This window comes from Pongo pygmaeus, chromosome 1, assembly GCF_028885625.2.
Source record: "Pongo pygmaeus isolate AG05252 chromosome 1, NHGRI_mPonPyg2-v2.0_pri, whole genome shotgun sequence".
In the NCBI taxonomy this organism is placed as follows: domain Eukaryota; kingdom Metazoa; phylum Chordata; class Mammalia; order Primates; family Hominidae; genus Pongo; species Pongo pygmaeus.
This window is the reverse complement of record NC_072373.2, coordinates 119,101,570-119,172,966: the sequence shown is the minus strand read 5'-3', so window position 1 is coordinate 119,172,966 and position 71,397 is coordinate 119,101,570. Positions and strand designations below refer to the sequence as shown.

Sequence of the window (71,397 nt, the reverse complement as noted above, 5' to 3'; positions counted from 1 at the left end):
TCTTCCTGTCGTTCTGACCTCAGCCTGAGGGGTTCTTGTGGCTCCACCCTGGCCAGTGAAGTTGGCCCCCACTTATGGAAGAACAGAGGCACTGAAGGTGGGGACTGAGGAGCACTCCATAGAATTTTTATCTTCTTCTGAGATGATGCTTGAATTTCCGTCTACTATCTCCTAGAAATCCCTGCTTCTGAGGAAGAAAGTTGGGGAAACTGAGGCAATTATGAGCCATCCATTATACATCAGAAACACTCTGTGATGCCTTATTCCTTTGGCTAACAGGCAAGAGGGAGTGGCCAGAAGCCTCCTATTTTGGCCTCTTGTCAGCACTGAGTGGACACCTCTCTGTCCTTCCAAACCAGAGTGTCAGAAGGTCCCTAAGTCGCCCTCAAGCGGGAACAGGGCCCCATGATGTCCTGATGTCACATTTGCCTTGCCTTTAGTGCCTCTGAGGACAGATGGAGAACTGGGTCAGGGGAGGGCAGAAGGGAGGAAAGCATTGGGAAAATCTACCAGACGGGAGCTCTGTGAGGGCAGGGACGGTGCCCTAGTTATCGATAGACCCTCGGCTCTGAGCAGCACCTGGCAGAAAGAGCATGCATAAGGACGGTTGACAATCCAGTGACTGCCCAAGAACTTGGTTTGCCTATCTGAAAAATTTGAGACCTTGGTCTGCTTATCTGAAAAACCTTTGTGTCTCATTTGTTACTTTCTCTGACTTCATAGAACAGAGTTGTTCTGAAGAGGAGTTATTTGCCTAAAGCTCTGGGGTGGAGTTTGAAAATTAGCACCATCCTTGCCTTGTTTGGAAAAGTGAGAGTTTGTTTATTCAACAAGCATGTATTCTGTATTTGCTTTATGCTATTAGGTAGAGTGAGAAGTGCTAGGGTTAAATGACCAGGAAGAAAAACAGGGTCCTTGGAGCTGTGAAGTTTATAGTCTAGACGGGGCACAGAATTTGGCCAAATAATCTTGCAGATGGATAATTTCAGACTGGGATGAGTGTTTTGAAGGCAAAGTTCAGGAGGCCGACAGAAAGTTTAGCAGGGAGAACAGGGGGCCCTGGTCTATTGTGGATTCCTTTCCTAAGGGAGTGATGTTTGAGAGGCGTGGTGAAGCAGACTGGAGTGGAGAAGAGAATTCCAGGTGGAGGGTATATGACATCAGGGGCTCCTCAGTGAAGGTGGCTTGGGAAGTGCTAACGAGGCTAGTGTGGCTGGAAGGCAGAGAATGAGGGGGAAACAATACACAGTGGTGTGGCTGAAGAGGTGGGGAAGAGGCAGAAGGCACAGGCCCTTGCAGGCTGCAGACAGTATGGATTATGTCCTAGAAGAACAGGAAGCCATTCAAGGGTTAGAAGCAGGAGAGTGACGTGGTCAACACTTTGACTTGGAATGGACTATGGCTGGGAAGAGGGAAGGGTGCACATTGGTGACCAGTTGTAAGGCCAATGCAATGGCTCCCATAGTGATGGTGTCAGTGGAGATGTAGGAAGATGAATTAATTTGAGAATTGTTTAGGAGATAAATGGATAGGCTTTGAGAATGAGATGGATTGGATGAAGGATGAATGATTCCTAGTATAGAAAACCTGTCCACCAATCACTGTGCAAAGGGTTTTAGAGAAGGTGAGTATATCAGTGAGGATGCTTTCTGTTGTAATAGAAAACGCAGCCCCGGAGGAAAAATGGCTCCAATGTTGGCTAAGTTAGCAGCTGTACAATGTAATGAAAGAAACAGGCTCTTTCCAGTTTTCCATTCTGCTTAGGGGTTTTGTCCTCAAACTATCCCCTCACTCTGGAAAGATAACTGCTGAAGTTCTGGACATCATGCCCAGTCATGAGTTATCTGAGTAAATAAGAGGGAGTGTATTTCTTTTTCTTTAAAACAATTTTTATTTTTTGAGACAGAGTCTCACTCTGCTGCCCAGGCTGGAGTGCAGTGGTGCGATCATGGCTCACTGCAGCCCTCACTTTCTTGGGCTCAGGTGATCCTCCCACCTCAGCCTCCTGAGTAGCTGGAACCACAGGCATGCACCACAATGCCTGGCTAATTATATATATATATATATATATATATATATATTTTGTAGAGACAAGTTTTTGCCATGCTGCCCAGGCTGTTCTCAAACTCATAGGCCTCGGACTCCCAAAGTGCTGGGATTACAGGCCTGATCTACGGTGCCTGGCCTGTATCTGTTTTAAAGTAACCTTTTTCCTAATCCCCACCCCTTTCTACAAACTTCCCTTCATGTTTCCTTGGCCCAAACTGGTTCACATCATGATTGCTGAATAAATAGCTGGCAAGGAAATGGAATTACCACAACTGGCTGAGATAAATCAGAATTAATATCACATTCTCTGATTAAGAGATAGTTTAACAAAACTGGAATTCTCTCACCAAGAAAGGCAAGGGAAACGAATTTTGGGAGGGCAACTGAGTGTCTATTAATTAGGGGTCATTTTCCAAAATCCTCCCAAGGAGAAGCAGACAGGGAGAAACGTCTTTGAGCTGTCCTTCGGAGAGGAGGGTGGCCTGCTCTAGGTTGGAGACTGGAGCTCAGGCATTAATCCAGGCCTTTTCTTTAAGTCTAAGGTTATTGAATTTTGCAGCAGGAGAAGACCTTATGAGCGTCTAAATCAGTGGTTCTTAAATCTGGCTGGATGTCCGAGTAAATTGGGGAGGGTGTTAAAATACAAATTCCCAGCCTCTACAACCATCACCTGAATCAGAATCCCAGGAGGTGGAGGTCTAGGAATCTGGATTACTGAAGAGTTTACAGGCATTTTGGATACTGATGGTCTAGTACCTAGGAACCACAAATCCATCCCCCACATTTAAGAGATGGGGAGAGAGAAACCCAGAGAGGGAACTTAATTTACCCAAGTTCATCTAGAGAATTGGTCGACCCAGTGCGGAGAGAACCTTCCTGGGAGGACCTGCCTGAGGACCCCGTCTTCTGGGTACCCTTATGTAGGGGGAGGGAACTGTGCAGGAGCAGCAGGGCTGGAAGCCCCCATGTGCCTGGATCAGCAGCCCCCGCATGGTGGGCTAGGTCTTTGCCTGTGTTGGGATGGGGACCTGTAACCATGACCACCACACATTAGTCTGAACCTTAACAAACCTCGCCACATTCAACCCTGAAATAACCCTGGGCTTAGAAATCAGCATTCCCATTGTAGAGATCGGTGGACCGATGCTCTCAGAGGCTTCCACAAGCGTTTGTATTGTTTGGGGCAGTCGGAACTCAGGCCTGTCAGCTGCGGAAGCCGGTGTATCTGAGTCTCTCCACGTGGCTCTACTTTTCTGCAGCCCTGTAGAAATAAACCTGGGCCCTCGCTCCCTGGCCTGGGGAAGGAGGTCGGCAGGGGGCTGTGGGGGCCCTGGAGGCGCTTTCCCAGCTGCACAGGCCCAGTCGGACCAGCAGAGGTCACTGCGTGGGAAAGAGTGGGGCGCCGATCCGCGCAGAGTCCAGCCGGCGACCGCCCCCGCGTCCCCGCGGAGCTCCCTGCCTTCTGCCGCAGTCTTCCGAGGGCTGGGCTTCTGGAGCAGGTCATGGCTATTGCAACCAAAGGCAGGCCTGGGTGCCAGTGGGCGGCCTCCGCGGTCTGGAGGGTGCCAGGGCGGTACGGCGCAGCGGGCCGCACTCTTGGGACGCCCCGCCCGCTCTGCGGAGCCCGCCTGGGATGCCCTTTCCTGGTCACGGACTCCGCCGGCAGCCGGGGCGGGCCGGACCAGAGGCTACCAACTGGGGGCTTCTGCTGCCTGGGACACGGGGATCCACATTGCCGTCCGAATCCCATCGCCAAAGCCTGTATGTGCAGCCGAGGGGGAAAGTGGCTTAGGTACTGAGTTTTAGGGCAAGTGTACCCCAGACCACGAGAGGAGACCAGCCTGCCTGGGCTTGAACCCTGCCCTTCCTCGCTGTAGCTAGGCACTGCTGGGCAAGTTATCCCACCTCCCTGCCTCTTGGGTTCCTCGCCTACACCGGAGGGTATGTACCTGCCCCATGGGGTTGCCCGGAAGCTTCGTGAGTTTTATGAGTTTCTCTGTGTAAAGGCTTGGGCAGAGCGTGGCACAGGGTCAGTGCTGCGTGTGTTAACTATATTATTATTAACCTTAGTGTCTTTCCAGTCCCGTCTAAAGTCCTTAAAGGCAAAGTGAGGCTCCTTAAGTCAAGCTCAGGACAAGGCTACAGAGCCTTCAGTGTTCCTCACTGCAGCAGAGATGGGAGCCCTGAGCTCTCAGAGGCTGCTCTGATGGCTCCTCCACAAGCCAGGGCCAAATGCCCGCCCACTCCTGGGCCTCATGCCAGAGAATGGTCCTTACCCAGCACTCTCCTGCCCTTCTTTGTAGCTCAGTAAGATTCTGGAGTCTCACTTCCAGGGATGCTGTAAGCCCTTGGTGCCCCTCAGTGTCCTCCCAAGGGTCTGAACAAGGCCAAGAAGGGTCAGAGATTTTGCTAAGTAGTGCAGTGATGTCCCATGTACTCGGTCACATCCCTGTTTTCTGCAGATGGGCCTGGCCTCTGGTGCTGTCCTTAGGGGACTCTGCAGGTTCCTCCTGCAGCTGTAGCTCCCCAGGCCTCCCTGGTGACTATGTCTACTGAAAGGGCTCTTTGTACATGGCCATCTGGGAAAACAGTGGCAGTTGGGGTGCCCCCTGCCAGAGGTTCTACTGAGGCTGTGCATACCAGCCTTTGATAGGAATAAAAGGCTAACGTAGGTTGCTGTAGTTGCTGTGATTGAGCTGTCATCAGGCGCTGCACTGGTCACTTCTGTAAGCAGCCAAGTGGTTGCCAAGCAGAAGGGTTTGGGGAGACACAGATGAAGGGAGACCTTGATCTTGGGGGATCTCCACCCCTCCTCATTTTATTGGAGAATCACAGTACACATTCCTGAGGGCATAGAAATATAAAAATATAGGCTTCAAGAAATCCACAAGCATGGTTTAAATATCCATCTATAAACACATAAATGTTTCAAAACAACAGCTGGAAGTTCAAGTCCTCCAGGATTCTGAATTCCTCAAATTTAGGAGAAGGTAGTCTAGGAAGGTTTCCTGAAGGAAGAATCAGCTTTTTTTTTTTTTTTTTTTTTTAAGGAAAGAGGTTTAAGATGATGGTGATGATGATGGAGCTTCAGACCATGACAGCCAAATTTACTACTAGTGGAAAATAGGAGAGATTTGGTGGTAGCTCTTGGTATATAGAGATCCTGAAAGAATAAGTGATGTGTAAGAAATAGTGAGCAGGTCTCCTTCCCGGGGCTGTCAAGTCAGATCTGAAGTTTAGATGGGAGGGTAAACAAACAGGTAGGCTTGTCAAGACTGCATCAGCATAGGGCCCAGCTCAGTATGGACCCTCGTCATAGGTCAGTTTTCCAGGGAAACAGGCTCTGAGACAGAGATTTGCATGCAGGAGGTTTGTAGGGGAGGGCGCTTGGTGTCATAATCTGTGGGATGGGGCAGAGGGGGAGGTTGTACAGTGATGCAGTTGCAGCAGAGGTCTCAGTTGATCTCACAAGGAGCTTTGGAGCTGGGATGGCCCTTAAGGCTGGGAAGCCAAGGACTTTATGTCCTCTCATTGATCAGTTACTGGATGTGGGCTGCCCTTGGGGTATAACCTTAGGGGATTATGCTCCCTTCAGTGGAGGGCAGTGCCTAGAGAGGGACTCAGCTGTGAGTTGTCGGCAGCGAACACTCCCAGCAGCTGTGGGAGTGTGTGCCTTCATTTTGAAGGGGAGGTCTGGGTGATGCGCCCATGATGGAGGCAGGGAAGGGCCCCCAGCAGTGTCTGATGCACCTTACCAGACTCTGAGACCAATCCTGGCCCCTCAGATTCTTCTAGGGCAGGATGATTTGATCCCTCTCTCTAATATACCCTTTTATAGAAAGTTAGAGGTAGAAGTGAGTTTTGAGACCATTTAATACAATCATTCTCAGCCTGGGAGAAGGATACATCTCAGAATCATCCAGGGCTTTTTCAAACCACTCACACGAGCTTCTGATGTACACTGACCTCTGCCATTCCACTAAGACTAAACTGTAAGTTCCTTGAGGTTGGGGTTCTCTCTGTCCTGCACAGTGGTGAAGGAATGTTTGGAGAAAGAATGAATGTGACCTTCGCCCTTGTCCTCAGCCTCATCTCTTGCCACTCCCTCAGTTGTTTTCTACACTGCTGTTACTGTGAAGTCCTTGCCTTTGCACAGGCTGTTCCCTCTGTCTGGAACTCCCCCGTCCCCTTCCTTCCCCTTGCTTGCTTCTGCTTGTCCTTCTGGATCCAGTTCAGTTATCACTTCTCCCCACCTCCTGGAATAGGTGCCCCTCTTCTGATTAAATGAGTTAATGCATGTACAGTGCTCACAACAGTGCCAGGCACGTGGGGAGCTCTAGATATAGGTGTTAGCTCTCCCTGTGACTCCATTCTTTGGCACACTGTGCTGTGCATGATCCTTAAATGGATCATGCTTTGTTTCAATGGCTTGTTTACTTGTTTATGTTCTCAGCAATCTGTAAGTTCTTGGCAAGCAGGTACCATGTTCCTTTATTTTTGTACCCATAGCATCTAGTACAGTGCCTGGCACATGGCAGGAGCTTAATAAATATGTGTGGAATGAGTGGGAGAAATAGGTGTCTAGGGATACATTTTGACAAAATGTATTTTAAAGTTTTTTAATAAGGGACTAGTTGAGTGAGATTCACTGACAATGGCCAGGTGTGGCATCATTATTGCACAAAAAATACTGAATATTGGATGAATGAATTGATACATGGAGAGATGGATGGATTGTTGATGGGACGGGCAGATAGGTAGACAGATAGATGAGTGGAGAAAGGGATTGATGGATGAACACTGCCATGTGTGGAAGAAGGCCAGGACTTGCCAGGGTCTGGGCAAGAGGGAAGGTAGATAGAAGAGGGCTTTTACATTTCACAAAGGCCAAGCCAACTGGGCTTGAATTGGGGAGGCGCACCTGAAGAAAGCCCCTCCCATCTTGCCCAGTGAGGCCCCAGGAAATGCTACTCCTGCACGTTCGTACCCACAGGGGAGGTGCTGGGGACCATTACTCATTCTGACACATCCCTGAGGTCAGTATAGAGGCAGCAGAATGGAGGTGCTGCAGGGTGCTGAGTCAGGGGAGGAGATGGGCTGTTGGCGAGTGGGGCTTTACTGGAGAAAGCCTGGGGACTTTGAGTCAGAGGCAATGATCTCTGTTCCTGAAGGGGGTTGGCAGAGAACTCCCAAGGGGAATCAGGGCGAGTGAGATCACCTTGTGAGAGGGTGGAGGATGTGTCACCCCAGAGTGCATGGCTGAGTGCAGATCTGCATCAGGTTTAGGGAACTCTTGTTCTGGAAAAATCTGGACTTTTTCTGCCAGTCAGGTAAGCACGTACTTGGTCAGTTAAAGTCTGGCTGATAGGTGGGGCATGGTGGCTTACACCTGTAATCCCAGCACTTTGGGAGGCCAAGGTGGGAGGATCACCTGAAGTCAGGAGTTTGAGACCAGCCTGGCCAACATGGTGAAACCCCATCTCTACTAAAAATACAAAAATCAGCCAGGCGTGGTGGCACATGCCTGTAGTCCTAGCTACTCAAGAGGCTGAGGTAGGAGAATTGCTTGAACCTGGGAGATGGAGGTTGCAGTGAGCCAAGATCATGCCACTGCACTCCAGCCTGGGTGACAGAGCAAGACTCCATTTCAAAAAAATTCTTAAAAAAAAAAAGCCTGGCTGATAGGCAGAGGTTTGTCAACAGTCACTGGGGTCAGACAGTTGGGCCAGTCAGCTGGGTGGTGGGTAGGGGTGTGTTCTGAGTGCACTTGGTTGATGAGATGAGTACTAAAGAGCAAGGCAGGGTCCCGGCTTGGGGAGGCTCCACTGGTTGGTTCTTCAGGGGTCAGTACTGCACCCTTGGAGACAACTGGAAATTTGGGTAGGGGGTGGTGGTTGTAACAGTACAGCAGGGAGGGAATGGGGGAGAGTCAGTGCTGCATAAAAGGCCTGGGATCAGGGAAGCCAAGTGTCCTGCAGGAAGGCCAGTCCTGCACAGCCAAGAGTCATCTCACTCCAGAGGCAAGCAGCGCTGCTTTGAGAAATGCGGAGCTTACTCAAAGGGAACATTATTTGCTAATGATTTGCAAGGTCTCCAGCCTTGCTCTCCTCCACACACTCAGACCTCTAAGTCTGTCCTCTCTCCCTTCCCTCTCCTCTCCTCTGGAAGACACTAGAGTGGCCAACTTTGAAAGTTCGTAGAGGGCCATGATCTCTCTCATGGGGAGGAAGGTGGCAAGCAAGTGAGAAGTAGCAACACCGTCTGCCTGTGGGTCTGGCTCCCTTCTGCAGTGAGAGGTTGGACCCCAGGGCTGGAGGAGGTGGGCTTCTGGAGGGCACATGGGGGAGAAGCTTCCCATGTGCCCATCACTCAGGGCCTTGGGAACATCCCAGCAGAACATCAGGAGCCTGCCGGTGCTGGGTGAGGCTCCCAGATCAGCGATGAGAGGGGCGGCTACCCAGATGCTGCCTGGGTCCAGCGAGGGCTTCCAGATCCTCCCATTCCCACCCCCATCTTGGTTCCTTCCCTCACCTCAGGACAGAGCTGTCATGTGCAGGCGGGCAGTTGGGGAGGGAGCCCTGCAGAGGCTGCTGCTCCCAACACATGTCCTGGAAGGACAAATGTAAAAATATAAAAAGCCTCTGGTCTTGGGGCCGGATCACATGGATCACATGGCTGGGTGGCCTGTCACCTTGGCTGTCGAGTTGTCGGTTTCTAAGAAGGTTGAGGTACTGGCTGCAGCCAGGGCTGGGGGAGAACTGGGTTTGGCGAAAATGACACTTCTGTCTGGAGAGCTCATTTTTGTGCGATCTCCTGGGGTGCCCTCCAGCCCCGTGGGGTAGGCTGGGGAGGTGCCACCCTCATGATTCATTTTCAAACAAGAAAACGAAGCCTCTGGTCCGTGCCTGGCTAGTGGTGCCGTGGCTCAGACCCAAGTCTTCTGACTCCTTGTCCAGTGCTCTCTCCTCTGCAGCACCATCCAGCTCTTTCCTTGCAGACAGGAGCTGGTGCTGCTCATCTGTGAGGAGGTAGAAGCTGACCCAGAGGACATTTCCTTGGGAATGTTTGTGGAGGTTTGTGTGGAAGAGGCCTGCCCATCAGGGCCGATTCTGGACTGGCACCCTGCAGGACTAGAGACAATATCCCAGAATCTTCTCAGAAGAAGCAGAGACCTATGCCAATGGCAGGTAGCTGAGTAGCTTGCAGGAACTTAGTGAAGCCCTGGCAGGCCTAGTCCCGGGGAGTCTGGGAGGCAGCCAATGAGGGAGAAGAGGGCTCAGCTGGGCTTGCTGAAGAGGGTCTGGGGCCACTGGGCTTCTCTCCAATCACTCTGCTCACATCCCCCTCACCAGCACTGGGCACCCCAAAGAGTCAGAATGGGGTGCGGTGCTCAGGTCACCTGTGGTCCTCCTGATAGTGAGGATCCTGTACCCCTGGCTTCCTCAAGAACTCTGCTTAATGCCCATGGATTGCCTTGGGGGCTCCCCTGGGTCTCTGCTCGGCCCAGCAGCCTGGGCCAGGATGAAAGTGAAGCCATCAATAATTCCTGCTCCAGCTCCCCCTCACTTCCCTCGCTTGGCTGGTTGTAAATATTTCACGGGCTTCAGGGGGCAGAGATGGCCCAGCAGAGACTCCCAGGATAGGGCTCGAGGAGGCCTCGCCCTTTCCCTGAGGCGCCCAACCATTCCCCTGGCAGGAAAGGAGCCCAGCTCCAGGCTTGGGGAGTGGTGGGTTGTCCAGAGCTACTACTGACTGGGATGGCCTTGCAGCCTCTTGTGAGGATTTGGGTGCTGGGCCACAGGCTCTGCAGACTGGCTGGTTTAAGTGGCTGGTGTAGTGGATCCCGAGAAATGGAAGGAGTGCAGCTGCCTGCAGCCAGCCCTGAAGATTGTTGTCAACTCCACTCTCTTCCTCACCTCCCACACTATATCTTGGGTTTATCTTCTCCTCAACCTGCCCTCTCCATGTCACTTGCCTTGGTTCAGGCCTTGATCATCTTCCTGGACAACTGGCCCAGCCACTCTGTGACTCCACACAGCCTAAGGAATCTTTCTAAAACAAATCTGGCACGGCTACTCCTTCGTTTCAGAGCCTCCACAAGCTCCAGGTTACCTTCAGGGGAAGATCCACTTGCCTCATGCCAGTGCACAGGGCTTTGTATAACCTGGTCCCCGGGCCTTTCAGCCTCATTTTCCAGCCCCTGCGGCCTGCTCCCCAGTGCTGCAGTCAGCTCATTGTTCTCTGCACCCCTAAGCTCTCTCCCACCTTCCAGCCCCTGTTTTAGTTGCACCTCTGCGAGGAGGTGGTGGGGACACCAGTCTCAGTTCTGTGTGCATCTCTAAGCTGTTCTAGGGGTCACTCAGCTGCTTTGGGACCAGGCCTATAGAATGTCAAGGTGAGACACTTGACAGATTTGGGTCCAATTTCCAGCTCTACTAATTGCTTATCTGTCATTGTGACTGGTGTCATATTCTTCTGTACCTCGGTATGCATATCTGTAAAGTGGGAATAGTAATTCTTACCTCAGAAGGGAGTTGTGAGGCTTGGAAGTAAGGCCTATAAAGTACAGAGCCCAGTCCACGATGCAGAATAAGTGCCCCAGCCATGCTGCTACTATTGTTATTATGCCCTCTGTGGATTTTGGGCTGCAGAATGTCCTTCAAGGAGGTAGAAACTGAGATTATTATGTAGAACAGGAAGAAATAAAACAGCAGAGGGGTACCAGGAACCTTCAGAGAGGTCTTCTGGTAAGTAGTGTAAGTAGTAGACCTGAGAGACCCCAGGGAAGGTGAGAGAAAGAGGAACATCCATTACAAGGGCGCATTATGGAGGACACTGCTGTGGGGAATGGGAGCTAGATCCCACCAAGACGGTCTGGGGAGAAAATAGAATGCATCTCACAATGGTCCATCTGAGCATCAGCCCAAAGGAGGATTTCTGCGTCGGCATCTCCCCCCACTGGTTGAGGGTTACCACCAAGATATTTGTTTCCTGAACTTATGGATTACACAGGAACGTATGCTGAGCAAGTTCCCACTTGTATCCACAGTTGCACAGAAAGACTTTTTTGAGGAATTACTTAGGCAAGTTCAAAGCCACTTGGAGCTGTGGCCGGGAGACAGAAGAGAAGAGCAAAAGAGCAGGGAACGTACCATGAGACTAAGGCTGAGGCTCATGGAGGAGGAGACTGTGTGGTGAGAGTGGGAGCTGTGACTTTCTCCCTGACTGACTTACCTACCTACCCTACCTACATAACTTCCCTCCCTCCCTTCCTTCCTTCCTTCCTTCCTTCTTCTTTTTTTTTTTTTTTTTTTTTTTGAGATGGAGTCTTGCACTGTCGCCTGGGCTGGATTGCAGTGGCGTGATCTTGGCTCACTGCAACCTCTGCCTCCTGAGTTCAAGCAATTCTCCTGCCTCAGCCTCCCAAGTAGCTGGGATTACAGGCGCTCACCACCATGCCCAGCTAATTTTTTGTATTTTCAGTAGAGACAGGGTTTCGCTATGTTGGCCAGCCTGGTCTCAAACTCCCGACCTCGTGACCGGCCCTCCTTGGCCTCCCAAGTGCTGGGATTACAGGCGTGAGCCACTGCAGCCAGCCCGCTTCCTTTATAAAAATCATTTATCAAGCATCCACTAGGTGCCAAGGAAGAAACAGGTGAATCTGAAGATGACTAGCTCTTCTGCTCCTACCCTGGGCCCAGAGGTGACTTGGAACCAACTCAGGCATGAGGCAGATCTGACAGGGGGGTGACAGGTGGGCGGGTGGCCCTCTCTTTAGGGTGTGGGGAGCAGGGCTGGAGAGGTGGCCTTTCTTCCTCCTTCCAGGACAGTCTGCCTTCCTGCTGGTCCTAAAGGGTGTGAACCCCAAATGTCTGAGACAGGTCCCAGTCAATTTAGAAAGTTGATTTTGCCAAGGTTAAGGACGCACCTATGACACAGCCTCAGGAGGTCCTGATGACATGTGCCCAAGGTGGTAGGGGCACAGCTTGGTTTTATACATTTTAGGGCGACATGAGACATCAACCAATATATGTAAGATGTACATTGGTTCGGTCTGGAAAGGTGGGACAACTTGAAGCAGAGAGGGGGCTTCCAGGTCATAGGTAGATAAGAGACAAACAGTTGCATTCTTTTGAGTTTCTGATCAGCCTTTTCAAAGGAAGCAATCAGATATGCATTTATCTCAGTGAGCAGGGGGATGACTTTGAATAGAATGGGGCACAAGTTTGCCCTAAGCAGTTCCCAGCTTGATTTTTTCCTTTTAGCTTAGTAATTTTGGGGTCCCAAGATTTATTTTCCTTTCACATGGGGCAAGCAGTATACCTGGGAGAGCCCTGTCTTTGGGATAATGGGTAGACAGCCTTAGCAGTGATGATGGAGACAAGAATAGGAGGCCAGACGCCTCCTCTCCACAGGTCAGCATAGAGAGTGTATATGTATGTATGAGAGCTTCTTCCCCATGGTCTGCATATAAATTTAGAACCAAAGAAAGGATTTTTTTTTAATAGGATCTCATGATGCAACAGTAGAGAGAGGTTGTTATCTCACCTCACCTCTCAACCATCTCCAAAATAACTGGTCAGAGTAGCAGTACTTGAGCATCCATCCATCCACGCATCTAGACAGTTTCCCAGATCTGGACCCCAGTGAGAAAAGGGCACTAATCGGACTCCTTTTTCTGAAATTCCAGCTTGGAATTGCCATCGGAAGACACCCTCAATCCTGCCCCAGCCTTATGATTGTTTTGTGGCATTAGATAAAGCCACTTCACTTCTGAAGCTCAGTTGCCTCTTCTAAAAACCAGAGGCTGATAAGGATCGCAGGGACCTCACGGAGTTGTTCCGAGGTTAAAATGAGAGTCTGCCTGTGGAAGGGCATTGCAAATGATAGAAGATACAGATGTAAGGCATCTACCTTATCTTTACCAGTTTCATCTTCATCTTCATCTCATTACCATGGTCATCCTCATTAGCAGGGAAGAGCAGTTCTCACGGCAGGATAGGCTTCGCAGCTGTGCTGGGAAACGCCTGTCTGAAGTAGGCCACACATGGACTGTGTGGAGGTAATTGATTTAATTCACAATCAGCTTCATTAGGTCCACTTCGGAGGTGGGTTAATGGGAGCCTCAACCCGAACATCCGCTAGACTTTCCTCTGGCTGGGGCCTCCCCAGCTATATACGTAGCTTGGAGATTTGAAAGGGCTGGAGGCAGGAACTGCAGAGGAAGCAGCAGCTAATGAAAAATTTAAGCTAATTGTTTGTTTAAAAGCCTTGTCTGCTTCGAATGGGATTTTCTGGGCTGGGGAGGGGGATGTGGGGTGGCCTGTGGCTATTGTCTTTTTTTCAGGCTATTGCTTCCTGGAGGACCCAAGTGGGCAGGGTATGGAGAGGATGGGGAGCTTCCTAGGCAGGCGGCCAAGTGGCTGCATCTCTAGCATCTGCGTTTGTTGGAGAAAGAGCCTCCGTGGCCAGCTCTGGCTTCCACTGTTTCAAAGTACAATGCCCCTCTCTGTTTAGAGCTGTGTCTGTGTGGCAGGCATGTCCTTTGTGTGTGTGCTGAGGGGTATGCAAAGGAAGAGGGACAGCAGGGAGTATCCTGTAAGTACCCAGAGTAGTCTAGACCCACTCCTGATTAGCCTGTGATTAGAGGAAAACTTCCTCCCTTTCTGGTATTCAAAGTGCCCACTATGTGGCTGGTGCACTTAGCCTGACCCGGGAAGAGAGGTAAGCCTGCTCTGAGGCAGGGGGAAACCAGAAATTTGTTTTGTAGTGAAAGTAACTAGTGATGAGTTAACTCATGGATACTGGAGGCATGGCGGCCCCTGCTGAGGCACCTTGGCTAGGCTAATGTGTCCACTCACTGAGTGAGAATTATATGACAGGCCCAACCAACATCAGAGGGGGAGGCCAGGATGTGGGGAGGGCTGCTAGTTGTGTGGACTCTGGGAGAAGTCCCAGAGGCAGGGATGAAGAGTGGAGAAATTAGATCAGACTACTTGATAAACGAATTGAGGTTGCAAGAAGTAGCCATTAGGACCGGCTCAAAAGTTGCAAGCAGAGACAGAGGAGTGACGAAAGATGCCTGTAAGTGGTCAGGAAAGGGGAGATGGCACCATGGAACTTGGGGGGTTCTGGAAGCCATGGAGATAACAGTGTTAGCCCCCAGAATGCAAGGGTGCACTTGAGGCACAGTGAAGAAGGGCTGAGCTTCCCAAGCTCAAAGCTAAAGGAGAAAGCTGGTCTTCTTGTGGTACCCCATTACGGGGCCTAATTTTGAGTTAGACTGTGTCCAGTTGGTCTTCAGTATGATATGTTGGTCTGACTGACCTCTCTTGTTGAGTATATCTGCACCCCGAGATTTCTTCACCATGCACTGTGGCATAATGGAAAGGGCATGAGGCTTGCAGTCACACAGGCCTGGGTCCAAATCCCAGCTTGCCATTTTGGGGAAGCCTGTGCCGAACCCTGAGGCTAGGTTACCTGTATTTCCATGGTACCAAATGCTTATCTCCATCGCTGAACTGTGCACAGTACAATATGATGAAATTACATACTTCTGAGGCAAACTGTCAAGCCGGTTTTCATTAGGAAGTTGTTGTGCCTAACACTGGCCTCTCTGTAGGGTATTATCTTTGCCCTAATATTTCTTCATTGTTGTTGAAAGTCTCAAGGGTAGGGAGCACAATTGTTTTTTCTATAAATACCAAACACCTTGGGCTGTGCCTGGAGCACCTGATTAATGTATGTTTGTGGAACTGAACTGACCGTTGGTGATGTCACCTTTTGGATCCTAGTTTTCTCATTGATAAAATGTGCACAAGCAATAGTGCCCACCCTGGGATTATGGTATGGCCGGAAAGAAATAAGTACCAGAAAGGAAAGACCCTGTATAATATCTGGCACGTAAGTAGGTGCTCACATACTCTGGTGAATCCATGACTTTCTGAGCCTGACATCTTTTAACATCTTGTGGTGGAGAAATTCTCATCCCTTGGGTGAGGGTAGCGGAAATTGACCAGGGGTTCTGGGAGAACTTCTGTTTGGGGTTGCATGAGTTCACTTTGTACTGGACTTTGCTGCAAAGGACCTGAAGCTGTCCTTCTGACTGGAGGGTTCCAGGGGCAGGGAGACTGGTTAGAGGCAGAGATTTGCTCTGGCTTGGGGCTGTGGTGGAGCCGTAAAAGTGGGAACAGGTAGAGGTGGGGACATTTCTCTATCAGAGCCTGAAGGTTTCTCTTGCCATCAGTGGACTTGATTTCTAAGTGCACCCTGAGGATAGAACAAGTGGAAACAAGACTACGCACCAAGAAAGCTGAGGATAGACTTAGAAGAAACTTCCTGATGCGTCTATAAAGTTGGCTGTCTCATTTCTATCTCAGGAAATTATTTCTAAAATTTAGACAACTCCTGCTAGTTTGGTTCATAGAAATCACAGCCATGATTACCTCTCTATTATTTTATTTTATTGTTTTCTAAAATACAGGAATACAGGAATATTGTTTTACAAAAGATTCAAACAATGCACACATTAGCAAATAAAGTAAATGGTGAAAGTCCCCTTGGTTCCAAAGCTATCTCTTTCATTCTCTCTCTTTTTTTTTTTTTTTTTTTGAGATGGAGTCTCGCTCTGTTGCCCAGGCTGGAGTGCAGTGGCACGATCCCCCTGGCTCGCTGCAAGCTCCGCCTCCCGGGTTCATGCCATTCTCCTGCTTGAGCCTCCTGAGTAGCTGGGATTACAGGTGCCCACCACGCCTGGCTAATTTTTTGTATTTTTAGTAGAGATGGGGTTTCACCATGTTAGGCCAGGATGGTCTCAGTCTCCTGACCTCGTGATCCACCCGCCTTGGCCTCCCAAAGTGCTGGGATTACAGGCGTGAGCCACCGCGCCCAGCTCTCTTTCATTCTCACTTCCTTCCGGAGGGACATCACTCTTAACAGTTTGATGTGTACTCTTTCAGGATTTTGCCCATGCATTTACAGGTATATGTACATAAATGAAAACAGATACAAAGCTTTATTTATTTATTTGAGACAGAGTTTGGCTCTGTTGCCTAGTCTGGAGTGCGGTAGTGTGATCATGGCTTACTGCAGCTTTGACCTCCTGGGCTCAAGCAATCCTTCCACCTCAGCCTCCTGAGTAGCTGGGATCACAGGCATGCTCCACCATGCTCGGCTAATTTTTGTGTTTTTACTAGAGGCGGGCTTTCGTCATGTTGCTCAGGCTAGTCACAAACTCCTGAGGTCAAGCAATCTGCCCTCCTTGGCTTCCTAAAGTGTTGGGATTACAGGTGTGAGCCACCACGCTTGGCTGATATTAAAGCTTTTAGACATGAATGGGATCATACTATTTCCATTATTTTGTAGCATGTTTTTCCAAGAAATGCATTTGGAGATCTTTCCATGTATGAACATACAAATAGACCTTAATTTAAAAAATAATGCCTCCATAGTATTATATAATATAAATAGATTATAATTTTAAACAACTTTTTAAAAAATTTATTTATTATACTTTAAGTTTTAGGGTACATGTGCACAACGTGCAGGTTAGTTACATATGTATACATGTGCCATGTTGGTGTGCTTCACCCATTAACTCATCATTAAACATTAGGTATATCTCCTAATGCTATCCCTCCCCCCTCTCCCTACCCCACAACAGGCCCCGGTGTGTGATGTTCCCCTTCCTGTGTCCATGTGTTCTCGTTAAACAACTTTTTATGGGTATTCCGATTACAAGTGAAGTGGAGCATCTTAAAAATGGTTTGTTAGCCATTTAAATTTTATTTTTTCATTTTTAAAACTGAATTGCCTCTTTATAACTTCTGTCCATTTTAATGTACATTGGATGTTTGGTCTTTTATAATTGATTTGAAGTTATTACATAAAGTCCAATATTAATCCTTTTGTGTTAAATACATTACAAATATTTTCTTCCATATTCTTTATTTGCCTTTTAACTTTATTTGTAAATATTTTGTTGTGTAAAAGTTTTCATTTGTAAGTAGTCAAATCTGTCAACTATTTTCCTTATAGCTTTCAGGTATCATGTTTTATTTAGCGAGGCCTCTCTCAGTCCAAGGCTAAAAACAACATTCTCCTATGTTTTTATGTAATATTTTCAAGTTGTTTTCACTTTTGGCTTTTTTACATATCTGATCAATGGTATGAATCTATTCTTTAATTGTTGTTGGGGCATGTCAGTGCTGTAGGTAGACAAAGGCAAATACTGGTAAAGGTAATTCCAAACATCAAAAAATGTTTACCGTTGAAATCATGTGATTATAGAGTTTTATATTTTAGAGGGCTAGTTGTTAAAAATGTCAAAATGTAAACAATGAGGAAATATAGGATGTAAAAAATGAAGGTCCCTCAAGCTTCCTTTTCTAATCCTACTTTGATTGAATTGAATTTCTTATGACAAACATGTTTTATAAATGTAGAATGTATATTTGTTGGCTATTTGTATTGCTTTTTCTTTTTCTTTCTCACTCTATTACCCAGGCTGGAGTGCACTGGCGTGATCTCGGCTCACTGCAACCTCCACCTCCCGAGTTCAAGCGATTCTTCTGCCTCAGTTTCCTCAGTAACTGGGGCTACAGGTGCACGCCACCATGCCTGGATAATTTTTGTATTTTTTTTTTAGTAGAGATGGGGTTTCACCATATTAGCCAAGCTGGTCTCAAACTCCTGACCTTGTGATCCACCCACCTCGGCCTCCCAAAGTGCTGGGATTACAGGCCTGAGCCACCACACCCGGCCTTGTATTTCTTTTTCTATAAGTTACCTCTGTACCCTTTATCCATTTTAAAAATTGGGCTGTCACTTAAAAAACTTATTTGATGGCATTGTTTGTATATTAGGACATTAACTCTTTGACTGTTATATAAGTTCCAAATAATTTGGAAATTCCAGTCTGTAATGATCGGCTATTAAATTATAACACTGATGATCATCTTTTGGGTTTCTTTCATTCATTTAGTTTTGAGGAGCTGCACAATAGAATGGAAAAGAGACTGAATCAGGAGTAAAAAGAGTTGGGTGTGTGACTCGGTACATCCACAAACTAGCTGTGTAACCTTGTGGATGCTGTTAAAGTCTCTGTGCTTCAGCCTCCTCGCCTGCAAGGTAATGTAACAGTACTCTAAAATCCCTAAATTCTATGATTTTTGTTACTCAGCCACTGTATCTTTAATGGTCTTCCTTTCTGAACAGAAGTATGGCAGATTCACATCTTGAATTATATGGTGCCCAACCGTATTAGTGATTCTGATTCCCTGGTGAATATGGCAACCAGTGAACTGGGAAGTGGGGGTGAGTATCAGCTAAAGAAACGAAAGCACCAGCCTGGCAGGCAAATAGTTCACAGTCCCCCAGAGATGGCACAGAAGGGCTGTAGTACTAGGGGATGGGAGACTTGGCATCTTAAAGTCACTGTCCCTGTCTTGGCCTTGGAATTTTGATCTGGAAAATGGGGATGGGGAATTGTGGATGACTAAAGATTTCTGAGCTGCCTTCCAGCTCTGCTGTTCTGTGACGGCCCATGTGAGTCACAGGTAGGTGCTTCTGTGGTGCCCGGCTGGTCGTTTATCTGGTGGCCTCCTCTCCTGCCTCCCTGCGGGTGGCCCCTCTCCCACACCCTTCCTAACACACTGGGCATAACTGCTTTACAGCATCCATCTGGCTGCTCTTGGTGTGTCTCTGTGTGAGCAACTTGAGAACAAGACTTCTCAACTTTTAAAAAAGCCTGATTAAAAAATTCTCTGTTAATTATTAAACATGCTCATTGTAGGGAAAAACAAAATTCATAAAGCAGGTAAAGAATTCTAATACATCTGAGACATCTACTGTTAGCATTTTGTTATCTTTTCTTTTAGTCTCTTCTCTGGATTTGCTTTTTTTTTTTTTAACTATATACACAATTTTGTATCCTGAATTTTTCACTTAAAACTCTCCATAAACATCATTTAAGGCCACTAATGTCAGAGAGAAGAAACATTTTATTGTTTAAAAGTATCTTTGCATGTGTATGGCATTTTTGTCCCCAGATCAATGTTAGGAGGCATTGGGGAAGAGTAGGTGTGACTATTCCTAATGTGGAAGTGAAAAGTGAAGAGTAAAGCAATAAATAGAGCTGTGCCAGGGTCGTGAAGCTAGCGAGCTGCAGGGCGGAGCAGCTCTACTGCTGACATTTGCATTGGGCATTATAGTTTACTGTATTTTCACACTTATTCACTTCTTTCAATAATTCTGTAAGGAACGTAGCCAGAAATTACCATCCCCTTTAATGGCGCTAACTGAGTTGCAGATCATTGAGTGATCTGCTCAAGGACGTAGAGAGTCAGTGGCAGGACCGGGATTCAAACCTGCATTTTCGGACTCCAGGTTTAGTGATCGTCTTGCATTCCCAGGTGAGAACTCTTTCCACTAAATTCCCAATGCAAAATGAAACTTGAGTGATGCTAGCGGGCAGCAAGATTTCAGAAATGAGAGTTCAGGGTTGTTGCTAGAGGGAAAGCCGATCCTCTAATCAATCCAGACATCATTTATTTATAACCATAGAAGCTCAAAGAAGGTGCACATCAGCAGAGGTGGAGGAGGGAGAGGAAGCAACAGAACTCATCTCAGAAGGAGTCAAGTGGAGTTCTGATGTGGGGGTGGGGGCGACTGGGCATGGGGGTCAGGAGGGGAGAGGGTGGATAAAACTGGGGGGAGGGGGCAGGGGAGGGCCCCTCCTGGCACCTGTCCTGGCAGAAAGTGCTTCTCCTGGATCGATGGAGAATCCTTCTTCCTCTGTCCCTCTGCATTATGTTCTTTAAAAGAAATGTGATTTAGCTGCTTCTCTTGCCCAGCCCTTGACTCCTCTGGACAGAAACAACCTGAAAAAACTGCTCTGTTGGCCAGAACAAAGGGTGGGTTTGGTGTGTCTTTAGAAAGCACTGGTCTCAGCTTGATTTTTCCAGGGCTGACCTGTCCAGTCTGCTTTTTTTAACAGCATTGAAACTGCTCAGTTCTCTGGGTTGGGCCCTCAGAGAAGAGGGCTGCGAGGGTTATCCCACAGAAACGGATCTGCCCAGTCACTGATCCAAGGCAGCAGATGGACTGCAAAAAGATGTGGTGGGAAGAGCTGCCCCAAGGATAAGGAGGCCTGGGTTTCCATCCAGCTTGGCCACTGCACACTGTGTGCTTTTGCGTGGGTCATCATCTCCGATAAGCCCTCAGTTTCCTTATCTTAACAGTGAAGGGGTTGGAGTAGAATCATCAAATAGACTCTAGAGTTTATTTCAGATAGACTCCAGGGTCTATTTTGGTTCTGGTGTCCCTTGATTCACTTAGAGACAGTATAGCTTAGAGGACACGCCTGTGGACTCTAGAGGATGAGCTAGTACTAGAAGGCCTGGCTTGAATCCTGGTTCCGTCACTAGCCGTCTGTATGACTTGGTGAGAGTGAGTCACTCAGCCTCTTCTGCCTCTATTTTCTCACCTGTACAATGGGGCCAGTTCCTACCTCACTACATTGTTAGGATGATTAAGTGGGTTAATTTGGTGAAATACTTGGAAGGGTACCTGCCACATGGTAAGTGCTTTCTAAATGTTTGCTAAATAAATATGTATTATTGTTAAGTTTCAGGGAGGTGGGTGTGGGTACCAGATTGTAATCCTGCCACCTGGAAGGTGCACAGCTTGTAGATGTAATAGGGGTTCACAGTTGTTTCTTCCTCTCTGAGGATGGCTGAGATTCCACAGGGCGAGTCAGTGTTGATTAGTTGCTCTGCACAGCCAACTTTCTCAGAAAATAATGACAGCAACTAACTTGGAGGCTTTCAGGGAGCCTGCTTCCTACATTATTTTATGAAATCCTTCCTTAACCCTGCAAGGCACTTGGTTATCACCCCTAACTCCCAGGTAAAAGCCAGAGGTTCATGGAGGTGCACAGCTTGAAGTGGTGGCGCCAGGACCCAGCTTGTCCTCTCTGCCTCTGTAGCACAGATCTGGGCAAAAGCCCTCTGCCCAGTGAGAGATCCATACTTAAGGTCATCTTGTTGAGCACAGAGTGGCCAAGGCTGAGAGTGAGTACTGACCATGAGCCAGGCCAGGGGACTTGGGTGCTTTTAAAAATTGATTTGTGTTGATCATATAGAAAAAATGTACAAACTTACCAAGCTTTTAAAACTCAATCCCTTACTGTTGAACATTTAGGCTATTTTCAATGTTAAGATATCATTATGTGCATATTAAACTAGCAAAACATAATTATTTCAGAACTTTAGAAGCAGTTACATGTATCTGTTGATGAAGGCTCCATAAATTCGTTCAGTTTTTCAAGAGAGCAATCCAGTAATATTTAAGAGCTATAAAGTTATTCCTACCTTTTGACCTGAGAATTCCACTTCTGAGAATATACTCCAAGGAAATACCCCAAAAGAGAAAAAAGAAAGTAATTTGTATTTACTTGTTCTTAGGAATGCTATTTTTAAAAATTGGAAGCAACCCAAATGCCCAACCATCGGGGTTTGGTTTGAAACTCACGGTCTATTTGCATTCTGGAATATGATAGAGTTAAGAATGACAAATATGGGAACAATGTCAAGGCATGGACAAATGTGCACATACAAAATAATAAGTGGCAAAGGGGCTAAGTAGTATGTATTTTCTGATGACAACTATGCAAAACATGGACCTGTATTTGTTCAATGAATTGATGAAGATGAGATGCAAGTTGCCATAGGTTTGCTTATAATAAAAATAAAATGGATCCTTTTATACTCATAGATGAACAGAACAAGCTACACAATTTGCAGGCCCCGGTGCAAAAGGACCATGTAGGGCTCCTTTTTCAAAAACTAATAATTTCGAGATGGTAATTGCAGAGCTGTAAGCCAAGAGTGGGCCCTTCTGACCATGAGGCCCTGTGCAACTGCTCTGTACATCCAAGCCCTAGCTAGAGCTGTGTCAGTCCAAACTGCCCACTTCACCAGTGAGCCAACTGAGCTTATGAGCTTGAATTCTGCTTAGAAAAATCAGAAGCATCTACAATCCTGAATTCTCCAGGCTTGGAATTAGTGCTGAGGTTACTGAACATTCGGAGGTTGGATCTAGAGAGGATGTAGTCACAGATCTTTGTCCATTTATTTGTCCCTAGGTTTTGCTGCTCTAGCTGGAGAGTCAATTGTACTTCATCCATTCTTCTATCTATTTATCAAGCATTTATGTACTGGGCAGTCTTCTCAGTGATAGGGATACAGAGGGCTCAGAACAGGAGCTTAGGGTTTAGTTGCAAAGACAGACAAAGAAGATACATGTTTACAGGGCACTTTGGTAAAAGCTATGGTAGGTTTGAACTAATGGTTTAGAAAGCACAGAGGTGTAGTTGAGGAAGTGGCAGCTTTTCTGGCATCAAGGACTGACAGCTGAGTTTTGAGAAAGCCATACCTTAATAAAGAAGGTGAAGGATAGCTGGGCAGAAGAAACAACATGTTCTACAAAGCCCAAGCGAAGACAATGTGGAGATCTCCAAGTAATGACTTGTTGGAGCAATATCACACGATTGGTTAATATGGAGACAAGCCAACTAAAGCTCCAAAGTCTTTGCCTGAAGAATCTCTTAAGATGGACTGTGACATCTGTTCTGGCTCATGCCCTCTCGGGTTTGATCAGCATGCTATCCATGTCCTCATCCAAATCGTCAGTGGGAAACCTGATCAGGACAGCGTCAACACTGGGTGCTATTGCAGCCTCCCTGACCACCCTTCATTGAGAGTTCTCTAAGTTGTCCACAGGTCTGTGAGAGAAGCTCTGCTGCATGCCTTCCTGATGTCAGAACATACTGATTCTTCTGGCCCGTCACAAAATAACCTTGGTAGTTAGGCAGTGTTGTTTTCTGAGACCCTATTTGGTTTCTAGTAGATGCTTCTTACTGTTCTGAAAGCTCACATGCATAGTAGCTGAGGACATGAACTGAAAATTGTCCATAGCGAGTTCAGAAACAAAACAGACCACCCTCCCTTCCTTCTCTGACTCTGCACCATGCAGTGTCCTGGCTACATGTTTGTCCTTGGCCCAAACTTCAGTGCTACCAGATCCCCCTAGTATGGGAAGCCCCAGGTTCTCCAAGACTTAGTCATGACCTTGACCATTGACCTCCCCGGCTGGGCTCGTGGAAATCCTTAGGGAAGCTGGAACCAGACAGTGACCACGGGACTATTCCATTTACCTTTTCCTGGAGATGTCACATGTTGTTCTTTACTTATCCAGCTGAGTTTGTGCTTGCTATTCAGTTTTAAAGATTAATTACCTTTTGTATTTACATGTAAATAGCTAGTTTTAAAAGATTTCCTTTTGAGATGGGGTCTTGGTATATTGGCTATGCTGGTCTTGGACTCCTAGGCTCAAACAATTCTCCAGCCTCAGCCTTCCAAGTAGCTGGGATTACAGGCCTGCACCACTGCACCCAGTTTGTAAAATAAAATATTTTATTGAGAAAAAAATCACCCTATTCATATTACCCGAAAGGAATCATCATTAAAAATCTGTGGTAACTATTTTGGTCATGTCTTTATGTGTATATGCATAGAGAGGTGCAGATGGATGGGCACAAAGAGATAGAGAGAGAGAATTTCACCAGGATGGAATCATACCATATGTAGCATTTTAACTAAAATGTAGTAAATTTAATTTAACTGAAAGCTTTACTAGAATAATAGGAAACTCAAGGAATTGACATGGAATTTCTGAACATCAGATAAATTTTTTTTCACAAGAAATATTAGTTCCTAAAATAGCCCTCAGAGTTAAGAGAAAATAAGTATTGAGAGAGTAGAATAAATTTTAAGTGAAATTTCAAATTTTAGACACTATCTAATGACTCTCTGCTATGAAAGTGAGTAAATTAGCATGTTTCTCTTTCCCCTCTTCTCCTCCACGACACAAGATATTTACTAAATGCATTACTTTCACATTGTCCAAAGTAATAACATTTACTTTCTGTTCTGTGTAAATCTTTATGGACTGTGGACTATGGAATGCTTAATAGTAGTTGTTGATGGTTTTTGTAAACCACAAATTTGATCTTCAAGTTATTTTGATTTACTATTCGGTTGACTAGATTTATAGTCAAATAATTTTTTCTAGGAGTCTTCTTATTTTGCATGTATGATGATATCTGTCCACTGGCTTTACACTTGAAGGTGACATGCCTGTTTAAGCTATGCTTTTCTTCTCTTGGAATGTTGTAGGCATGATTTCTCTGTCTTTGGGACTGTGATGTTAAGGGAAAGTCTGAGGCATTTCCTCTGAGATAGCTAATGGGCTGGGCACAGTTCACATGACCAAAGTTCAACTCCCCAAAACTATTCCTCCCTCGTTTCCCAATACAACAAATGGCACCACCATTCACCCAGTTGTCCAGGCCAAATCCTTAGAATTATCCTTTCTCTCATATCTCACTTTCAGTCCTTCAGCAAAAAGGGTGACTCTACCTTCAAAATATATCTAGATTCTCACCACTTCACATTTCCTCCACTGATTCCACCCTAGCATGAGCCATCACACTTCTCTCTGGCACTGTTGTAATTACTTCCTAAGAGACTTCTTGCTTCTGTTTCATCCAATTCTGTTGTATCCTATCCTATCCTACCCTACCCTACCCTACCCTACCCTACCCTATCCTATCCTATCCCATCCCATCCCATCTCATCCCATCCCATCCCATCCCATCCCACCCCACCCCACCCCACCCATCCTATTGAATTCTATTCTACAGGTAATTCATACAATACCAAGTTATTATCTTAAAATTACATCATACCACTCCCCAGTTCTCAGCACTCTAATGGTTTTCTATCACATTTAGCATTTATATCCTAGAAGACTTTACAAGATCTTGCCCAGGTGACTTCTCTGACATCATTTCTACCACTCCCTCCTTCCCTCACTCACTCACTCACTGTGTTCTAGCCACAATCTTCTTGTTGTTCTTGAGCCTTTATGCAGATTCCTACCTCAGGATCTTTGCACTTGATTTTTTTTTTCTGGGATGCTCTACCTTTCAGATATCCTTATGGCTCCTTCTTTATATCCTTCAGACCTCTGTTCAAAGTGACTTTATCAGGGAGATTTTTTCTGACCACCTATAAAAATAAAATGTCTTTACCAGTCTTAATCCCCACATCCTGGCTTATCATTCTTCATAACTCATACCATAACTGATAAATGTTTTTTATTGACTGTCCTTTTGCCAGAATTTAAGCTCCATGAAATTAGGGACTTTGCTTTATTTATCACTCTGGCACCTAACACAGTGCCTGGCACATTGTAGGTGCACCATATGTATTGGTTAAACTAATGAGTTAACTAACAAAATAATATTTTTCACATTATATTTAACCTTTTTTCTTTTCTAATGTCCCTGTGATTCTTTCTTTATCCTTGAAGTTGAATAATTTCAGCAAAATGTTTTCATATAGATTGTTCTTCACAGATTTTTTGTTTCCTAAAGCACTGTGTACCCTTTTTGACATGCAGACTTTTCAGGAATGTTTTCTTTTACTTTAGTGTGTCTTGGAATACTTAATCTATCCTATTATCTGTTCCTTTCTCCACAAACAGCAATGCTATTGACTCTGGATCTTCTTTATCATTTGTATTTTTAATGTTTTGTACAATATTTTCATATCTTTATTCTTTTCTTTATTGCTTTATAATTTCTTCTATCCTGTCTACCATGTTGTTGACAGCATTTTAGTTATGTGTATTCTATTTTTTTCACCTTTACAATATTTTTATTTTTCTTTCATTTGTTTCCTGAACTCTGCTAGCTTATTTTTCCTTTTATTACTTATAGTCTCTTCTTTTTGTTTTTAAAAGCATTTTATTAGATTTAGTTTTCTAAATTGACATGCAGTAAAATGCACTCTCTGTGGATTACAGATCTATGAATCTTGGCAAATGCATAGAGTTGTATACCTACCACAACGGTCCAGATACAGAATAGTTCCATCACCCCGAATAATCCCTTTTGTGATCCTTTTGTAGCTGATTCCTCCCCTACTGCTATCTGTAATCCCTGGAAACCAACTGATCTGTTCTCTAACCCCATAATTTTGCCTTTTCCAGAAACTTCTATAAATAAAAGGATATATTATATGCTTCTATAAATATAAGGATATATTTTGGATCTGGCTTCTTTCATTTAGCAAAATGCACTTGAGATTCATCCATGTCATTGTGTGTATACATCGTTCATTACATTTTATTGCTGAATGGTACTCTATTGTTTGGGTGTTCCAATTTGTTTATCCAGTGACTAAGTTACTCAAGGACATCTGCATTGTTTCCCGTTTTTAGTGATTATGGTAAAGCTGCTATAAACATTCATGTAATGTTTTCTTTTGTGAACAGAAGTTTTCATTTCTCTTGGATAATTATCTAAGAGTAGGATTACTAGGTTATATACTACATATATGTTTCCCTTTAAAAGCAACTATTAAATAGTTTTCCACAGTGGCTGTAGAAATTTGAGGCCAGGAATATATGAGTCCAGTAGCTCTGCATTCTCACTAGTACTTGCTATTGTCAGGAATTTTTATTTTAACCATTTTAATAAGTGTTTAGTGGTCCTCATTATGGTTTTAATTTGCATTTCTTTAATGTTCCTATTTTCCACCCATATGTCTTTTTCGATAAAGTGTCTCTTCAAATATTTTGCCCATTTTGGGAACAAGTTATTTGTCTTCTTAGTGTTGAGTGTTGTTCTTTATATATACTGAATACAAGTCCTTTGTCAGATATGTAATTTACAAATATTAGGTTGCTGTTACTTTCAAGGGCAAAAATCGTAGTTACGTTTATACCAACCTAATATTTTTCTTCCAGTCTGTGATTTGTCTTTTCATTCTCTTAACAGTCTCTTTTGCAGAGCAAAAGTTCTTAATTTGGACAAAGTTCCATTTGTCATTTTAAAAATTGGATTGTGCTTTTATGTCATCTCTAAGAACTCTTTACCCAGGTCATAATGATTTTTCTCCCCAGTTTTCTTTTAGAAGTTTTATAGTTTTATGTTTTACCTTAAGGACTATTATACATTTTGAGTTAAATTTTGTATTCAGTGTGAGGGTTCGTGAGTGTTCTGAGGGGGTTTGCTTGAGACTAGGTTGTAGGCCTTCCCTGGCCACATGGCGCTTTTTCTAGGGGTCTAAGGAGGACAGAGAGAAGAAATCAGATCTCCATGCCAGACACCCTGAGGGGTATGAGTGGCTCTAACTCTCTCACTGTTGGACATGACACCTGGGACTGGAACATTGTCTCCAGAAAGCCTCAGCAAAGTGAGAGCTTGGGGTGGGCATAAGAACAGAGTATCAGGGAGTGTTTGTCCAGGAAAGCAGCTGAGGGTGTGAGATCTGATGGGGAAGAGGACCTGGGATTTTAGAGGGATAAGCTATTGAAAACAATAGCAAAAACAATAGTGGCTATCTTTTACTAAACAGTTAGGACAGCAACTTTATATACATACTTTCTAAGCCTTACAGGCACCTGGCAAGGAGGGAGTTATCCCTTTTATACAAATGTGGGAACCAAATTCAGAGAAGTTGTCTGTTCAAGGCCACACAGCTATTGATTGGGAGGCCGTGATTTAAACCCAGGCTGGAAGCTAAAGCTGGTTCTCTGTCTACTCCAACAGCTGCCCCGCATGACTCAGGGCTCAGGGGACACTGGGTGGAGGTGGAAAAAGGGCAAGGAGGAAGGAAGGCTGAAGTTTGGTCAAAGACAGGCTCCTATGAGGCCGAAGGACAATCACCTCTTGGATGAGGGGCTGGGAGAATCCCTGGAATTGTTCTCCCTGTGATGCTTTATGAAACAGTGTATGTAACTTCTCACTTACGGAAGAAGCAAGAGCAGAGGACTGGACAAAATGGCCCCAGTGGACACTGAAGGAGAATCTCAGGGATACAGCCCTGATTGAGCCATGTGTGCCTCCTGTCCTAGGTGTTTCCTCCCAAGGCTGACTTGGCATTTTTAGGCCAGTCCCAGCCTGGCAAGCTATCTGGCTGACTAGGTGACCAAAAGACAAGTTCCTTCCCACTTAGGTGGGTACCCATGTCTCCCCTTGGCATCTCAGGTGGGGCACAGCCCACAGAAGCCCCGCCCATCATTGACTATCTGTCACACTGAGGAATATCTACAGGGTCTGGCAGTGGGCAGAAAGTGCCTGTCCTAAGAGAATGGGGCCTAGAGTCTGGGAGAGGTGGTCTTGACAAAAGATAACAATTCTGCACCATTCTGCTGTTCTGTGTAAAGATCTTTTTTCCTTCTCCCAAATAAGGGGACTCTTTGGCCTAGGTCACAGAGCTATTCATGGAAGGTAGGCCGTGTGCCAGTGTTCCAGGCAGGCACCATTTTTGCTCTGTAAATAATTGCAGTGGAGCCACTGCCTCTGCCCCCAGGGGACCAGCAGTCCAGTATGCTTCCAAGCGGGGCTCCCAGAGAGGTGGCAGCAGAGCTACAAGGGCCAGAGAGGCGGAGAACCTGGAGCCTACTCATACCAATCTCAGGTAGCCCCTGGCAAGAGTTCTGCCACCGTTGTTTGGTCCTTTGTCCACCCTTCCTGAGAGCAGCAATAAAAAGAGGGGCTATAAATGTGCCCTCGGCTTGGCCTTGGCTCCTGAGGGTGAGGATCCAGATGACAGCGTCTCAGGGAGCCTGGCCAGCCCAGGCCTGACTTGGGGGGATGCCGGACAACACAGAGGAATTGGAGCCATCCCTACAACAATAGGGTCTCTCCTTAGCCTAAAGAGACAGAAGCTGAGGGGAGAGGAAGTGAGAATCCAGTCAGTGAATTCAGAAAGGGTCTGAGCAGCATGAACACACTTGGCCCTGAGGTTATCATCTAGGATCCTGCAATGAGAGGCAGCAGGGCTGTGGTGAGGGCCAGCCTCAGCTCCCCTTTACTAGCTGGGCAAGTTACGTAAACACTCCAAGCCTCAGTTTCCTCTGCTGTAAAGTTTTAAGGTTTTTGGGAGAAGTGGTTGACATATGAAAAGTGTTTAACATACTGTCTGGCACACAATAAGTGCTCAATAATTGTAGCAATGAGCTTCATCATCATCATCATCATCATCATCATCATCATTGTTTGACACTTTAATGCACTGGGAGTCAAAATACTTAGATTTGAGATTACTTCAAACATTTAGTTATTATGTGACCCTGGTGAGGTTATTTGACCATTATGAGCATCAGTTTCCTAACCTCTAAAATAGGGTCAATAACAATATTTGTCAGAAGATTGGTGGGGTAACTAAACATTTAGCACCTGGCACAGCGTAGGCCCCAAAAACACTTAGTTAGAATGAGGAGACTCCTATAAAGCTTAAGAAGGACAGCTTAGGACCCTTCCTGCAAAGAAGTATGATTTTTGTGGCGGGGAGCAACTTCATGGGATGGATCACCTCAGGAGATGATCTTGATTAGTGCCTTCCCCAGGAGTATTTCAGTTGCAAGGGAATAAATCCAACCTAGATCAGCCTGAGAAAATAGGGAAACCTAAGGGAGTTCAGATGGGCTTCAGGCACGATTGGATCCAGACGTTTCAATAATGGCATCAGTACACGGTCTCTTCATGTCGAGCTCTCTTTTCCATTGTGCCAACTTCTTTCTCAGCCAGGCTTTCTCCTCGTGGTGGCAAAGCTAGCCACTGTCCGCACCAGCTTGCATCATTCCACAGCTGCTTCAGAGAAAAGAGCAACACCCTTTCCCCCTGGGCATGCATCTCACTTTCCTAAAAGGACTGTTTGGATGACATGACTACCCCTGAACCTCCAACCAGAGTCCATGCAGGTCACGTGCCCAGCCCTGTGGCAGGGTCTTAGGGCCCTTTGATTGACAGCTCCATTGGAATCAATGCAGGGGGACTGTTCCCATAAAACAAAGAAGTGCGCTGTTACCAGAAGAAGAGAGAAGGCTCGCTGGGCAGACAGATTGCAATAGCTGTCAACTAGAGTTAAAAATATGCTCTAAGTAAATCCCTGGATGACCTAATGCATCATCTTAATGGGCTGTTGTGGGGAGTGAGGATGCTTGCAAGATTTCATTCTGTTGGTCACTCAGTGCCCAGCCAGGGAAGGATTCGTGGACTGGATCTCCATTGATCTGTTTTGTCCTTTGCACACGGCCAGTCCCTAGCTTGCCTCCAGACCACACCCACCTTCAAGGTAGCCTTGGAGGCCAGACTTCTCCCCTTGAGCTAAGGTGGTCCAGGCAGCATGAGGATCTGAGGGCTGAACATTCATTCCTTGCTTAAATGAGTGCTGGGAGGGGATAGAGCGAAATACAGATAGCCCTGAGAAGAACCCTGGACATGGAATCAGAAGCCAAGGGTCTGATGCTGGCCCTGTTCCCTGCCAGCTGCATGACCTTGGACCACGCCACTGCCCTCAGCATCCTCTTCTGCCAAAGGAGGGGCTGGGCTAGATGGTCTCTGACGTCTCTTCCAGTGCTGACATTCTGGGACTCTGTGAATGTTATTAAATTCATGAATCGGCTTCTTTGCCTGGAACAAGTCAGCTTAAAATACATGCAAATTGCACTAAGTATAGCTGTTCCCTTGCTGAGGAGGCAGCCTGGCATATTTACATAGTTTGAAATTGGCTGCTGCATGCACAGGGTGGGGGAGCAGTGACAGGCTCTGAGGCTGGGCTAGCAGCCGCCGCCTCTAATGCAAGTGGGGTCCCAGACCTTTCTCAGCTTGGAGTCCTGAGATTCATTGTTAGCAGGGAAGGGGATGAGAGCTGCTCTGTACTAGAGCCTGGATATATCAGGATCCTTTCTGGGTGCTTGCTTTCTATTATCTTATTTAATCCTCACAGCAGTCCTTGAAAGCAAGTATTACTGTTGCCTTTTAACCAATGAGAAAACCAAGGCCTTGAGCTTGCCCAAGGCCACACAACCAGTAAATGTTGAGGTTAGGCTGACTTCAAAATTCGTGCTCTGTCCACCACTAAACCTGCAGTTTCCTCTACACACCCAGGCACTGCCAGACTCACTGCTCTTTGGGCATGCTTTTGTTGGCCAACATTGAGAGTCTTCATTTGTTCATTCAGTAAATACCTGGTAAGACGGAAGATAAACAGGTGAATTAGTAGATGAAATGAATTGCAGGTTGTGACCCATGCTCTGAAGAAAACGGAGGGCAGATGCCTCTTAGATGGGAGCTGTTTAGGTAAGACCCCCTGAGATGGTGATGTCTAAGCTGAGAACAGAATGCTGTCAGTGACGAAGGTTGAGCCAGCAGCTCTGGGTCCCGGACTCAGCACCTGTTAGCTGTGTCACCTTGAGCAAGTCACTAATTCTTTCTGAGCTTTGGTCTCCTCATCTGTGCAATGGAGTTAATAATATCTCCCTTGAGAGGGTGGTGCGAGGATTGTTAACAGGGCATACAAAGTACCCAGTGCAATGCCTGGCAGGTAAGAGATGTCCCCTGTTATGGTTATTGTCACTGTGTTTTCTGATCCAGGCCTAGGGCCTACATTACTTTTCATAATGAGGCTGCGTGGTAGATACGATCCTCTGTGGCTAACCCCAAAGATCAAGGCTGGTAAGATAGAGCAGGCACCAGTCTGGGAACACCAGGGTCCTGGTTCCAATCCTTGCCCTCCTACCTCATGCTCAGTGACCTTGGCAGGTCAGGGAATATAAGGGTTCTTGGTGATTCCCTACCACTTGGTCATTCTGTCTTCCAGGATGACTGTGACACATCAGGGCATAAAAAACTGCTTTCCATAACTCTGCTTAGACCCAATTCTCCGTCCAACCAGCTGCATGGCCCCAGCAAGTCTTTTTGTGTCTCTTGGCCCAGTTTCATCATCTGCCAAGAGGGAATAACAATACATACCTCTCTGTCATTGTGAGGCTCAGATGAGATTTAGAATGTGGGAGTACTCCAAGTGCTGCAAAGTGGGGGCAGAAATGAAGGTTGTGTTCCTGGGCCAGGGATGGCCCTCATCCCCACCTCCCACCAGCCGGCAGAGGAGAGGTATCCCAAAGCGGCTTGTTTTCTGAGAACCAGTGGGGAATACCGGGGCCCAGAGTGAAGACACGCTGGCCATGGGCTAAGACTGGCGCCACTCCCAAGGTGAGGGTGGGGACCTCTCGAGCTGCTTCTCCAAAGGTGCACTCAGTGGAGCCAAATGACACTTGTTGAAGTCCGTGTCTGGATCCTTCATCTTGAGGAAACCTGAACTTGGGTTTCTACCTGCATCTGTAGAACTGGAAAGAACATGGGGCGATCACACTCTTGGGGTCCCTGCTGCATGTAGGCGAATCCCCACATCATTTTGTAAATAGGATGGCTCCATTTCAGAAGATCGTGGGAAGCTTGAGGGAACTGCTGGCAGGTGGGTAGCACTGAGAAGCTCCTCAGCTCCATGAGGCTATCGGAATTGGGAGAAATGTTGGAGGTGAGGGGAGGTCACGTGGCTCTGGTGATGAATGACGGATCATGGAGACAGCCCTGACTGGGAGTCCATTCCCTGGGCTCTTGGCTTTATCACCTACTTACTCTGTGCTCTTGGACAAGTTCCTTTCCATTTTGGGCCTCAGACTTCCCATCCGTATAATGTATCAGATGCTTTCTAAGGTCCCTACCTGCTCCTGATGTTCTATTTCTGAAGCCGGGCCAACTCACCTAAGCCCCAAGAGCTCACCTAAGCCCCGAAGCAGTTTTACAACTGGGGAGACACAGGGGATGTGAATTATCTTTGGGGGAGTTCTGGAGGGAGGCAGCTGTGGGCCTAGTGGAGAGGCTCTGCCTGGAAAATCTGCATGACATCTAACCCTGGGAAGGCCCTGTGAACTATGTATGGCCCCATTTTAGATCTGGGGAAAGATGCCATGTCCCAGTAAGCTCATTTGGACAATAGCAGCGGGGAGCTCAGGGAGGAACTCAAAGCCGGCTCCTCACCATACAAACTGCAGTCATTGGTCCCCTCCTCTTCCACCCTGATCCTTGTGGGGAGAGCTGAGGTTCTGCACTCTGCAGGTTTGACCCAACCTAGTCCCTGAGCAGTGTTTCCAGTCTATCATGCTGGGAATGAGCTTGGGCATTCTGGAATCAGCCTTCTCTGGAGTGCCCACCATGTTTCTCTAGTTTGGGTAATGAGCATCGGCTTGAGTCTATGGATCAGCATTCAGTGTTCCCCCACCCCAGCCCAGCAGCTTGGTCAGCTCCTCAAGAGTCAGGTCAGCTATTCACAGTTCTTCTCCCTTCCCAGGAGCCCTAGATATTCAAGTCCCAGTAGGCTCAATGCCCCCAAATCTTATAGCCTAGGCCTAGTCTGGACTGGACTTTTCTTGGGCTCCAGGTAGCCAGTGGCAGGGCCAGCCAGGCCTGCTGGATGGGACCCAGGGCATGGTGTGAGGCTAACTCCCTCTGACAAGCCCAGGAGCTACACCCCAGGGGCTGGCCAAGCTGAGGCCCAGGGGCACTCCTGCTGGCAGGGCAGCTGGTTGGATTGATCTTGTAATTAAGTCAGGGCCAGGCCTGCCTACTTGGGTCCTTGCCCTTGACTCCCAGGACGGGCCAGGGTTTGTTGCTGAGGGCAGAGGGTTTATGCTTGGGTGAGGCTCAGACCTAAAACTTGGAGTCATGCTGGATGCCTTTGTCTTTCTTACATTGCATACTCAGTTCACCAGCAAATCCCTTTGCTTCCACCTTTAGTGTGTATCCAGAGTCCAACTGCTTCTCCCCAACTTCTCTGCTGCAACCATCCCAGCCTCCGTGCTCCTTGCTTGAATGATTGCAGTTGCCTTCTCACTGGGCCCCAGATTCTATCCTTGCCCCCTAGAGTCTGTTCAAAACAGCAGCTGAGGTGATCTGAAAACAATATGTCCAGTTAAGTTTCTCCTATGCTGAAAAGCCTCCTATGGCTTCCCACCTTACCCAGAGCAGAGTCCAGAGTCCTACAAGGTCCTATACAATCTGCAAGTCCCCTTCCCAACCTTACTCCTTAATTTCCCATTGTCTTCCCCCTTGCTTCTTCTGCTCCTGCAGCACTGGCCTCAATGCATGCCCTCTTCCACCTCGCCTCACTGACTGTGCCCTTGCACTCCCTGAGCATGGAATGATCTTCTTACATGAATCTGTATGGCCAACTCTCTGACTTCCTAAAGGTCTCTGCTTAGATGTCACCTTATCCAAGAGACCTTCCCTGCCCACCCTGCATAAAAGTGCACCGCCTACCATCACTCTTCATCTCCCAATCTTGCTTTGATTTTATTAATAGTATTTTCTTTCTCACTTATCTCCCACCAGAAAGTCAAGTCCATGAAAGCAGGAGCTCTGACTGTTTTGTTTACGGATATATATTCCCCAATAGCAAGGAAGGGGATACAATTCTTTGCATTCTATGCATTTGCATGAGCTGCTGGAACATAATAGGAGCTTAATTCATGGTGCCTGACTTAGTGCATCTCTCCCTTGCCAAATGCTGTGGCCCTTGACTTCTTTGGAAGAAGAGCATGGTGCAATTGGCTTGATTGGCAGTCGGCAGACTGGCATTTTAGTTGCCAATTTACTTGTGGCCTTAAGCAAGCTGCTGGCCTCCTCTGGACCTCAATCTTCTCACCTACAAAATAAGGCAATTGGTCTAGTTGATCTCCAAGACCCTTTCCAGACTGGACTAGCCAGGATTCTATTGCCCCCAACTTCCTCACCCCTTGCCTTATTCTTGGGAGGCAACTGTCACATAAGGAAGCATGGACCAGGTGACAAGAGACACGAGTTCTTTTCTTCACTTCCAGCTACGTGTCCTTGGCACGTTTCCATCCTCTCAGCACGTTGGTTTTCTGGTCTATAAACTGAGTATGGTAATGCGTGACCTGACGGCTGCCACACAGATATACTGTGAAGGTCAGTGGATAAGAAACTGCTTTGGAGTCTGGGTCATGAATAAGAGGGAGAGTTAGTAGCATGGGCTTTCCGGCCAGATGACCTGGGTTCAAATCCTGCCTTTGGAAGTTATGTACAACTTCCTTGCAAGTCAGGTAAGCCTCTCTGTGCCTCTGTTCTCCTGAGTATAATGTGGGGCTAATTAGGGCCTTAGACATAGGATGGTTGTAAGGATTGATAAACATATTTAGAACAGGGCCTGGCATAGAATATGTGCCATATATAAGCATTTTCTTTTATTATTCATTCCTAGAATTACTCATTTATTTTGCAATCATTTATTAAAGGCTCCTGCCAATTTATGGGCTACTATTTGTTCAGGGTTCATTTCCTCCCCTCTCCCAATTAATTTTTTTTCTACACCTTTCCTTTCTGATGGGGAAGAATGAAGAAGGGGGCTGGGGAAGAGGTTCAGACCCCCCCACCCCAAGGCTTTCTGTCTCTGTCAGGAGCTGACGCCCAAGGGAAGACAGCTTTTTCAGGAACTTTTAATATAGCAATTGCTCATTCACACCTTGTAGCCTCATGAATCCCACTGACAAAAATACCCGAGGAGGGTGATCCCATTCCATTGTACCTCATAATCCCTAGACTTCCTTGTCTTCCCCAGAATGCCTTGTTCCTATATTTTCCTGGAGTTTCAGGGGTAAGGAGTTGGGGAAACAGAGTCAGAGTCCTTGGCGATTTTTGCTGAAGTGTCCCTGTAAGGCTCAGCTGAGTGTTGACCCCACCAGGATGGTGGCTCTGGTTTCACACCAAGGGCTTTGACAGTGTATTAGTCAGGGCTCTCCAGAGGGGTGGAACACTGGGATAAATATGAAAGGGAATTTATTAGGGGGAATTGGCCCACATACTTGCTAAGGTGAAGTCCCAAGATAGGTTTTCTGCAAGCTGGAAGATGACAGAAGCCAGTAGTGTGGCTCCCAGAGAGGCTGGCAGCATGTCTCAGTTCAACTCTGAAAGCCTCAGAACAAGGACAGCCAAGAGTGTAGCCCCCAGTCTGAGGCCAAAGGCCTGAAAGCCCCTGGGAGGCCTCTGGTGCAAGTCCTGAATCCAAAAGCCCAAGAATCTGGAGTCTGATGTCCAAAGGCAAGAGGAAACAAAGGCCTCTTACTCCAGAAGAGAGAGAGAGTGAGAGCAAGAGCGAAAGAGACAGAGAGGGAGTGGGATGGGAGGAAATGGGGAGTGAGACCCAAGCATAGCCCCTTCTTCTGCCCTCTTTGTCCTAGCTGGGCCACCAGCCCACCGGATGGTGCCTGCCCACACTGAGGTCGTGTCTTCCTCTCTCAGTCCGCTGACTCACATCAGTCTTTTCTGGAAACTGACAGATGCTCACAGACTACCCAGAAAAAGTGCTTCACCAGCCATCAAGGCATCCCTCAATCCAGTCAAGTTGACACTTAATAGCAACCATCACAGATGGCTTTGTGCTGTCTTGGAGCTCAGTCCTAGATTTGCTTTTTATTAGCTGTTCGAGGATGGGCAATTACTTTGCCTCCCTGAGCCTCAATTTTCTCATCTGAAAATTGAGATAATGACAATGATATCATGGAGTTGTTGCAAGAGTTGAGAGAGATAATACAGGCAAACTGCCCAGTGCTATGCCTGCACATGGTTTATGGTCCTTATCTCTTAGTTGAATTTGAATCATTTATTTAGCCATTGTATTTACTGAATACCTACTTTGTATACGAAATATCTTACTTTTGATTTAGTAGCTTGCAAGGTTAGGCTAAGAATGTGAAATCAGGTCCTGGGACTTTATATTTCTCTGACTGTGCCTCTGTGTGTGTGTGTGTCTTTCCCAAGATAGGTCTATTCCCCCTTTACTCTCTGAGGGTGGAGGAGGAGAACTCCATTCAGCCACAGCCACCATCTGAAGCACCTTGGGTGTGAAGGGGCACTGGGAGCTGGTGGAGGGGTGTGGAGGGAGGTGAGACAGAGTTGCTAAAAGGTCTGGTCCCACCTGGAGCAAAGATGCTGGGTACACCAAGGTCTAGATGGATGGGTTGTGGAATGAGTTGGCAAGGTGCCTGATAACTGTTACCTTGGACATTTAGGTGACTAGAGGTAGAAATGGGACATTGGCTCTAGGAACAGGGTGGGGCTTGACTGGGGTCTGCCAGCATGTGGGAGGAGGCTACTCACTTAACACATCTGGGGTTGGGGTTAGAACAGTGGCTTTCTGCTTGGCCTGGCTTCCTCCACTACAAGAAGAGTGAGACAGTTCTTCTCTGGGTTGGCGCCTTTCTCCATCCCACAGATCTCAGATGCCACTTACCAGGGCTCAGCAAGATGGAGCTTAGAGCCAAGATCGAAGCCATTCCCAGCCTAGTTCACCTAGGCTAGGTGGACTATTTTGATTATATTAAGCCTCCTTAGGGCAGATGAGGTTCTTTTGCTTGTCTTCTTTTAAGACATATCTATGTTTGCGACCAGCCTGGCCAATATGGTGAAACCCTGTCTCTACTAAAAATACAAGAAATTAGCCGGGCATGGTGGTGGGCGCCTGTAATCTCAGCTACTCAGGAGGCTGAGGCAGGAGAATTGCTTGAACCCAGGAGGCAGAGGTTGCAGTGAGCCAAGATTGTGCCATTACACTCCAGCCTGGGCAAAAAGAGTGAAACTCCGCCTCAAAAAAAAAAAAAAAAAAAAAAAAAAAAAAAAAAAAAAGACATATCTATGTACCCTCAATCACCTGGGGGAAGAAGCCAATGATGATGGAAGGACTAATATGTATTGATTGTAATACTCATAAAGAGTATGGGCTTGGACCTCACAAACGCTGTGCCAGTTATTTAGCTGTGTGACCTTGGGCTACCTATGCAACCTCTTTGAAGTTCAGTTTCTTAATCTGATTAAAATATAGATATAACACCTACTGTATTAGGCCATTCTTACATTGCTATAAGTAGCCAGGACTGGGTAATTTGTATAGAAAAGAGGTTTAATTGGCTCACAGTTCTGTGGGCTGTACCAGAAACGTAACACCTGGATCTGCTTCTGGAGAGGCCTCAGAGAGCTTTTACTCATGGTGCCTGGTGCAGGCACTTCACATGGCAAGAGCAGGAGCAAGAGGGAGGGGGGTGGGTACTTCACACTTTTAAATGACCAGAATCTCGTGTGGACTTAAGAGTGAGAACTCACTTATCACCAAGGGGATGACCCAAGACATTCATGAGGGATCTGTGCCTATGACTCAAACACCTCCCACTGGGCCCCACCTCCAACATTGGGGATCACATTTTAACATGAGATTTGGGTGGGGACAAATAACCAAATGATATCACCCACCTGATGGGACTGTTGTGATAACCAAATGGGATGATGCATGTCATATACTTTGCAGTCTGGCACAAAGTAAGCTCTTATAACACGTACGGTACTTTGTATTTATATAGATATTAATGCCTTTTAAAATCTTCATGCTGACTCTGTAAGGTAGACATTTAATCTTAAGTTGAGACAAGAAAACTGAAGTTTAGAAATGTTAACTCCCTTGTTAGGGTCACATAGATAATAGCCTATACCGTACAGCCAGAGATGGAACCCAACCCTGACTCCAAGGCCCAGCATTTCCTAAGGCAACAAGTCTCACCATCCTTAGAATTTGGGAAGCCTGTAGGAACTCTTTGGAATTCTAGTCTCTTGGAATTGAGGAGGGGTTTGGTCCTAGGGCTGATGTGGTGTTGGGCAGGCTCTGGAGGGCAATCTCGATGGGACCTGTGGGACAGGGCATTAGGAGATGTGTGGCACCTTGACCACAGGCCATTTAACTCAGGTGACTCGCAGTGGCTGCACCTAAAGGCCAGTCTGACCTGAGAAGTTGAGATGAGAGGTCTCTTCTAGGGCCAGAGAAAGATACAGGGGGAGGGGTCCTAGAACAAGGCCATTTCTCTGCTTTTCCAAGACATAGATATTTTGGGCACCATTGTGTCTACGAGTCCTGGCTAGTGTTCAGGTTGGAATAGGTACAAGGCCAAAGAGCCTTGACCGTTTCTAGATAAGCCAGTGATTTGTGAGTGTGTTGTTTACTGACCTAAGTTAGGGTGTGTGAGTCTGTGTGAGGGGGTAACCTAGGAAAACAAAAGGAGAGGATAACCAGAGCTGATAGATTGAGAAATGCCCCAGCTGACGGATTAAAAAGATGCAGACTTGCCTCATTTGCATGTCATTTAAATAGCATTAATCACTTCAAAATATGTGGTTCTTCCCCAACTGCTGCGCTAAACCAGCCTGGGGATATTTCAGGTCTTGATTCCAGGGTCTGAGACTCAGGCACAGCTACTGCACATGGGATAGATTAATAGAAAGAGAAGTCCTGGAGCAGGAGCCGGGTCTAGCTCTGTGCCGGCCACTAACTCAGGTGCGGGTAAATTCCCATCTTCTTCTCCTGTCTGGAAAACCCACAAGGGCAGAATATCCTAAGCATCAAATGCAAAAACATTTTTTTGAATAAATGAATGTTTTAAAATATATGAAAATCACTGTGGACAAATAACTGTTCCTTCCTGGATATAGAGGAGAAGATAAGGTGTCTACTTTTGACCAATAGTTTTAAATTTTGGGGGCTGTGGACACGTCAAGAAAAATAACCATACCACAACATGTCATACATCATTTCAGGGGCTTCTAGACCCTTTGGAATTGATGGTTGTACCCCTTGTTCCAGATTAGAAACCCTTGGGCCAGAAAAGGTTGAAAATCCTTCAACTTTCAGATTTCTGAGTATCCTGCCCCACATGGATCTTTAGAACATGGGAATCCAAGAGAAAGGGCACACTCATATATTCTTATTGGCTCCCACTATGCGCCAGGTGCTCATTTGATCTTCACAAGATAAGGCAGGAGTCATGATTCCCTTTATAGAAGTGAGGAAACCGAGGCTCAAAGGGAGTGTGCCCCAGGGTTGCAGAGCCAGTGAGTGACAGAGCTGGGATTCAAAACCCAAGCCTTTGGCTCCAGAGCTGTTCTCTTTCTCCAGGGTTAATATTGTTTCTCAGTTGTGCCAATCAGCTTTGCTCCCCCTGTCCACCACATTGGCCCCTTGGACTAGGAGAGCTCCCCACTTATACCCCACCCCATCAAGTGTTCCCCTTAAGCGGGAGCTACTGGTTGGGGTGAGCCCAGGGTGGTCGAGTGTGTACAGGGCAGGTGCCTCAGGTCAGGTGGGGAAGGTTCGGTGTGCATAGGTGGCATGGGTGGACTACACTTGAACTAGCTGAGCTCTCCTCACCAAAGTGGAGAGAAGAATGGGGACCTTGATGTTGTAGCTTCCACACATCCCTACTTCCTTTCCCTCCCTTTCCTCCTTGCTTTTACCTAACAAGAGCTAAGTTAACAGTTTACCTAACAAGATCTAAACAGTCAGGGACTGTTTAGACAAAATTCTTCCCAGTTCCCATCTTCCCAGCATCCCAGCTTCTTGGAGGCAGGAGTTCCTCGCGCAGTCCCAGCAGGAGGGACCAGGCCTGGGAGCCTGACTCAGTTTCCCATTTCTTTGGAGTAGGGAGCCCCACTCCATTAGTCAGCCTGAGGCTGTTCCGCAGAGGTCTAGAGCCCCACTATGGTGGGGGAAATGCCCAATATGAAGGTGCCTGTAGCATCAGCTGTCCCAAATGGTTCTTGTCTCTTTGCCACCCTCTCCCTTGTCACCTCAGTACCTGCACCCAGAAACACATCCTTCTGAAGGTGAGGTGAGGGTGGGGAGCCCAGCTGCTTTGGCTGGTCAGTTTTCCTAGGGGCAGAGCATGGTAGATTGTGAAGGGGTAAAACTAAATATCTTTAATAAGATACCTGGGTATTTGGGTGTTTGGAGTAGGGGGGTGGTCAGGGGTGGGATGTGCCTGCTAGTGGCTGAGGCACCGACTTCCCTGTGGTCATACCCCACACCATGGCCTCTTTTGGGCCTTCTAAATTTGGGGGAGTTCAGGACTAGATTAGCCCTCAGAGGAAATCACATAGATGTGCCTCAGCAGTGTGTGTGTGTGTGTGTGTGTGTGTGTGTGTGTGTGTGTGTGTTAGGACCTTCTCCACGAAGGTGCTGCTGTGTCTCCATCTCAGGAGGCCAAGATAGACATTCTCCTCACTTGAGAGTGGACAGCATGGTTGGTCCAGACCCCTGGGCCAGCAGTAATGGGCAGAGGTGGGGGTAGGTTTGAGGACAAGGCCTGCAAATGTGGGTGCGGCTGCATTTAAATGATTCCCAGACTGTGTTTGGTCTTCAAACTGGGTACCCCGCCCCCGCACATCCTCCAGCTCCATGGAAGATACAGGAAGTGTTGATGTAATTGGGGAGATCTCAAACGCACCCACCCACCCTCCTATCCACATACTCTGCCTTGTCTGCGCAGGGCTCCCAGTCAAGGGCAGGCAGGCACACACCAAAATGATTCCCAATGCATCCAGGAGGACTCTCTCCCGTCCTGCCTGGTCTCTGCCTGGACCCTCATGGCCACAGAAACTAGGCTGAGAATGAGGCAAGCACACTTGCATGTTGTAGGGACGATAATCCCAGCAGGCAAGAAAGAAGTGAAAACATCAGTGTCTGTCAAAAATTTTATTTTTTTCATATCACACAGAATGATGTTAAAATAAATCCTCAGTAATATATATTTATATACTTATTTACTTGTGTCAATATTTACAAAAGACCGTGGAGCTCTATGAAGTCTATGTACACCCATGATCAGGTGGACAGGCAATGTTCATTGAGGCACATATGTACACATATATGTATAACCTATGTACAAATATCAGACCCTACTGACACAGGAACTCTCAGCTGCAGAAGTCCTGGGTGGGGCAGTGTTGGTGGGGCTGAAAGCTTCCAGAACATGTCAGCAAGAATGATAATATCAATACATCCTGTGCAATGTAGTTACAGCTGGTGTCTAAATTTTCACGAAGCAAACAAATAGTTAAATGACTCCCAACTTCCATGAGTCTTCCCCACAAGTCCTGCTCCGCCTTCAGCTCTCATTGGTCCCCAGCCTCTTATCACCATGGAGACCCCAGTTCCCTTTCGACATCATCCTTACGAACCTTTACCATCAGCCTTGGAGTTCCTTCTGCTATTGATCCCAAGGAGGCTTATTTATCTACCTCTTTGAGTTTTCAGCAATTATTAGAGACAGGACATGGGAGGGCAGCTGAAGATTCATGCACAAGCAGCAAGGAAGCCAGTGCAAACCCTAATTGGAGTCTGTGCTGCATGAGCCTAAGTGAACGGCAGCCATTTCCTCTCTCTCTCTCTCTCCATATATATATATATATATATATATATATATATATATTCACAATATAAAGTCTCCAGAGGCAGCCTATATAAGCACACAGGTCTGGAAAAGGAAATAGCATCCTCCACTCATGAGCTTTACAGCTATGTCCCTGAAGAAAACTAGAGAATCTTCCTTGATTGCTGGCACCATCAATCTCAACTGTTCCAAGATTATCCTTAGTGGAGAGAGGGGTGCAGGGATGCAGAAAACCAGGAAGAGGCCAATTTGGCTGGGGTATTGTTTGCTCAGCAGGCTAGAGCTTGATCATGGGACTTTCCAGCTTCCTGGGGCCCTTCAAATGAAGGAACCATCCAAGCACGACAACAAAAGGAAACTGGGTCGCTGGATCCCACGTGAAGGCAGAACTGGGGCAAGCACAGAGCATGTTCAAACCCTCAGGAGCTGAGACTCACCCCCGCTAAAGCCAGCCAGGCCTCTCTTCTTGCTTTTCTATCCCATTTCTTAGCCTGGAGCTGATGTGCTCCTTTCCAGCCCCACCTGGCAGGTCAAAGTCCTTGCCCTACACTTCATAGGCTAAAAAGGCAGTAATGTTAGCAGCTGACATGGAAATTGTTTGGTAGCAAAGTGCGCCCCTGAATATTCTCTTCCTCCCAGCTCCTCCTATTGCTTTCTCTAGCAGCCCAGAGCATTTATTCACTCATACAAACAAGGCATTCGGTGTCTAGGGAATCATTTTCAAGGAGAAGCAGGGCTTAGAGGCCTCTCACAGAGACTCAGAAAGACACCAGACTGAGTCCTCTGGATAGCTACCAAGGGTCCTAGCACACAGCCACATCTACACTGCCCTCAATGATCTAGATGTTGCAGTAGCTGTCCACATTATTACATAATCATGCCCTGTGCATCCATCAGTGGAATGATGCAGGGAGTTCTCAGCTGCAAACTCATCTGGAACATATTAGACTATTTTAGGAGTGCAGAGGAGCACAGAAAGTTATATCCATTTCCATGCTGAGGTTCATGAAGTACAAGAAGTAGCCATCCACACAGGCCACCTCAACTGCCTCAGTGCACCAGCTGGTCATGCCAAGTCTCGGTTATGGGCTTCTGCTGCCTGATCACAACTAACATAGCCAGACTGGAGGGCTTCTGTGGGTGTGAGGAGATGGCAGACACCCCTGCACCACTTCAATTGCTCCAGATACAGTGAAAAATCCCTCCCACTCCCATCCAGGTAGAAAACACACAGTCAAATGCAAGAGGTGAGGCTGAGAGAAACTGTCTCCCATGGATCTAACACACTAGCAGGCAAGAAGGAGAATGAGAGCAAGTTTTAGCTTGCATCCAGCTGTTTCTTGAGTGATGTGTACAGCTTACCCCCAAAGAGGCAACTGAACTTCAGCTGCTCTAATACCGACACCCTCAACTTCGGTTTAGTCATAATAAAAAACAGAATGGATTTGTTAGTTCCATTGATTGCCACAAACCTCACCTTCTGTGTGGCAGAGATGTGCTTTAGTTCTTCATTGGAATGTTACTTTCAGATCTCACAAACCCCAAACCTAGGGCACCACCAATGACAAAGAGAAAGCTAAATAGATAAATCCTTTGCCAGGTCTTCAAGCTTTCCACTCCCCTCGAGTACAAAGTTTGGAATAACTTTTCTGATCCTCAGTGATGAGGTTATAGCCAACCAGGGCAGACAGAAGAAAGGCTAAAGCACCTGGCTGTTAGATCAGACTTCCCTTTTATCCCTGAGTCAGGCAGCCACCTGGGAGGGAAAGGAAAGAGGTGATCCTGTAGCCTATTCTTTTTTTTTATGAAAGATCTGCCTTCTAGAGAGGTCCCTAAGCAGAAAAAAAAAGAGTAGAACTGGAGAGGTGAAAGGAATGCAAAGGAGGTCATTCAAAAAATGCACATAAATGCAGTTTATTCCTTGGATTGCCAAATTTATTCCACATGAGTGAAATTAAGGAGATTGGTCAATGTATAATTCTATAATTTTAAAAATAGTATACATATATACATATACTATATATATATACACATAAATATATGTATATATGGAAAACCTCTAAAAACTCAGGACCAATTAACCAAAACCTTGATTGACAAGAATTATGTTTTCTTACTATCCTTTCAGTAGAAAGAGGCAAATGACAGCAAGGGCTCTGATGAGCCAGGATGTGCCCCAGTGGCCCATTTCCAGGCCTGTCTTGTAGCCAGCAGCCATTCAGCCTGTCTCTTTGGTCTTTTCCACCTATCTCCACTACTATACAATAAGCACTGAGGTTTACAATGTTGACCCTGAGCATGGCAAGGTCCCTGTTATCTTCAAACACTCTACTTAACTAAGGCAGGAAAGTTTATGCTAACCTACTTAGGAAAAATTTTTCTCAATAACAAAGGTTGAACCAGACATGCTTTCCCATTCCCACTCAAATAACCAAAATTGCAAAGCAACCAGGATGTTCCTGTCCCTGAGGTTTCCCAATCAGTTAACTGAGGTTTTGCTGTACACATGTGTATAGAGCAAGGTAGATCAAAAAAGAATGGAATGGGACCCTGGGGTTGCCAGCCTTCCATGATTGTCCAGTCTGAACATTTTACCTCACAGATGTTAGGAAAGGGGACTCTTCTGAAGCCCCTGGCTATGTGTGCAAATATTTGTGCAGCTGCACACTCTAGCGGGTGGTAGAGTCTTTATTTCACTAATGTCATGCCCTAACCACCCAAACTTCTATCCCTGTAGACTTCTACTGAAACCCACAAGAACTTGCTTCCTTCTGCAGCTCTCACAGAGTCCCTTTGGTTGAGCAAGTCAGCTTATTTTGAAGGAGAGTTAGAGGGCAATTCCCAAATCTGCCCAGGCTACTGATCCCAAGTGCAAACCTCCAGGCCACATTCCCTCAGCATCCATCTCCCTGGGGAAGGGAGAAAGGGCAGCAAAAGGATCAAGTAATGGCTTTTAGTGCATGGAAATGATCTTCTGTAATGGCTCAGGATGCTTTATTCTTATCTATTGGGAAGTGCTTTCGTGTAGGCTTCCATTACATCTGCCAGACTGAGGGAAAGTCAACAAAATGGGCTAAAAAGGTCACACAAACTTAGGATTTTCATGCCTAGAAGTTGTAAGGATGCTGTATGACAGCAGGCAGAAATGGGGAGACAGAGGGAGAGGGGACAGAGACACACATGGAGACAGAGAGGTGCACACAGGAAGGAGACAGAGTGACAAAGACCTCTCACAGGCCTTCCTTGTGCATACACTGCATCTTAGCATATGTGTCCATTCCAGAAGGAGGTCAGATCTCAAGAGGACAGGAGTCATGTGAACACGTGGGAAGAAGAAGAAACTACAGAGACTGTGAACGAGCCCCCAGAAGTCAAGGGCATTATCTGATAATCCAGGTACTATCTATCACTTTTCAGTCCTGAGAGCAAGATTTTGAAAGAGCTATTGCTAAAGAAAACAGTCACTATTTATTTTATTGCACTTTTCCTCTTTAAAAATATTCAAACACAAACTATGAGATGAAGCTGAGATTTGGTGGGAAGGGAAGCAGAAAGAAAGGAAAAGTAAACTAGGTTAGTTTGAGGAAGAGAACCTTCCTGCATGTAGGGGAGCCCCTACCTCCATCTGTCCCTGCTGGTTGCATTGATAGGGGAACAGGGTTGGACTCAACAAGGGCCAAGTCTGAAGATATAGATGATGGTCACAATAGCTACTGAGAGAGCTCCCAGCATCCCCCTCTCTGCGGGTTGGCTCAGGTGACTGATGATGTTAATGAGGTTAAGGTCATGCGTTCAAACCTGGCAATGGATACCTTGCCAAGGCTAGGGGAACCTCCATTGTGCAACCAAGGAGCACCATGGACATTATAGCCCTCGCAGACGAGGCGGCCATCACCCACATAGAAGTTATTATGACGGTGGGCCCCAGGAAAGCTCTGGGGAGCAGAGCTCAGCACCATCATCCCCTCTCTTGAGTAAACAGGTCAAAGCACTGTGCTCCCCTGCCTGACATAGGGGTAGTGGTGCCACCTTCATATACAATTTGCACACTGTTCTATTGTTTCCTTTGGGGGGAGTCAGCCCCTATGACTCTACTACTGTGGGCAGTGCTGAATCCCCAGCCTGAGGAGCTTCAGAGGGTGCTGTCCTCTCTCCACATGGGTTAATACTGATAGAGTCCTCACTACAATATAGTGAGAGATCCAGGAAGAACAGGTAGGACAAGCTAGTCCTGGGCCCTCCCAACAGGGAGCAGCAACGTGAACACCCAGGCTGGGGTCTCAGGCCATCATAACTTCCATGGGAGCCCTTTCCTTACTAGGCTAATACAATCTAGAGGCACACTCCCGTGGGGCCCCTTTTAAAAGGCTAACCTCCTGGTGACATGCCAACACTAGCCTCAGATACACAGGTGAGAGGGACAGAGGCAAGCAGAGAAGAAGGAAGAGAGCATGTCAAATATCACTGAAATTTCAGGAAGCACAGAGCCTTAATTATTTTCTTAATTAAATGTTGGCTCCTAAAAAGTTTACTCTGAAATTTGACCCACTCGGCCACTCTCTCTTCCTGACAACCTCTCCACCTTGCCTGGGCCTCTTCCTTTTCGGTCTCCTGAAAACTCCAACTTTCTTGAAAATGAATCCACAGAGGCACTTGATGAAGCCAACAGGAACGGTACCTTGACTTGGAAACACAAGTTTCCAGCAATGCACAAGTTTTGGACCCATACGTCCATTCCCTACTGTTGTTACCTTTCTGTAGAGACTGGGAGCTGTGACCATCACTGGAAGGGAGGGTGAGACACAATGGGATGGCTGCAGGAGCAGAAATCCGGAGTGAGGCCTGATCCAAAGCCTGACTGCAACTCCTAACTTCCGATGTAGGTGAAGCCTTTGCTAAAATGCACTCAGCTCTCAGCTAGTCCTACTTAGGGGAAGAACCGGCTCCAAGAGTAATCCAAAATGGTGGGTAATCTTAGAAAGTATTCAAATATGGCCTTAGAATATAGGATAAAGTCAGGCCCTCTAAAAAGTGTTAGCTTGTTTAGCCTTAGATGTATGTTCTTAATCACTTTTTACTTAAGCTGAACTGGGTTGCATAGCAACTAGATGGGAGGCAGGGCATCCAGGGGAGCCCAACAAGAGGGAAAGGAAGAGCGTGCCCGGGATTGAACACACCCAGAGAGGAATCAGGAGTTGGCCCCTTTGAGCTTATGCACAAGAGCAAGTGAAATGCCACAAGCAAGTAAAGGTGGCTCATTTTAAGAGACAGGTCTCTATAGGGTCTCAACTTTCTGACCTTGCCCCCAACAAAGCTGCAAAGGATGGAAGGGCAATAAGATCTGTGGGCTTAGAGAATGTTGGGGACATCTTCACCCTGGTCCTGGGCTCAAGATCCTGCAGTTTCTTGAGCCATTACTGCTTTTAAGAGAATAGGGCTGAATCTGGAGATCCCAGGTGCTGGGAGAAGGGGAGCCTGGGCTATTGGGTTGTCTGTGTGGATTTGCTGGAAGGAAGGAAGGATCACGGCAAGGAGGCCTATATTAGGCTACCAGCTGTCCCAGGTACTTCCACACCCTGCACCCAGGTTTCTGGTGGGAGGAAGGTGAATTGGTAGAGACCCCATGCAATTCCTGGTCTCAGTCAGATATCTGCTTGATGTGGTGGCCCATCCTCCTGCTTGAAACCTAGGAGTTACTTCTCAGGACTGAAATCTGGGGGTGAGAGAAAAGACTAGAGAAAGAGATTCCTTGAGGGATACCGAGAGATATAGACACAGGCCAGGCAAAGGTGATTAAATCTGATCTTTTGTTTGTGCCTGTTAATTCATAGCTCTGGGGGCAGGGCAATGGGTCTGAGTATATGTCCGCATTTCATGTGTATTGTGTGATGTTTTTGGGCATGTGTGCTATGTATCTTGTATGCCTGTTATAAGTAAATGCATCGTGTGTATATACTGAGTTTGTGTGTATTTTATGTGTAGAAACAATGGTAAAGTAGCCTTTGTGTATCTTATATGCATACGCATTTTGTCCATGTAGTTTTTTATGTATTTTGCATCTGAGTTGCAGGTTGTATATTTGTAGGTGGTGTATGTTTGTCTTTTGTGTATGTTCTGTGTAAATTCTATATCTGTGCAGAGTGTGCATTTTATATACAGTTATAACCATACATCTTCTGTGTTTGCTCTTATGTTAACCTGGTCTGTCTGTATTTTGCATATGTTACATGTTTTATGTTTGTGTGTGACAACAGTGTACCTATTTTGTGGTGAATGTGCATGACTGTATGTGAATATTTTAGAGTCCTGGGCCAAGAACACTGTGATAAGATATCTATCCCTGACCTAGGCCTCAGATATGGGTTGCTTTACCTTCTATTTTCCAAAGATCTGTGTCCCTCCCACCCCATGCCTTGGAAATTCAGCACCACCTCCCATGAAGGAGAGGAAGAGAAGCACAGAGGCTTTGTGCTGGGCATGGGATGCCCTGCAGATACCTGGGGATGTGGGTGACCAGGCACTAATGAGCACCCTGGGCCTAGCACCCTGAGCTGGTGCCCCATGCCCCAAGACAACTGTAGGCGCTAACTAGGCAGCAGTGAGGCCTGGGCTAGAGCCACCCCTGCATAGCCCGACCCCTGCAATTCACTGTTTGGGAAAATTAAGCTACTCTGTCAAAAGGCAAAGAAGCCCAGTCTGGTGAGTTAAAAGCCCCCTACCTGAAGCCATTTCAGGGTCAACCTACTGTCTGCCTTTAGGCTGTGCAGTGCTCATTTGCACTCTACTTGTTCTGGGGGGTGGGAAATGATTCTTTACTTATCCTTTGGTTCTTTTTAAAAAGCAGCTCTGGTTGCCAGTTTAATGGGGAGAGAGTTTGGGTCTGGAGATCAAAATGATGCCTTTGGATCATCTAGGGACTCCATCCCTTAGTCCCGGACTTCAGACATTTCCACATAGAGGAGGCTCCCTTTAGGTCCAGATCAGTGGAATTTGGTCCCAGGGAGTCCTACTCCTTGGTGTCCTTAGTTTCAAAGCAGGGGATCCATTTGGCTCTTTAGGGAAAGATTCGTGAAAGTGACGGACGCAGAGCCAAATGATAATAAGATCCAAGTGGCATGGGAAAAGGTGAAAATGGAGATGATGAACAGGATGAACTGTAGAGAGGAGGCCCGGGGTGGGTCTGGCCCAGGACAGCTGGAACCGTGAGGGCCACAGGGCCCTTGTGCACTCAGTAAGACAAGCTTCAGCCATGGCAACTGAAGCTGCAGCACATGGAGGGCAGAAAGACAATTCTAACGTCTAGGAATCCATGGATACCAGAGTGTCTGAGGCAATGGCAGCAAACCCAGGCCCAGTGGGGTTACCAATGAGACAAATTAACCCGTTAGGCCTCTTAGACAGCCAACCCACCAGGCAGTGGATTTGCTCCTGAACCTGAACTCCAGAAAATGAATATATATATGTGTGTGTGTGTGTGTGTGTGTGTGTGTGTGTGTGTATACATATACACACATATGTATATATATATATACACCCTAGTGCACATAGTCAAACACATGCATAAATTGCCCTGTGTCAAAAATATTGCATAAGCTTGTACAATGTTCAAATGCAATTTTTCTTCTATCACTAGCTAGGTAGAGGAACGCGTGAAAGAGAGATACTCGATATATATTTATATACACTGGATCCACAGACCTGCCTGTCGTCAGGACCAGATGCCCTGGTCCACTGTACAGTCATGCCTGTGACTAGGTTAATTCCTAAGGTGCAGTCATGTGAGGTGTTCAGATGCTGCCTTCCCTGCTTACTCTCCTGGCTTTGCAGAGGTCTGCGCTCCTGTTTAGAAGAACAGGGATAGGTAGGCTGGGGGGCCAGAAGTTTTAGTTCCATTCCAAATAGTCTATTTTTTTCCCCTGATGGAGGGATTTTGCCTTCTGATGGGAAAAAAAACCCCCTAGTTCAAGACCATTCCAAGCCTATTAATACTCTAAATATTAATACTGTGTAGGCTACTAGGAAAATAGGTTATCTCCTGTGTTTTAAATATTGAGATTCATGCAACAAACACCCATGCAGCTCTATTGCATCACTGGTAAATTTCACTGCAGTGTCAGTGTAGCTGGGCCACATCAGTAGGAAAGCAGATGTCTGCAAACTCCAGTAAGAAACCAGACATGTTTTTGTGACCCTGGAGCCTGCAAAAATGGTGAAATCAGAGGCTTAGAGGTCTGTTGGTTTGTTAGCTTCTCCCCATAGGCCTAAGGGAACAAATGTGAAACTTGACAACTCATGTTCGGTCATACTAACTGTCCCTCCCCCGGGCTTCCCTCACATCAACACTGCAGAGAAAAAGCAGAATGCAGCATTTTCCGTTATGAAACACAAGCCTCCAGAGCATCTACTTGGCAACTGCAATTCACAAACTCCAGCCTGTGACACAGAAAGTAATTCCAACACACAGGACTGTGTGTTCTTTTCAATGCAAAAATGAGTATGACCTTTTGAACAAACACCAGCTATTTAAAGCTAAGCCATGATTGTGTTCCTCTGTGAAAGGGCAGGTGGGCTCAAATGAGGTGGTGGGATGGCGGGGAGGGGAGTGCATCTCCTGGATGTTGTGTGCATTTCATTAGGAAGCAATGATGGCACTGATATGGTGCACTGTGTATTGGATATGAAGTGGCCTCAACGTGTCTATCTGAAATCCTAGCTTGATAGGTGACTCCCGTCTTTGGAAATTCATAAGCCGGTGATGAGGATGTGCATGAAAGCCATGATAGATATTCCATGTTCTAAATCAAAAGTCAAAAGATCAAAAGTCACTTGCACAACTATTGCTTTCCATGCAGAACCAGATACACACTGTAGAACACACTGACTACAATGCAGGCTATTACGCAACATCTGCATTAGTTCCATTGAGCTGTGAGTATGGTAATAGGTTTCAATCAGACATCAGTTAACATTTTGGTAATATTCACATAGTTTGTGTTAGCCAAGGTACAGTTGGCTGTTTTCAAGTTTTCCTCTCTAAAGTCCTCATTACTGTTATTTACCCCCTCCTGGATCTCCATGTAATCAGACTTACTAATGGTAGAGGCACTTCTACTTTTCTTTAGGTCAGGGGAGGATGGGATCTTTGGACAGCTTGTCACTTGCAAGTATTGGGCCTGTTCCTCTCCCTCTGTCTCCCGGTGGTAGAAGTAGTTGAAATTGGACACAATGACAGGGACCGGTAAGGCAATAGTTAACACACCTGCAATCGCACATAGGGAACCCACTATCTTTCCCCCAATGGTAGTCGGAACCATGTCTCCATAGCCTACAGTTGTCATGGAGACGACTGCCCACCAGAAGGCATCTGGGATGCTGGGGAACTGGGACTCTCGCTCATCGGCCTCTGCAAAATACACAGCACTAGAGAAAAGGATGACCCCTATGAAGAGAAAGAATATCAGGAGGCCCAATTCTCTCATGCTGGCTTTGAGGGTCTGACCTAGAATCTGGAGACCTTTGGAGTGTCTGGACAACTTGAAAATCCTAAAGACTCTTACCAACCGGATGACACGGAGGATGGCCAGTGACATGGCCTGCTGGCCTTGCTGAGCGTCCTCTGGCTTCTCAGCCAACTCTGTCCCCAGGGTGATGAAGTAGGGGATGATGGCCACAATGTCAATGATGTTCATGATGTTGGTGAAGAAGCCGGCTTTGCTGGGACAGGCAAAGAACCTCACCAAGAATTCAAAGGAGAACCAGATGATGCAGAGTGTCTCTACAATGAAGAAAGGGTCTGTGAAGGAAGTGGACTGCTGGTACCCGATGGTGCTGTTGGAATAGGTGTGGAAGGTCACCCCACTACCATGCATGTCTTCATTCTCATCCCGGAAGATGGGCAATGTTTCCAGACAGAAGCTGACAATTGAGATCAGAATCACCATGACAGACACAATAGCTATAATCCTGGCAGGCCCTGAGCTCTCTGGGTATTCAAAGAGAAGCCACACTTGTCTCTGAAACTCATTTTCAGGCAGAGGACGCTCTTCCTCCTTGATGTAGCCTTCATCTTCCCGAAACATCTCCATCGCTTCTTCTCCCAGCTCATAAAACCGAATTTCTTCAGAGAATATATCTAGGGGCACATTCACAGGCCGCCTCAATCGGCCCCCCGACTGGTAGTAGTACAAAATGGCATCAAAGCTAGGGCGGTTCCGATCGAAAAAGTACTCATTTCGGAGGGGGTCAAAGTACCTCATTCGTTTCTTTGGGTCCCCTAAGAGGGTCTCTGGAAACTGGGCTAAGGTCTTTAGCTGGGTCTCAAACCGCAGCCCTGAGATGTTGATCACCACCCTCTCACAGCACTCGTGGTCTGCCTCTGGGTCATAGGTGTCCTGTGGGTGCCCAGGGAGGGCAGCAGCCTCGTCTGCTGGGTCTCCGGTGGCCACTGTCATAATTGGGACTGAGAGAAGCACCTCACGCTATGCCTTTCAGCTGCCTGGTGGCAGGGAGCTCAGAGTGCTGCTACCGGCCCCAGGAAGCACAGGAGCATTGGCCTGGTCTCCTGCAGGAGAGCCCCGAGAGCTCTCTGAGAGCTGGAGAGACAGCCTCGCTTGGCTGAAAGACAGAGGCAGTTATTGACATGAGGCTACTCAGCATTGGCAGCCCGACCTGGGTTGCCACTTTTTGTCTCCCATCTCTCAGCCAAGAGTTCAGACACATGATCACCACCACCACAACGACAAAGCAAAATTTACTTTCACCTTGTAACTTGTCTGGGGATCAGGGGGAGCTGGTAGCAATCTCTCCAGGAACCTCTGGAATGCCCTGCACCAGGGGAAGGTGGCTGGTACATGCCCGCTTGTACCACACAGGCTTCATGGAGCATAACCCCATGCTAATAGGTTAAAAGTGGACCCTCTCCCAGGTGCTGCACTAATGTCTCAGATACTCATACCCAGGGAGGTATTCGTGGTCGGGGATCTTGGGCCTGGGTCTTTCTCATTGGCCTCCACCCCAGTGATTCTACACAAGTCTGTTATTAAATGATAGATTGATTTACCTGACCAGAGACCTGAAGCTCTCTTCCTTGCAGAGCTGATCAGATGCTGCAGGAATCTTAGATGCACAAACAGGCAGCCCAACTCCTCATCACGTCTTCTCACTCAAGCTAGAAATAATGGTGAGTCATTCTGGGCAGGAGGGCAGACTCTGGGTCCTGGAGGTGAGCTCTAGGACTGGGCTGGGCTGGAGGGGCGGTGAGGTGCCTGGCCAGGGGCATGCGGGACTTGAAGACAGCCGAGCATGGGCCTGGAGCCTTTTGAAGGAAGGAGGCAAGATGCAAAGCTCAGCAAAAGCCGGAGTCCTGGCTGTCCTCAGGAGGTGTGACGTTGCCTGGAAAAAAACAGCAGCAAGGTGGAACCAGGGCATTTGAACCAGCTGGTGCCAAGATTTAGGAGGGTCTAGCAGCCTCCCTCATGGAAGGTGACAAGCCCCCATGCCCAGCCTCCATTCTGATGCCAGGCCTGAGGACTATCCCTCAGCCTCCCTGCCTCTTCTGGGCAGGCTTCCCATCAGCTTGAAGCACTTTCTCCCAGGGAGCAAGACCCAGGCTTAGCTGGGCCTGCCTTCTCCAGGGGCCTCCCTGGGTTGATCCAGGTCCCTAGTCCCCAGCTGCTCTCAGAAAGGACTCTGGAAGAAGCACTCCTACCCCCACATGTCAGGACACAGCAGCTCCCAAGAGGAGGGCTTAGCTCACTGCAGCCTGTCTACAAGCTCTGACCTCAGCCAGTCCTGGAAAAGAAGCACCCCACCCCCAGCACACACAGACTCCTTCAGAGCGCATCTAGGGAGACCCCACACAACAAAGTCGCCACTGTACGAAAGCTGGATGAACTTACTCTCCCTCCGGGATCCCTGGGCCGCAGGCCTCCCTCTGAGCCGGGTGGCATTTGAGCTGGGCAGGCACTCGACCACTGATTTCTCCCCCAAGAGAAAATCCCTCACATCTCCTCGGCAGGGAGCACAGAACAAACGCTAAGCCTGCCTAGCTTCGAGGCGGCTTGGCAGCAGCGAGAGGGGGAACCTGGAGGAAGCCGGCTTCCGGACTGGCCCCCTGCCGACACAATCCCGCCGGCCCCAAGGCGGGGAGGGGTCTGGGCCCTCTCCCCATCGCCCCGGGCTCCGGCCGGGATTCCGTCCGGCGCGCTCAGCGCTCGCCTCCGCGCAGAGGACCAGACCCTCCCGCTGGCCGCGGCCGCTAGCGCCACCTTAACCCCCTCCTGCCCGCGCGGTCGGCTCCTGCTGTGGGCCCGAGCGCAGCTCAGCTCTTAAGCCCCCGGGGTCCAGCCGAGGTACAGCCGAGGCTCAGTCTCCACCCCAAAATCCCGGAACCTGATCTCTGGGGGTGGGGAGTAGCCTGCGCCAGGCTGCTGCCCCAGATCTCAGCTTCCTTTTAAGCGCGGGGGCTCGGCGGCAGCCCACGGCTCCAGCGAAGGGGAAAGCCCTCTCTGCAGCAAAGCTGTTTGTTATTCTGTGCCGAAGAGGCGAATGCAGCCCGGCCGTCCCAAGTGGTTCAGGTCCCGCGCTATTTACCAGACATGGTTATGCTGCCAGCTGCACTTCCCACCACCCACCAGCTCCTCTCCGTGCCCTCCGCCCCGCGCCACGCAAACCCCAGAGGGTCCCGAGCCCATTCTGTGCACTCTTCTTGAGCAGGGTGCAAGTTCCCCTTGATCTCCCGGGTCTGGGACCTGCCGAGCAGACGGCAGTGGTCGGCAAGGGCTTGCCGCCGCGGACTCAGCTCGAGCCTGCTGCGCTGCAGGCTGCGCCGCCGGGTGCCCCGAAGCCCCTCCGGGCGCCGCAGCCGGGCAGGGAAGGCAGCATGCGCCGCGCAACGCCCCGACACGGATTTACCCTTCCGGATGGGCACCGGGGCCTCCATGTTCCTGGGTTACGGCCAGCGCCGGCAGAACCCCGGCAGCGGGCGGCGGCGGGCGGCGGCAGGGTGCGGGCGGCGGCAGGGTGCGGGCGGCCAGCCGGGAGCCGGCTCTGCAGTCCCGCGGGCGGCGCGTAAGGAGCTCCCGGCCGCCGCCCGCAGCGGCACCGCGCCACGCAGCGCCGCACCTGGCTCGACGGCGAACTCGAATTAAAGGGGCCGGCGGGGGCCGGGGCCGGGGCCGGGGCGGCAAGCTGCCCGCCGCCGCCACCGAGCTCGTCACCTCGTTGGGTCCCCGGGCCTCAGCCCCCGCCCCGCGAGGAAAACATTCTTTGGCAGAGCCCGGCTTACTGACCAGAACCTCCAGGAGAGCTCAGCTGGGTGCTGCCGGGCCGGGGAGATGGGGGAGGGCAGAAGTTGAGGGGCGCTGGTGAGAGGCTCCTGCCAACGTAATGAAGTAGGCAAGGAGGAGATAATAGCAGCTATCCCAGGCCCACGGCGGGATCCAGCCCCGCGGGAGACGTGTTGCTATTATTGTGGTGCCGCCAGACAGGATCTGCAGACCTCTTTCTCCCGCCAGCGCGACCCCTTCTCCAGATCGGCTTCCCACCTCCCTGTTACCCAGCAAAGATTTGGCTTTGCAGGGAAATGCAGCAGGTGCGGTCCGCAGTGTAGCAGAAACTCTTCTGCTGTGTTCGCCCCCACCGAGAGGAGCCGCAGGAACAGGCAGCACTGCAGGGCTGGCCCTCTCCACTCCCCGACTCCCTCCCCCAGGGCCTGGGCAGAGAAGGCTGGGGGACACGCCGCTGCCCTTGGGAATGGTCAGCTACTCACAAAACGGGCCCTCTGGCAGAACTTGCAAAGCCAGCTGGCCCACAGGGCTCTGAACTTAGGAGTGCAGCTTACAGCACCCTAGGTGGGCAGACGAGGATGCCCTTTGCTTTCGGGAAATGTGCGTGGGAGGCCCAGCCTGCTTTCTGCCTAGATAGGGCATCCGAGAAGGTCCAGGGTGCTTTTGGGAGGCACACGACAGCCTCAAGCCCCTGCTAGTTCTGTTCTCCAGGTCTCTGTCAGGGTCATCTAGACAGGTGTGCCAAACAGTGGTGGTTCCTTGAGATAAGACTGCGGTAGACACGGAGCTCTGGATTCAGAGGGGCTCTAGCACCAGGAAGTCCCCACTAGGCCCTCCCCCGCACCCTCCCGCCAGGAAACGCTCCTCTCTATGCGTGTACCTACCTAGTGGGGAGAGGCCTGAAAGCCCATGAGGCGGGACTCCGGATTCTGGCGTTTCATCGTGGTAGTCTGTGAGGTGGGGTTGAAGACTGGGAGCCTGCCTAGAGCTGCAGGGGTGGTCTGGGAGGGCAGTGACCTCCGTGAGCCCGAAGGATGACAGATGACTATACAGGAGGGCTGGTGTGGTTTAGAGCACCTTGAACCTGGCCTGTTAGTGTCCCAGTCAGTGAACGGCTTGGGTGTTTTGGAGGCAGTCAGATGGAAACGTAAATCCCTAACAGTTACTAGATAAGTTATTTCACTTCTCTGGGCACCAGTGTCCTCCTCTGAAAAATCAGGATGCCCCTAAGGGTGTGGTGAGGTTTTAATTGTTGAATGAGTTTAGCATCCAGCAGACACTGAATACATGACGATTTCGCTGCTCTGCTTCCTTGTGAAACTCTCCTCATAGCTCTCAGCTTCCAACTTAGCTCTGGGGTGTTTCTCCAGGCTCCCAATCACCAGGTCCTTGTTGCCCCATTCCCTCTGCTTCCCAGATTGCCCCACCCTTTACTTTCCCTGAGAGCTCACCATTCCCATCCCTCTACCAAACTGACCTCCAATTCCCTTCCCTATATACTCCTTCTGAAAGCCTCCCCTGACCAGCACCAAGGGGCTGTATTTCTCCTACTTGGCACATTGGGTTCTCATGTCATTTAAAGTCAGATAATCCTGTGTGGCCAAAGTCAGATACTCTATCCATCTGATCACATGTATACATTTCCTTTGCCTTCCTTCTTGAAAACAGAAGCTGTGGACAGAGAAAAGCCCTTGAAGGAAAATCAATCGTCATAACTGGTGACATGGGCTTACCATGTCTCAGACCCTGTGCTAAGCACTTCTAACCCAGGGCAACATTTAATTCTCAGCCCTAGAAGTTAGTGTATACATTAGTACCACTTCATTGGAAAGGAAATGGAGGCAGTGAGAGGTGAAATCACCTGCCCGAGGTTAATAAGTGGTGACTCTAGGACTGGAATTAGGTCTTTGTGATTCCAGGACATGTGCCCTTAGCCCCGACACCACACTGTACAGGTGGAATGAGCAGCTCTTGAATTTCATTTCCCTCTTTGAGATCTTCCTCTGACCTCTGCTTCCATTTTGTGACTTGGCCTCAGGGGTATGTTGTCCTGTCTCTATCCTTGAAACTTCAATGTGAACAACAACAACAAAAAGAAATTAACTAAAGAAGGAAAAAAAAAAAAAAGAACCATCATAACAGTTGTTTAGGCACATTTCACGGCTTCTGCCCTGAAAAGTATCTGTCAGTACCTTGGTTTGGCAGTGCTGTGTAAGAAAAGAACACAGGCCCTGTTCCCAGCACTGACACTTGCTAGCTGTATGAATTTGAGCAAGTTACTGACACTCTCTGAGCCTCCTACTGTTTGTTTCCTAGTTGGTCGAATGGGAGAGCAAAGCTACTTTACAGGGTAGTAAGGACAAAATTAGCTATAAAGAATGGACAGCCAGCTAACTTAACTGAGCCCCCTTTCCAGTTCTATGGTGGGCTCCATTTCTTATTTTTGGCCACACAATAGCAGCCAGAGTGTCCTTTGATCCTTTCCCCGGGGCAGGGTGAAAATCCCCAAAGACCACTCCCTTCCCTTTGGTTTGGTTTCCTGCTTGAGAGCCAGGCCCTGCCTTCAGCAGAGGGAAGGGCTGTGATGGCTGTGACAGTGAGTGACTGGTGACTACAGTCATCTAAAAGAAGAGTTTATGACTGTGTATGCATACACACCCACACCCACACAGAGGGACTGGAGGGAGAATCTCTTAGTTCTTCCCATTTGTGAATCTTCTCAGGTGTCACTCCCAGGGAACCAGCTCCCCTTCCTGGCATGACTGCTGCCTCTGCTTGATGCTCCCCACCAGCCCACCCACCCATGTGCTGGCATAGTCCCCACTCACTCACAGGTAGGCAGGGCAGGACGACACTGGGCTGACAGCCCTCCAGAGATCATTTGATTTAATCCTTGCAACCAGCCAGTGGGAAAGATATCATTGTCTCTATTTTACAGATGAAGATACTGAAGCTCAGAGAGGACTAGGGTAATTTAGCTGGTTAGTAGTGAGGCTGGAACAGATCAAGATTGTGTGACTTTATAAGTCACCATGCCATTCTACTGCCCACTTTTACTGTTAGCTCAGTGCTAGGCCTCTGGGCTCAATTTCTGGTCTCAGGAATAGAGATTCCCCAGGGGTCGTCTCTCCTGGAGGCAACCTGACCTCACAGGCAATCTGGTTTAGAAGGGAGTTGGTGCTGGTGATTAACTGTTCATACCTTAACTGAGGGACTTGAGGCAGTGGTGGTGCAAGAGTCAGGACCCAAAGGCTCCCAAAGGGGAGGACAAGGCAAGGCATCTGACCAGGGCTGCGGTCTGTGTGACCCAAGCTCACTCACTTGACCTTTCTGTGTAGCAGTTTACTTATAAAATAAGTAGGACCCTAGGCCCCCCTATCCCCTTGCTTCATAGGGCTTAAAGAGAGAATGAGGAAAGAAGGAAGGAAGGAAAGGGACCTTCATTGTTAGTGTGTGTTAACATCTCATTGGTTAGGACTACAGAGGATAATACCCATGGAGGTGCATGGAGAAGCAAAGCCTGTTCAGTGTGGAACAGGACTCTGTTTATGTCACTGTTGTTGCTGATGTTGTGGTTGTGCATCTGCCTGACATTTGAGAACTTCCCTTGGAAGTGGCATGGGCCTCCACTCCAGCCTACTACTTACCTCCAAAGTCAAGGTCAGCCTCCTGCAGGAAGGCTTCTCAGATTAACTTCAGCTGCCTCTAAGGGGCCCCTTCATGGAGGCCTGGGCCTTGGCTCCTGTCTTGAATGAGCTGCTACACACTCATCCCACTGCAATATTGGCTAAATAAAAGAATATGTTCTTTTATTACAGGGTGGCTCACGCCTATAATCCCAGTAACTTGGGAGGCTGAGGTGGGAGGATTGCTTGAGGCCAGGAATTCAGTATCAGCCTAGGCAACATAGGCAACATAAGGCTCCACCTCTAAAAATTTTTTTTAATTAGCTGGGCATAATAGCATGTCCCTGTAATTCCAGCTACTCAGGAGGCTGAGGTGAGAGGATCATTTGAGCCTAGGAATTTGAGGCTGCAGTGAGCCATGATCGTGCCACTGCACTCCAGCCTGGCAGACAGAGCAAGATCCTGTCTTGAAAGAAAAAAATGCTGGGTATAGTGGTTCATGCCTGTAATTCTAACACTTTGGGAGGCTGAGGCAGGCGGATTGTTTGAGCCCAGGAATTTGAGACCAGCCTGGGCAACACGGTGAAACCCCATCTCTACAAAAAGTACAAAAATTAGCCAGTACGGTGGTGCATGCCTGTAGACCCAGCTACTCGGGAGGCTGAGGTAGGAGGATCAGCTGAGCCCCAGGGCAGTGGAGGTTGCAGTGAGCTGAGATTGCACCACTGCACGACAGTCTGGGTGACAGGGTGAGAACCTGTCTCAAATAAATAAATAAATAAAATAAAAGAACATGTTAAGGAATGGCTAATGAGGGTAGCCCCTCCCTTATGGTTTGGAGCTGCTGCTCTGGTTCAAGCAGAGTGCTGGTTGTCTTACCATGAGGCCCCCTGCTGCTAATACTCAAAGGCAGCATAGCAAGGTGGTGGAAATACAGTCACGTGTCACTTAACGATGGAGACACATCCTGAGAAATGTGTCAGGTGATCTCATCGTTGTGCAAACATCGTAGAGTGTACTTACACAAACCTAGATGGTATAGCCTGCCACACACCCAGGCTGTATGGTAGAGCCTTTTACCCTAGGCTACAAACCTGTACAGCATGTTACTGTACTGAATAGTGTAGGTGATAGTAACACAGTGGTAACAACATTCACCCAGTTGCCCAAACCAGAAGCCTGGATGTCCTTATCAACTCTCTTCTTCCTCCTTCACCCGACACACTCCACATGCAGCCAATCACTTGGCCTTGGTGTCTGTTTGCTTCTCTCTGATTCCCTCTCCCTCCCCACACCGCCCTGGTTCAAGCCACCAGCAGGCACAGTCTGGGCCACTGTAATCCCTGTTGGTCCTGTCTTCAGACTTGTTCCCCTCTGGTCTCTTCTCCCCACAGTTGCTATAGAGACCCCGCTAAAGTGCAGGTAGGATGTGTCACCTCTTCAACTCCTCATTGGTGCCCTATTGCTAGGATCAACCTGCATTTCCTAAAAAGTGAGCAAAGCCTTTCATGATCTGATGTTCCCCTGTCTTCCCTCTAACCCTCCATCCAGGAAGTCCACACTGGCATCACATTAAACTGCCTCAAAGGCTCTAACTGGCTTAAAACAGACAGGTCAGGTTAAGACTTGAAGTCAGACAGGCCTGGGGTGGAGCCCCTCCTCCACTGCTGGCCATTCACATGACCTTAGGTGAGGTGTTTTTCCTCTCTGAGTCTCAGGTTCCAATCTGTAAAATGGGATTAATAATGCCCAGTGCTTGCTCTGAGGATTAAATGAGATAGTGTGCACAAGGTGTTTATCTCAGTGACTTCCAGGAAGTGTCAAGAAACGTGAGCTTCCAGATGGCTCCAGGTGTTTCTGCTTTGACTCCAGCAGCCCCCTGGCCAGAATGCCCTGCCTTCCTCCTTCCCTGTCGCTTCAATGACTTCTTCCGACACTCAACTCATATCACATCCTCCACGAAGCCTTTCTTAACCCTCTTCCTGGTCTCCACCCACCAACAGTATGCTCTGCACACACACCTGTCACACCAGGTCCTGAGGGGCCTGTGTCCATCCGCACGTGGTCTTCCACTAGGTGGAAGCACCCTGAGGGCAGGGCCATGTCTCTTCTGCCCTTGCATACTGGTGTCTGCTCCAGGCTTGGCACAGAGAAGCTGCCCTGGCAGTGTTTGTGAACCAGCAAACACCAGCAGATGCACGGCCTCTATGGTGCCCACAGCTTAACCGCCTCTCCTTGCCTTTCAGCCCCTAGACTTGGTGTCCTTAGAGGGCCCTCACTTCTGAAGAAACTTGAGTTGCCACAGGGCCAGCCAGGGGCTATTTCTGACTCTTGCCCAAGAGGCTGAGAGGGGTCAAGAGGGAAGACCAGCCTTGCACCAGTCACTATTGCCAGGAGGAGGATGCACCCAGCAGCCCCTGTATCAGAGGATGGCAGAGCAGGGAGGAGGGTTTCCCAGAGATGGTCGCTCCCTCTCTATTTTATAGAGAGCTTAAGTATCTTATTCAGGGTCACCCAGCCAGTCCAGGCAAGAGCCACGGTTTGAACTCAGGCACTGTGGCTCCAGAATTCATGCTCCTATCCATCCTGCTGTACTGTTCTCATAGAGTGTCTGGGTATACTGTGGGCTGGACCTCGTCCTGTCCACTAGTCACTCTGTGCTTTAAGCTCTCCTAAGGACCCGTGGTCTTCCAGCTTCTGCTCACATGTGCTTATTGCCTCCTACCAAGGGTCATTCCAACTTTGGACAGAGCTAACTTTTCAATTGCCTTTTGTGGACCTGGAATTATCCTTCTTGAAGCTTTCACTCAGGCGTCTCTAGTCCGCCTGTGGCCATAGAGAGCAATTCTTCCTCCCCTCCCCTGCACCTTGCAGACATCAGCACTTTACAAAGTTGAAAACAGTGGCCAGGAGCTCCGTGGCTTCTCTTCTTTGAGGTCATTATTCCCAGGTCCTCAACTCTTCCTTATATGCTGTGGCTTGAGGTCTTGCACTACCCTGGCCATCGTCTGAAGTTTTCTAACTTCAAAGTGGGCCATGTATCAAAGTCTCCAGAGAAGAACACTTTGACCCTAGTGTGGCCCAGTTATCCCAGAAGTGCAGACAGTATCACTGCTTTTGCTTCATAAAAGTAGCCTAACACAGGTTGACTCCCTAGTGTCTGCGTTACGTAGCTGAATTAGCTGGGCCTGAAGGTTACTCTAAGCCCCACGTCCTTCTCTCCCTTTTATGGCCTTTGGTCAATAGAGAAGAGGAATAGAACAGAAAAACAAGAAGCAAGTTGATATCATGGAAAGGCCCTTGGCCTGCCAGTTCCTGTCCCGACTCTATTACCAGGTGACCTAGTAAGTCACTTCCCCTCTTTGGGCCCCAGTTTCTTCATCTGTAACATGGGAAAGCTGGGCTACTTCTTATTCTATGATTCGTTCTTCAACTTTACCTGGCTGAGGAACGGGAGCCTTAAGCAGATGAATGCATATATCTCCCTTATCTCCACTGGCACCGTGGGTCCTCCTACTGTCACTATTTTGCTGAGAGGACAATCAAGGCTCAGAGGTCATGGGACCTGCTCAAGGTCGCATGGCTCAGTAAGTGGCACAGCTGGGATTCCAGCCCAGACTTTGCTGATCCCCACATCAACGGTTCCCCCAACACATGTCACTGCCTGTTTAAAAGGGAGAAAGGACTTTCGAAGATGCCAAATCATTTTGAAAACAAATCCTGCAAACATTCCAAACAGTGCAAACCTGATGCTCATTGCATCTTAATGATGTTCTCTGAGTCCAAGAAGGGTCATTACAAAGGGAACACAGGGAATCTTTGACTCTGAGGCCTTGCAGAAAGGGGCTGAAATTGCAGTGAGGAGTTTCCTGAAGTTCAACCTGAGGAAAATGACTGGCCCTACTGGAAGTTTCATGGCCTAAGGCACCCAAAGGCAACCTGTAAGAACACAGCAGGGCCTACCTGCCATACACCACTTACCTAGGGCCTTACCTGAATGCTAAGGAGGTAGAATTAGAGGCATGAAAGACTAGGTAGAAAACAGTTGGATAAAAAAATGTGTTTGTTGAATGGAGTAAACTCTTGTGTGGACAGGCAGTGGGGCTTGCCCTGGAAACTCAAATCTGAGGCTCTGGAGTGACTCAGCCTCTCTGGCTCACGTATTTTTATTTTTTATTTTTATTTCAAACATACATATTTTCTGAATTTATTAAAAGAACAAAACATCCTAGGTCCCCTACTCCCGAACTCTCCTGCTGTGAGGAGGTTGAAGTTGGTCACTAGAATGGGGCTATTAGAAAGATTTTCTTTGCCACCAGATGTTCCGCTCCTGATCTTCCTGCCTTAAAGGCAATCCCTTGGCACTACTTGTTAGTGTCAGCAACAGTGATGCTTTGGTGCTTCGATCGACCCAAGTCTTTGAAGCAGGGGAGGGAAAGGTAGAGGACTGAGGAGGTGGCTGAAGCATCCTGGCATTCCTGGTGTTGCAGAACCAACGTGTATCCGGAAGAGTACAGGGAAGATGACTTAGGAGTGGAAGAGAGCCTGGGGCACAAACGACAGCTAGGAGGAGGGACAGAGGGTCGGGACGCCTGGGGTGGAGAACCTCTGTGTTTTCCTGTCCCTCTCACACTCGCGACCAGGAGTCTTGGGATGCTTGCGTGTCACCTGAAATTCTAGGCTCATCCAACAGTGCCACCCAGTGGCCACATGGGTGCAGGGACGTGCCTAAGGAAGTGGAAACCAGGTGGGAGGAGAAAAGAGCCTCACCAGCTCAGAAAAAGAGAAAATTGAGTTTCTTTCTGCCTTGAGGATGTGGTATAGGGCTCCCCAGGGGTCTTTGGACCTGGGCAGAGCCATGGTTTAAGGGTTCTGCATGCCTCAAAGGAATTCCTCTCTTCTCTGAACTCTGGCCATTAGAATCTGCTGGGTTAAACCAGGGATTCCGTAACCTGCAGATTCCCAAGTCAGCCTGGAGAGATGGGGCATCTGTAGCCCCTGGCCCAGGCTTCACTTCCTGAGATGATGAGGGGCTGGGAATGCAGCCCCACCCCCACCCCCACCCCCAACACCCAGGTTCATCTAGTCAGAGTCAGGGGCCGTGGCAGTTGTCAGCTCAGCTCTGTGGGACAGCAGCGGAGAGGGTGGAAGTCAGAAGGCGGAGTGACTTCGTAGGGGGCTGCATACCACTTCCCTTCTCTGCCAGCTGCACCTCTCCGAAGTCCAGCAGCTTTCAGGAAATAAGGAAAAGTTCTTTCTTTAAGAAACATGGGACCCCAGAATTAGATCATAAAGAAGCCAGCATGGTTCCTAAGGAAAAAACAACAGAGCCTGGGAACAAGGGTCTAACTGAAACTCTCCAGGCTATGTGAGAAGGATAATTCCTAACAGAGGCAGGTGCTATGTTCACTCCCATTCAACAGTTACAGAAACAAGCTTGGTGAGGCCGAGTGGCTTGCCTGTAGCCACATAGCCAGCAGCTGGGTGCAAAAGGCAGGAGCTGAGTCATGGTCTGTCCTCTAGCCCCAGCTCTAAACCAGGCATCGAGCCAAGCACTGTGGGGGACACACAGAGCGTGGCACAGAGGAGGTGCTTGATAAATACTAGTTCCTTCCCCAGAAGGATGGATAAGGAAGCAGAATTATCAACAATTGACTCTAACCCAAGGCAGAATGAATTGGCTTAAATTGAAGAATAAAGTACAAAAGCACCTAAGAAGAGGAAAGCCTTCACCAAGGATGGACATTGAGAGATGTCTTTACGGAGGAGCAGAATGTCCAAAGACCCCGAAAGAGGTGTTGAAGTGAAGTTTGGGCATTCTGCATGGGCAGTCTGCATGCCTTGCTGCCTGCTTCGTTCATTCACTCCCTGGAGAAGGGCTCTCTGGAACAGCCTATCTCACACTGTGTGAGGAGGGATTTTGAGGATTTTGTTCTCTCCTGTACCCCCAGTGCCTGGAGCACTCTGGGAGCGTAATACGTATTTGTGAGCTAAATACCCAAATGGGTGAGTGGATTCCAGGAAAAAGGCACAACAGGGACAGACCAGAGAGGTAGCCTCACCTGTGCCAGGGACTCTGTGCCAGATGGAGTGCCAGGAGCGAGCACTGTGGGAGGACATGGTAAGATGAGAGGTCGATGGGGGAAGACTGAGAAAGGCCTTGAAGTCATGCTGAGGAGTTCAGGTTGTCCTGTAGGTGATAGGGAGCCATTGAGAGTTCTGAGTGGGAGAGACAGGATCCAATCTATGTTTCAGAAAGATAACTTGGGAAACGTAGAGTATAGTGGAAAGGATGGGTCTAAGAGCAGAGGCAGGAAACTGGTAAGGAGGAGGTTGCTCCCCCTCAGAGATGTCAAGGGTCTGGACTCAGGCCATTTGTTCAATAGGCGAACGGTAGAAGGGATGAAGGCAGTGATGAAGAGAAAAGCACCAAAAGGGAGACATTACAGGGGGTGTAGGATTCAGTGATCAGCGAGATGGGAGAGGGAGAGTGTGGAGGGGCCTTCGCAGGGCTTCAGAGGGGTGGTGTGCACAGTGCATGTGCACCTGTGTGTGTGCACTCATGCATGTGTCAAGGGATGGAGCTCACATGGTGGGCAGTTCTGGCATACATGGGGGTTTGTGGGGCTGCTCTGATAGGCCTGTTTCTTGTCAACAGGGCAGATGGCAATGCTGACCTGATGCTCAGGAGAGAGGTAGAGGGTAGGGAATGGAGAGTTGAGAGTTATCATCATGGAGAGGTCATTGAAGCCAAGGGTGAGAATGAGATCCCCCAGGATGAGAATGTAGATGGAGTGAGAAGAGTAGAGAGGGCCTGGGTGCGGCGGCTCATGCCTGTAATCCCAGCATTTTGGTAGGCCAAAGCAGGAGGATTGCTTGAGGCCAGGAGTTTGAAACCAGCTTGTGCAACATAGTGAGACGCTGTCTCTACAAAAAATAATTTAAAAAAATTATCTGGGAATGATGGCACCCACCTGTAGTCCTAGCTACTTGGGAGCCTGAGGTGGGAGGATCACTTGAGTCCAAGAGTTCAAGGTTACAGTGAGCTATGATTGTGCCACTGCACTCCTGGCTGACATGTAAGTGACCTGTCAGTGTGTGAGAAAAGGCATTTTATCCTCTTTTAATTCCTCTCTGGAGAGTGGAGCCTAGAACCCTGACTGCCTCTGACCTGGCCATCCAGTTGGGCTGTGGCCCTGGAATATGACTGCCTTCCCTCCGTTCTTTCCCTGTGGAATTGCTGCTCTGTGTGGGCTTCCTTTCCTTTCGGAGGTAGGATGGGGAGGCCTGGGTGGCCCTCAGATGAGAAAAAGACCCAGGAGAGCCACAAAAGGAACATAAGGAGAGGATGGAGAGGGTAGAGAGCCCTGCTCAGGTGCACCGAACATCATGACTTAGAGTCTAATTGGCAGCTCAAACATGGCACATCCCAAACCAAATTCTTGCTTCCTTCCCATGCCCCCACACCTGAACCCCCATCCCTCTGAGTAGCACCACTCCTCCCTCATCCAGTTGCTCAGGCCCAAACTCCGGGACACAGCCTTTGGCTAATCCAACAGGGATTCCTATGGCCTCTGCTTTCAGACCATCTTCTGAACCAGATGTCTTATCTCTTCCGGCAGGCGAAGCAAACCTGGCCCCAGATGCTCTCCTCTCACCTGGGCTCCTCACAGGCCTACTTGTTCCTATTCATGCCCTCGCAGAAGCCAGAGTGATTTTATAAACAGCATAAATCGAGTTGTTTTATGCCTTTGTTCAAAGTCCAGTAGTTGTTCACTGCTCTCAGAACTAAGCCTGAAGTCCTATGGCCCAGAAGGCTGTGTACCGTCTGTCCCCTGGACACCTTTCTGACTTCATTTCCAACCACCCTCTGCAGCTGCCTCCTTGCTGGTCTCCACACCCAGAGAATGCATCCCTGCGGCCTGGCTGTCCCCACTCCCTGGGAGACTCTACCCCCAAACATGCTCATGACTTGCTCCCTTCCTTTATGGGGCCTCTGCTTACACGTTACTTCCTAGGAGATGCCTGGCACACACTGGGAAAACGAATGAATGCATGTATGATAATACCGGTTTTAACCTTGTGCCTGGCACATAGGAACTTCTTACAAGCTCTCCTGTCTCGGCTATGAAATGTGCTCCCACTCCCAAGGGTATGGCTGCTTCTTTGTAAAGGAGGCCCCATCTACACATACAAGGTGGAAATCAGCTCTGAGGAAAAGACAGACGCACGAGCTGCCACTGGCCGCCAGAGGGCGCCGCATGCAGCGGTATCTGCACACTGCGGCTTGGGCGGCGATGCAGCAATCTGGGAGGGCTGCAGCAGTCAACGCCCACGCAGCAGGGAGAGACCGGGAGTGGACAGCCACAGGCAGGGCTTCTTAACCAGCCGCGCCTGGCTCCCTGCGCATCCTGTATCCCGGGTCCTAAGGGCTCTTAAATAAAAGGTCAGGGGAGATTTTGAGGGTTTGATATTTTTCGCCACCTATTTGTTAAGCCCTTAAACCCCAGCACTTTCAGTCACCTGAGGTCACATCTCTGACAACACCTCCCCTTCCGCATTCTAAAAATACAAAACCCAGAAACAGAAGCCTTAGTGTGGTTAAGTAACATACAGTCTCTGCCTGACAAACCCCTCAGCCCTCCCCTGGACAGCTCCCAATCTCTCCAAGCCGACTTAATGTCCTAGGAGACCACCTCTCCCTGTTCACGTGCCCTGTAGCAAATGCTGCTGTGAACTGCGATTGTGTGAGCTTCCTGAGAGCAGGTTAATGAGAGAGAGAGAGAGAGAGAAATTTGGTGGATATGCAGGGCAAGGAGGTTCCTATTAGACTTCTCAGGCCCCAGACCAAATTGGATATCCCTAACATACCCGTCCTCACACATCCCGGCCTCTCCTTTCAGACCCTCTCTTCTCCTTTCCCTCTGTGTGAACCATGTCAGGCAGGTTAGCCTTGGAGGCTCTCAGTGTGGACAGTGTCTTAGAGATCCCCTCACTGTTCTTGGGTGCACCCGGCAAGCACAGGTTCCAGGAACTCACTGATCACCGCCCCATCCACAGCCCAGGTCTTCCTGTTGTTTTGTGGTCTACTGTGATTGGTGGGAACGTCTGCCCACCTTAGCCAGCAAACTCTGTCTCCCAGGCATGGCTGCCCATCGTCTCACCTGTCTTTCCCATTGCGCCTTCTTGGAGGTGAAAGGCTGTGCTGCTAAGAACCTCACTTGGCAGAAGGCCAGAAAGGAGGGCTGGGCAGGGCAGGGTAGGGCCTGAACAGTGAGCTGTTGGTCTAGGCAGGGCATGAATGAATGGTGAGCTGTTGGCCTAACCAACAGATGGTCTGAGGTGAGGATGCAGGGTGGAGTGAGTGCCAGGGTCAAGGTAGCATTTGAAGTGGGTAAAGTCGGTCTCCTAGGTGCTCCTGTCTTCCACATAGCTCCTGAGTTTTGTTCATTATCACTGAAAACTCCTTTTAAAATATCCTCCCCACACACCCCCAGCGGCCCCGTGTGTTGGATCATCTTGCCTGCAAAACAAACTGCTCTTATTATGTAATGATGAGTGAGTGTGTCTATCTCCACCTTAACAACCTGAACATTTGTAACAACCAACATAGCTTCTGGCTGGTGCAAGAGGCTGTGGACTGCCTCACTCTCACTAAAGTGTGAGAATTCAGCCCCAAGTAGTCACTTGACATTCTGTTTTGCCTGGGCAGGCTTGTCACATGTAACAGTGTGACTTTCTCTCAGGCTTCTTGAAATTCTAAAATAACTGAAGTGCCTCCATATGACCCTCTTGGACAACAAATCTCTGAGGATTCCTGGGTGTGGATACTGGCTTTGGTGTCTGACTTGCTCTGTCCTGCAGAGTCCCACTCCTTGTTTTCTGGGTGGGTAAGTGTTCATTAGCTAATTTTTTTTAATGGTTTCCATAAAAAATGGAGTAGTGTGCTAATTTTAACCATAGCTTCACATGGCATAATGCCTTAGCCCAATAAAATATATAAAATTGTATATACAGCCTGATTATAACTTCATTAAAAAGCAACAACAAGGGGTAGGATTTCTAGCCATGGCAGAGTGAAGATAAAATTATATGCTTATATTAGAAAAGAAGATCTTACATCAATGACCTCGTTTCCAACTTAAGAAACTAGAAAAAGGAGAGCAAGTGAAACCCAAAATGAGCAGAAGGAAGGAAATAATAAAGATTAGAATGGAAACTGATAAAACAGAGAACAATAGATAAAATCAATGAAATAAAAACTGGTACTTTAAGAAGATTAATAAAATAGATAAATATCTAGCCAGTCTAACCAGAAAAAAGAGAAATAACTAATATCAGAAATGAGAGAGATGATATAACTATTAATTCTACAGACCTCAAAAGGACAATGAGGGAAATTCTAAACAACTTTAGGCCAATAAATTGGACAACTTGGTTGAAATGGAGAAATTCCATGAGAGACATAAACTACCAAACCTCACACAAAGGAAACAAATAACCCAGTACCCCATAGTTATTTAAAAAATAAATACATAGTTTAAAACCTGCTTAGTTTTAACTAATTTTCTTAGTTAAAAACAAAGAAAATTCCAGGTTCAATTGCTAAACTGACTAATGCTACCAAATGTTTAAGGAAGAAATAATTCTACACAAATTCTTTTAGAAAATGGAAAAGATAATACTTTTCAATCCATTATGTGAGGCCAGCATTACACTTACACCAAAACCAGACAAAAACATCACCAGTAAAGAAAACTACAGGACAATATGCTTCATGAACATAGACGTACAAACTGAATAAAAACATATGAAATCAAATACAAAATAATAAGAAAAGAATAATACATCATGACCAAATGGAGTTTATCATAGAAATTCAAGGTTGGTTTAACTTTAAGAAATCAATGTAATTCACCATATGAAAAATATGAAAAAGCAAAACCACATGATCATCTTAATAGACAGAGAAAAATGTTTGACAATATTCAGTATTCACTTGTGATAACATCTTTCAGCAAACTAGGAATAAAGGGAGTTTTTTTGACCTAATAAAATGCATCTATAAAAAACCTGTAGCTAACATTATACTTACTGATGAAAGACGGAATGCTTTCTTTCTAACATCAAGAAGACAAGGATTTCTGCTTTCACCATTTCTATTTAAGATTCTACTGGAGCTTGTACCCAGTACAATAAGGTAAGGAAAAGAAATAAATGGCATCTAGATTGGAAAGAAAGAAGCAAAATTATCTTTATTCACAGGTGGCATGGTTATTTATGTAGAAAATCCAATGGAATCTACCAAAAGAGCTACTAGAATTCATAAGTGAGTTTAGACAGATGTCAGAATACAAGATCAATGTACAAAAATCAATCATTTTTCTAAATACTAACAACAAACAATTATAAATTGAGATTTAAAAACCCCATTTACAATAGCATTAAAATATAAGATACTTGGGGACAAATCTGAGAAAGGATGTGAAAGGCCTATACACTGAAAATTCTGAAACATTAATGGCAGAAATGAAAGACCTAAATAATTGGAAAAATAGACTGCATTCCAAGGTCAGAAGATAATATTGTCAAGACATCACTTCTTCTCAAATTAATCAACATATTCAATAGAATCTCAATAAAAATCTTGGCAGAATTTTTAACAGAAATTGACAAATTGAGCTATACATTACTGCAAGGAACCTAGAATAACCAAAGCAATTTTGAGAAAGAACAAACTTAGAGGGCTAACACTATGTTATTTCAAGACTTACTACAAGGCTACAGTAATAAAAACAATGTGGTATTGGTGTCAAGATAGACAAATAGATCAATGGAGTAGTAAAGAAAGTCCAGAAATTGATTCACACATATATGGACAATTGATTTTTGATAAAGATGCAAAGGTAGAAAGAAGTCTTTCTACAAATGGTGCTGGAACAACTGAAGAGCTATATGCAACATGAACACATGTATATAGACCTTTTCCTAATGTCATAAACAAAAATCAGCTCAAAATGGATCATTAGACCTAACCAAAAGAGCTAAAACTATATAATTTCTAGAAAAAACAGAAAATGTTTTGACCTTGTGACCTTCGGTTACTCAAAGATTTCTTAAATATGATGCTAAAGAAGCATGATGTATAAAAGAACAAATTGATAAATTAAACCTCGCTGAATTAAAAATGTTTGCATTTCAAAGCACCATTAAGAAAATGAAAACATAGATCCAAGCTA

General features: G+C 47.6%; 1 protein-coding gene across 4 annotated transcripts; it reads right to left on the bottom strand.

Moving 5' to 3' along the window:
• Positions 1-41,534: 41,534 nt before the first annotated feature.
• Positions 41,535-55,801, bottom strand: KCNA2 (potassium voltage-gated channel subfamily A member 2). Of its 4 annotated transcripts, none has more exons than XM_054451371.1 (3): positions 54,144-54,452; positions 53,306-53,637; positions 41,535-52,860 (listed from the first exon to the last, which is right to left on the bottom strand). In XM_054451371.1, the coding sequence occupies exon 3, from the start codon at positions 52,695-52,697 to the stop codon at positions 51,198-51,200; it is 1,500 nt and encodes a 499-aa protein (XP_054307346.1). In that variant the 5' UTR covers positions 52,698-52,860; positions 53,306-53,637; positions 54,144-54,452; the 3' UTR covers positions 41,535-51,197. The 4 variants fall into 4 exon arrangements, with proteins under 4 accessions (XP_054307346.1, XP_054307497.1, XP_054307414.1 ...); XM_054451522.2 differs by lacking the exon at positions 54,144-54,452 and adding an exon at positions 55,745-55,801 and having other exon boundaries at positions 41,541-52,860; XM_054451439.1 differs by lacking the exon at positions 54,144-54,452 and adding an exon at positions 55,536-55,592 and having other exon boundaries at positions 41,541-52,860.
• Between the last annotated feature and the right edge of the window lie 15,596 nt (positions 55,802-71,397).

Excerpts from the sequence above, each read along its gene's own strand:
- KCNA2 (XM_054451522.2), bottom strand. The coding sequence starts at position 52,697 with ATGACAGTGGCCACCGGAGACCCAGCAGACGAGGCTGCTGCCCTCCCT.